This window comes from Castanea sativa, chromosome 7 (assembly GCF_040712315.1).
Source record: "Castanea sativa cultivar Marrone di Chiusa Pesio chromosome 7, ASM4071231v1".
Taxonomy (NCBI): Eukaryota; Viridiplantae; Streptophyta; class Magnoliopsida; order Fagales; family Fagaceae; genus Castanea; species Castanea sativa.
In genome coordinates, this window is record NC_134019.1 from 40,137,542 (window position 1) to 40,188,009 (window position 50,468).

Sequence of the window (50,468 nt, forward strand, 5' to 3'; positions counted from 1 at the left end):
CACTTTTTTTTTTTTTTTTTGAATCTTTCTCACTTGTTGTAAGTAAAAGTAAGAATCTTCTTATAAAAAAAAATCATACCAGATTCGAATATTAATAAGATTATACCTTTATATTTTTTTTGGTAATATGATTATATATATATTTTTTAGAAAGATAATATGATTATACTTGGCAACAAAGAAATAGGTCCATTATTATAGATTATAGTCGTTATTTTTTCTCTCCTCTCCATCTCCAATATGGCAAGTGCAAGAGAGAGAGCCATTGGGGAAACCAAAAGGGCCTCTCCCCAAATTCAATGTCTGTGCTTTTCTTGTGCATGCAATCATGGACATTACTGTGCTTTTCTTGCATTTTCTGTCATTGAGCTCTAATGTAATTACAAAACTATCCTCTTCTACAAACTAGCCACTAGCCACCTTAAAAATGTTTACTTATATTATAGAGTTTTTTCCCCTTCTCATTCTACTTTTTTTTTTTTTTTTTTTTGATAGGCCTTGTCATTCTACTTGTTATTAGAGCATATAATATAAGGATCAAATAAATAAGAGCAACGTTTTTATGCAATTTAGTGTATTTAATAGTCACATAGGGGTAAGTTCTAATTAGTTTCACTAGTAAAATATCTGATAGTTGAATAAGAAATTTGAGATTCAATTCTCACCTACACCAAAAACCGATTGGTATCTTGGTCTAATAATAAAGAATTATCATCAAGAGCAAGCGCTGTAGGTTAAAACTTAAAAAAAAAAAAATCACATAGTGGATTACTTAAAAATTTCTGCCACTCAATTTGCATAAAAATCTTATCCAATAAATAATCAAGAATGAAATAGATCTTTATTACTTTATATATATTGTAAGTGCACAATTGCACCTGGACCCAAGAACAGTTATGGGCTCAGGCCCAATGAGCCTTAAACAATACGAATTTGTAGAGTGTGAGCTTGAAACCTAGATTAGAAATGGGTGGGAATCAAATAACAAACTAAGGGTGGTAAATAATTGGAAACAACAAGGAATATTGCAAATTGGCCTCCTCGGACGTAAGCCAAGGGCTGTTCTTATATTATATCTTTCCTTGTTTCTTTTCTTTTTAGTTTACAAAAAAGTCCGTCCCGTTTCTGTTTTAGGTCCCTCCTTAAATACTCCTTTTTTTTGAACACTTTGTACATGTGTTGCCCCATCTCCCCCTTAGCCTAGATATTTCCCTTCTCAGTGCCTTTGAATAGTAACCAGAAGTTTCTCTTCTACTGTTCAGGTGTCACTTCCCCATAAATGCGGCCAGGGAGGTAGGTGCAGAGCCTTTAATGCGGAGGTAGCAGCCTTTATCTTTGACATTTCTTCAACATTGGTACTTCTGGGGTGTTCTAGGGTTCACCCCTTTTAACCACTGGCCTTAACCATGTCATCCCCTAATCTTTACTATGAAATCCCGAGTTCTTCAACATTTATCCGAGGATAAGGTCACCCTCGGCTGGATCTTCGGATCCTCGGCGCATGGGCCGACCCATAATACTAACAATTTCTAAACCCAGGATCAGGTCGGCCTTCCTTAACACGGCCCACAAGGCCCACGTTCCCATCAGGATCTTTTTGCCCCCCCACACAAATAATGCTAAATTGTGGTATATTGATTTAAATGTTTTTTTTTGTAAGAAGCTTTAAAATTTAAATAAATGAATTAGAACTTATTATTATTTTTTAATATGAGTAATTTAATATTAAATAAAAAAATTCTTGATAAATTAGATAGAGTTTTCTCTATAAATCCTTTAATTTTTAAATTTTTAGCTATTAATTAAATATGTTTGTGGAAGAAAAAAATTAACCAGTGTTTATTACTTGCTTAAGAACACAATTAATTTAGATTATGGGCTAAAATCAATTTGCAATGGGAATTTCGAATGAGAAACCAGACACTATTTCACTCTTGTAAAAGCATATAAAAAAGTTTTTATTCATGTGATCTTTCTCGGTTACAATTCTCACTCTATGTGTTTATCTCTTTGTATTTTTTTGTGTCTTTCTTCTTTCTTCCTTTTTATATGAGTCAACTCCTTCTTTTTTATATTTTGTCCTTATCCACTTGGATAACTTCTGATTTTATCGATATTTTCTTTCTTAGTTTTTCATCATAAATGGAGCTTTCTAGGGCTTCTTCTTATTGTTTAGGCGTCCGTTTGGATAACTTTTGATCTTATTGGACTCTCTTTTTTTGGTTATTCATCATGAATGAAGAATTTTGGTCTTTTTTACTGTTCAGGCTAGGTTTTGTGCATTAAATGCGGTGATGCCAGGCAGGTAACCTTCATTTAATGCAGGGGTTGTTGTGTAATCATCTAGAAGTCTCAGATAGCTTCCTTGGTGAAGTTGATCTTCTCGGAGACTTACCTTGGTAGTTCGAACGCTACTTCGAAATTAGGCTAGGACTTACCTTGGTAGTTCGGACACTACCTCAAAAATAGGCTAGGAAGGGAATTGGGCCTGATCAATAGTTTGAGGATTTGTATCTATTAGGATTAGAATGCGTTGGTCCGTGTTGGATTTGTTTCTTACATTTAGGCCAATACTTGAAATGGGTCCAATAGTTATCCCGTTATAACCAGGTCAATGTTTACCCCCACTACAATGTTTAATATATTTATAATATTCTAGAAAGGTTACTTTGGTCTTTTCACAACATCAGTAACAATCTTTTCGAAAAAAAAAAAAAATCAGCAAAAATCATATGGACCAACCAGTGAGCTCGAAGCCTCGAACCACATCATGACTAGACTAACCTCAAAAATTACAAAAACAAAATAATATCTTTTTTTTGGTTAAAAAAATACAAACAAAATAATTAGCAATAATAAGCAAAATACCAAAAAGTAGTAGTACTAGTATGGTAAAGTACACACGCTTTCGTAGTATTCACTTCCGGCACAAATCAAAACCCACACGAAACCTGCCACGTGGCTAAAACGTCAAATCAGCGGCGCTGAGGCCGGGTGCAAATTGGGAAAAACAAACCGCTAAACACGGAATCAGAGGAAGCTTCCAACAACACGACGCGTTGTTTGAGTTTGAGTTTGAGTTTGAGTTCGGAGTGAGACTATGAGAGAGAGAGAGAATTTCGCTTCGTGGAGAAGTAGAAGACTTTTTTTTAGATCTCTCTCTCAAACTATAAAATCTCTATAAAAAAGCAATGTAATTTATTTAAATATATATATTTTTTCTATTTATTTTGATTGGGTTTCAGAAACTCAGAACTCGTTGAGTCACACTCTCTACCGAGTCGCCGGGTTGCAAAGTCAGAAAATCATCAAAGTCAAAAAAACACAGAAATTCTCTTTTTGTTTGTTTTTAAGGTAAAGGGTATCCGAGGTTTCTCTTTTTTTTTGGCGGGAAAAATTGGAGCTATACTTTGATTCTTTTACTTATAATTCTCTGACCTAGAGAGAGAGAGAGAGAGAGAGAGAGAGAGAGAGAGAGATGGGAATGTCAGACAATGCGAAAGGGCTGATACTAGCGGTGGCGTCGAGTGTGTTCATTGGGACGAGCTTCATCTTGAAGAAGAAAGGTCTTAAACAAGCTGGTTCCACTGGTACTCGTGCAGGTTTGTCATTTTTTTATTTTATTTTTTTGTTTATTCAATTGGGTATTTGGAAGTTTGTATCGGATCTCTATGGAGTGTTTGTTTGGCGGAGAAATCGGTGAATTTAGTTTGGATTGAATTTCAATGTATTTTAGTTTTTAGATGCATTGTGTGTTTGTGTTTGATATAGAGGTTTTGTTTGATTTTGGTTTTTGAAGTTTGAATCTTTGTATTTGATAGGAAAGAAAGATTCATTTTTTTTTTCACTGATTGAAGTTGGTAGTGTTGGGATTTTAATTACCGAGAAATACTGTCAGACACATCGGAGTGTAAATGTAGAGTGTGAAAGTTGTTGGATTTCGAGGTGGGTTTCTTTTTTAAATAGTAAATTGCTGTTAACTAAGAAAAAATGTTTGTTTGTTTGTTTTTTTTTTTAAAATTTTTTTTAATGTCAAATGGCATTTCCTCATGTTTCTAACAATTATTTCCAGGTTTTAAATCCCCATCTTCTACATAAAACGTTTCATAAAAGAAATATATATTGAGCACACTGATAGAGCTATCGGAATGTGTAGAAAATTGGAGCCAGTTGCTTTGGTTAGGCAGTAATGAGTGGCTTCTAATGGGTTCTGAACTATTAGGCCCCAGTGGCTAGAAGGGTTATTGAAGAACTATTGTATTGCTATTGGGGTAGTCTGTTTTGTAATACCCAGTTGAGATTGATTCATGGAAAGTTGAGAGGAAGAGGAGGAGAGTTAAAATGAGAGGGAAATGCTTGAAGTTTCTTGTTGCTATTATTGTCCTTGATCTGTCCAGTGTCAAATAGGAATGAAAGCTGTATGTTTTCTGGGGCCACTCATGTCATTGCTTTTTTTTTTTGCATGTGGACCGTGTGTCCAGTTCAGCACTGGATTGGATAGGAGCTATGCCCTTGTCTTTAAATTGTCGTTATCGACTTTCTTGTTTTTGTTGTTTCTAAATGAGGTTGTCAATGCCTATTTCGCTGTGTGCAATTATGAAGTTGTCATGTTTCTTTGACATTTTACTCCAAAAAACGTTTTCCTGTTCTGCCTGTTTATTGTTTGTATCCTGATATATCTCAGTTATGAAAAACCAAAAATCTAGTTGCCTGTCTATTCAAGTGAGTCATGAATAAGGAACTGTTAGTGACTAAACTATAGTCGTTTGATAGAGTAAAATTTTAAGATATAAATTTCAAAATATGTTAGAAATATACAATATGATGGGTTAAACACTAAACAGAAGTTACCGCTTACCATTGTTCTCATGAATTGAGGAAAAGGATATTAAACTTGGAATGCATTAAGGTTTAGTTTCAATATGTTTGACAGTAGCAAAATTCTGAATTAATTATCAAACACAAATTTTCACTTATTAAAAGATAGAAAGCTAGTATTGTTGAATAGCTTATTGTAATGCTGTTATGTTATGTGCTGTCAATCCTAGAGTTTATTGAGGTTATGTATGCCTTTTGTTTCCTGTAACTGACTTTTGTTTCTTTACTAATGTAGGAGTAGGAGGTTATACTTATTTGCTAGAGCCACTTTGGTGGGCAGGCATGGTGACAAGTAAGTTCAGCAATAGTGATCTTACTCTCTCTCTCTCTCCTCTTTGAAATGGTAGGCAGAATTGTATAATAGCTTTGATCTTATACTTTAATATTTCTGGACAATATAGTGATCGTTGGAGAGGTTGCAAACTTTGTGGCTTATGTCTATGCTCCAGCAGTTCTAGTAACCCCACTTGGTGCACTGAGTATAATTATCAGGTAAATGCCAATTTGAGATTTTCTTATATGTGGTAATTTCATATGGGAAACTGTTTGAACTTTGTTTCATAGCTTATATATTTGATTAATATGTGTGCAGTGCTGTTTTGGCTCACTTCTTGTTGAAGGAACGCCTGCAGAAGATGGGTGTTGTAGGATGTGTATCCTGCATTGTGGGATCAGTTATAATTGTAATCCATGCACCTCAGGAGCACACTCCAAGTTCTGTACAAGAAATCTGGATCTTGGCGACACAACCAGGTATATACAAATGTGTGCGTGTCTATAGTTTAGACCCCCCCCCCCTTTTTTTTTTTTTTTTTTTCTATCTTTGATGTTATTTGTGATTGACTGTTTATATTCTTGAGATTACTAATTGTTTTCCCTTTCCGTTTCTCTTTCAACAGCCTTTCTAATATATGTTGTAGCTTCACTTTCAATAGTGCTGGCCTTTATTTTGCACTTTGAACCTCGCTGTGGGCAGACAAATATACTAATCTACTTGGGAATTTGTTCTTTAATGGGTTCACTTACGGTAAAATTTTGTTTTTATCAGAAGGTTATCTATTATATATTGTACTATGTCATCAAGTTCCTATGGCATTTAAATTTCACAATGTAGTATTAATAATTTAATACCATCCTAATAATTTATCTTTGAAACCTTCCTGCATTTTGATTCAGGTTGTAAGCATAAAGGCCATTGGAATTGCAATTAAGCTTACATTGGAGGGAGTAAGTCAAATAGCTTATCCTCAGACTTGGTTTTTTTTCACTGTAGCGGTCATCTGCGTCATTACACAATTAAATTACCTGAACAAGGTGAGTATGGTGTTATCATTGTTGGCAGTGGTACTATTCTCTGGTTGGATTTATATCTGTACGTGTAAAAACCAGTGTTGCTTTTGGAGTGACTAATCATCTCGTGCTAGGAAATCAAATTTCTACCTACTGTGCATGCTATAATTATTTGGCATATGAAAAATTATATATAAGATATGTCAAATCCAAGTTGATTACTTGCTTTCCCTAGGAGAGGGCTTGAATGTTACTCTTATTTTTATTAAAGTCTTCAAGCTAGAATGTAGTGGTCAGACAACCTTGGTGTGATAGCAAGCACCCTTCATCCAAGCAAATGTGTCACAGGTTTGAGTTCGGGAATTAGCCTCTCTAAAGATTGGGGATAAGGTTGTCACTGAATACAGGAGTCTTGGATCAAGCATTCATAATTTTCAACCGTATTTATATTTGAATGTCAATTAATGGCATGAGTCATATGTCTGGAGCCTTAATGATCTGTGTCAATTTTCTGTCCTTCAAATTTATACACACAACTGTAAATTGGTCACATAAGACTGTAAGTTGGCTCCAATTAGGCATTCTGCGTATGCACCTGTCTGCTCTCGTCCTTAAGGTTTTCCAGTGAAATCATACCTCTGTTAATGCAAAATATTGAATACATTGATGCCACTTCATAGAAACTTAAGTTTCTAAATAGTGTATGCTACTTAGATGGCTATTCCATCAATATGAGTTGGTTTTCAGGCTTTCTTTTAGTCCAAGTCTGTGTAGAAGTTTTTTTAATACCATGCCAATTGAAAGGGCCAGTTTCTCATGTTTGCTGATGTTTCTGGCATCTTAATTTCAGGCATTGGACACATTCGATGCAGCAATTGTTTCTCCAGTATATTATGTAATGTTCACAACTCTGACTATCATTGCTAGTGCCATAATGTTCAAGGTAGATATCTCAAACATATCCTGAATTATGCTTCTGATGCTACATGATGCTTTTATAATTTGCATACATTACTGAGAAATGGTGAGCTGTAATCTTTTTCTTCTTGTATATTGTGCAGGATTGGTCAGGTCAGACTGTCAGCAGCATTGCCTCTGAGATATGTGGATTCCTCACTGTGCTTTCAGGAACAATCATACTTCATGCGACCAGAGAACAGGAGCCACGTCCTGCTCTAGGTAATTTAACTTAATTATTCCAAAAATGCTTTTATTACCTTTGATTTGATACAGATCTAATCTATCATAGTTGATATGTTCTTGTGACCCTTTCAATATCTCCTTGGAACTCCATTTAACGTTAATAACTCAAACCCTTATACATCATTTAGTAAAACTTAAGCATTGACAGTTTCAAGAAGTATACACGAATTAGACCATACGTGTTGGCACAAACCATGAGGATGTCAGAAATGAAACTTGATTTCTGCATAATCTATATCACCCTTGGACTGATGCCAATTGATTTTTTTGACTCTGACGAAACTTGCATTTGATCCCAACAAGGTCTGATAGTAAACCCTACCAAAGAGAGAAACTGACCTGGATAGTGGAAAATTCATAGTGTGTATTTTACAAGTAAAGATACAGACTCTCTGTATTCATTGGAAATAGTGGTTGGATTAGCATATTGAGTGGATTCCTCACAAGGAGGCCTTTTGAGATTACAGAAAACCAAATTATTGCTTATGGACCGCAAGCTTTTTATCCTACCTAAGGTCCTGGTGGTAATTCTGGGTTGTTTAGAAAGAGGGTTTTCATCTTTTTCTTTCTTTTAAAAAAAAAAAAATATATTTTTCGGGTATGACTGCACCTATAGTTTGCGTGGATGGTGGGTCCTGTTGTGCCTTCTTAAATGTACTTGTTTGTCAAGGAACAGGACTGAATTATTTTTTAGAATTATGGGTAATCTTCAAGATATATATAGGTAAATACTTATTTGACCACAATGGGGTAGTACCCTCATCTACTTGTCCTCTTTCTTTGGAACTGGTAATTGTAAATTAAGCTGCTGTCTTGGACTGGGGCTAGATCCTGATTGGTTGTGGGGTTCCCCATGCCTGTCTGGGTGATGAATGTTATCTCAGAACTGCAGATGTTATTATTAGAATAATATAACAGGCTATCTCCTTTTGTGGCTCATTAACAGTGTGGCCAATTATCTACCTACCTAATCTTGATAATTTTTACACCAGTTTTAATCATAGAATTTATCCTGGATGGAGCAACTGATGGTGTGCTGATTTTCTGTAATAATTTTTGTTGTTACCTTTTTTTCTGGTACATTGGTTGGGATCCTTAATACCTTAAAAAACTGTTGTGCCTGTTTTTTAAATGAAATCCTCCTAGAGCTGTCCTCCGTACAATCTTAAAGATAGAATAAGAACTCATAATTGTTTACAAAGTGGGGGTTTTATTGCCTCATCAAGCCTTTAGTTTATGATGGTACTTTTTCTATTAACTGCAGGGACTGTAACGTGGTACGTTAGTGAGGATTCAGTGAAGAGTTTTGAAGATGAACATTTGATCACCATACGTAATTCAGAAGGTCTTGAGCAATGAGTTTTTCTTGCAAGAGAAATTATCCACTGGCCACGGCGCCGAAGTAACCTGCAACTTGTTAAGATATTGCTTGTGCAGAATGATGAGCTCCTCATTTTCTCTAGACAAACCTTGGGATATCAATAGTTGGTTGCAACATATCTTCCCTTGTTCATGAGAAGCCAGGGGACAAGGTCCTTGGAATGCCTGAATCTATGGGCGATGCGCCATATTTTTTTCACTCAAAATGGGGGTTGGAGCTGTATTAGCATTCAGCAGAAGTGGAGATACCTAAAATGAGCTCATGGCAGGTTTCATCATCTATAATAAACAGTTCATGATTTTTTGCTGTACATATTGATGGTTCAGTTGAGGGTTTAACTCGTTCGATTCTTTTTTCACTTTTGAGTTTGTTTAATTTAGTGTTTTTTACTTGATCAATTTTCAGCATAAAGTACTGCGATCGATTAATTAATAGTAACATAGTTAAAGGATCGAATACAATGCCAATTGAATTGGCAAAACCAACTGGATGAGCTTGTTAGGATTATGCATCACGTTGTGGTTTGAACTTTAAAGCTGTGGAGCAGCAATAATTATAGATATAATATATATGTATCGTCACTTTTACAACATATGGATCACATGATTTTATGTTGGATCCATAGACTAAAAGAGAGATAATGCATATGCCATATGCCCCATGCATGATATACATTCTCATGGATTAGGCTGCAGGAATTTTCTCTTTGCGAATTTCAAATTTTGGCAAGAACTCAACTTGACCCATTTTTTGATTTGTTGGTGGTAGATGCGCTGGTGCATACTTTGACTGTAAAATTTTTCATAGTTTTTATTTGTTTCCGTTTTTTTGTTTTGTTTTGTTTTTTGTTTTTTGTTTTCTGTGGAGAAGAAGTTCACATTCAGAGCTAAACATGACAAAGCAAACAAATTTCATTATCAAATTAACGGTTAAGCAATGCTTTAGTCCCTAAACTGTCTTTTGTGGCCCTTGTCCTTAGTTCTCCTTTAAGGTGACCTCAGCATATATTCTTGATACAAAAATGGACTCCATTAATTTGTGAAATCTTAAGCAATATATTTGTGAGTAATTGTAAAATTAATCATGACAAGTTTTACACCATCTCAATTCTCTCTTGATTAGCTGCATAATTCCAAGATTAAATTTTGGAAAGGTGGTAGTCAAAAGTTGCATAAAACAAAGTGGTTTTTGAAGCTTATAGATTGCTAGTTCTAAATTTAGTTTACTTATCAAAAAAAAAAAGTTCTAAATTTAGTTTATTCCCATTTTATATTAAAAAGTTATTAAAAAAGGGATCTTTTACCCTCGTTTTGGATTTCGGAGAGAATGAGAAAGGGGATGAAGGTTTCTCTTTGCCATTGTGAACTCTCCAAATAGCAATGCCTGATGTGATATGATCTCATCGTCTTATTAGCTAGTTATGGCAAGAACTTAGTAGTTTAAGATGAATAATATAAAATAGATATGTGGTGGTATCTGTTTAGTGTGGGTGTGGTTATAAGGGATGAAAAAGGTTTGCTAATAATTGGTGCTTTGAGCAAAGTAAGAAAGGATGGTTTATGATGCAGAGGAAATTGAAGCAATTCCAGTAGCGGGAGCAATAATAAATTGTATCGGGAATGTTGTTTGGGATGTGATTCTAGAAGGCAATTTCTCTAACAACTGTGTGAGTGTCCAAGGAAACGAATACATCTAAGAAGGGACAAATTCTTGATGAAGCAAAGGAGCAACCATAGACAATTTAGGAGGTGAGAAGTGCATCATGTAAGTTGGAGGGCAAAGAAAGTTGCCTACTTTTTGGGTAATATCTACCCCACATATAGAAGATGTGACCCTTTGAGTGATTGGATAATGGATGTACTGAACTCCATGGCTTACGGACATCCAATATGATGTGATGCAAGTGAATGAATAAAATACCTATATTTTTTTCATTAAAAAGATGGTACTCATTAAAGTTGTATTAAATATACTAAAATAACTTCATATTTTATGAGATTGAGAGAATGATAACGCATGCAGTGTCTTAAAAGCATAAAAAGTGATTGCAACATATTGCATTAAATGTTTCTTTATTAAATTTCTTATGACACCCGTTAGTCGGATCCTAAAAAAAGAAAAAAAAAAAGAAGAAGAAGAAGAAGAAGAAGCAATTACCTTTAGCTTGAGGAATAAGCTTTATTGGGAATGTTGATGTCTGGGATGTAATTCTAGAAAGTAGCAATTCTCCAACAATTGTGTAAGCATCCATCCAACAAACCAAATCTATCTAGAGTGGGACACGTTCTTGATGAAGCAAAGCATAGCCTTGGACAATTTAGGAGGTGGGAAGTGCAAAATATAGGTAAGAGAGGTAACAAAGTTATCCGATGCTTGGCAAGATATATCAACATGTAGAAGACACGAGTGCTTGGATAAAGGATATACCAAATTTCTTGGTAACACACATCAAATCTAATGCAATGCATGTTAATGAATACAATGCTTATATATATTTTTACATTAATAGGAAAAAAAGAAGATAAGCAATTGATAACAATATAGTATAAGTGCGTTGAGTAAACTTCTTTTTTTGGACAACTCATTGATTGAATTTATAATTATGCATTCATCTTAACGATTGAAAATCAAGAGCTTCCTAAACTAAAAAAAAAAAAAAATTGGATTTAACTCTATCTAGAGCACCTCCTACTATTTACATATAGATCTACGTATAATAGATAGTGTGGTAGAAAGGTGCATCCAGTTCTTCCTTACTATGTATTGTATTGGATCTATATACCGCTGATTCCATCCAGTCCACTCATTTCATTTAAGACTTGGAATTAGAATCCCTTTTCATTTTTTCAATCATTGATAAGAACTAATAAATAACTCAAGTTTCATTCAAATGAATCATTTTTAGGTTTATACTACACTTATATTTGAGAAACATACTTGCCCCATTAGCATGCATATAACGGAGCAACCAGCCCCCTTCAACATCTCTCATAACGTGTTCTACATTGTTGAAAGCTAGATCCACATGAAGTATTATTATTATTTTAAAAAGTTTTAATTAAAAATGACACAATTATTAACTAAATAAATAAATAAACATGCAATAATATTCTTATAGTCCGTGTGGATTGAAAGGGAGGAAGAGGAAGTAGAGTAGAGTAGAGTAGATTGATCCAAAATTTGTTTATTTTCAGTCAACTCTACTCTACTCCCCATCATTTTCTTCTTCCTCCCTTCAAGTGCTTCTTGTTTTTTATTAGAGTTACCACCAAACAAGTTTAACAATATATATAATTTTTAAATGTTAATATAATAAGAAAAATTAAGGGTTGTAAAACTTCCACACTTAAGAATGTGGATAGCTATTTTTAAACCTAACCAAAAAAAAAAAAAACCCCAATAAATTGAAAAGGAGAGGATTACAAATTTTTGTGTGGGGCTCAATCTTAAATCTTAAAAAGGGAAAGAATAGACATTTTTTTTTAGTGTTTTTAAGACCACAACTCTTGACTACAACTTTTTTGTGATAGACTACAAATGATTGTCTATCACTTACACATAAACTTATCATTTTTTTTTAGATTTTACTAATGCGTGTTAGAATGTTATATATTAATAAACTATTTTAAGAAATTTTTTATGAGCAATTGAAAACACAAACTTTTTTGTCAACTCTTCATAAATTTTTTTTTCTAAAATTGATTGATGATGTGTGCCTAACCCTTCTTTGTCACTTTTCGTAATAATTTTTTTTTCCAAAAGAATAATAAAAAGATTTGATCATTGTTGTTCAGAACAAAAATCAAACCGAATGTTCTTATTCGACTCCATACAACTAAAAATAAACTAAAAAAAAAAAAAATCTTAACAAGAATCTACTTTTTTCCATCCTCTGAAAGATTACGCAGACATAAAAGCTCACATCACAACCGTCCATTCCATCATCCAAATCAAAATCTCCTGACATTGAATCTCCACCGTCCGATCCACTCCCACTATATATATAAAACCCTCAAACCCCCTTTCCTTTTTCTCTTCGCTATCAACAAACAAACCAAAACCAAAACGCAAACGCAAACCCAAATCCTTCGAACAAACACACCGCGAAAAAGCACGCAGACAATGGCGGCAACAGTGTCTCCATGGGCCAAACCAGGCGCGTGGGCTCTAGACGCCGAGCAACACGACGAGGAAGAGCTTCTCCAACAGCAGCAGCAGCAGCTGAATTCCGCGATTCACGCCGAGCCGCTCGCGGATTTTCCTTCGCTTTCGGCGGCGGCGGCTTCGGCTCCGGCCAAGTCGAAGAAGAAGAAGGGTCAGACTCTGTCTTTGGCGGAGTTCAGTACTTACAAGCCGGGCCAAGCTCAGCAAAAGCAGTCTCAGCAGCAGCCGAAGGGTTTGACGACTGAGGAACTTTTGGCTCTCCCTACTGGACCGCGCCAGCGGACCGAGGAAGAAATCGAGCGCGATCGAACCCGGCTCGGCGGCGGCTTCAGATCTTATGGCTCGAGTAACGGGGACTCGGGTTCTCGCTGGGGGTCTTCTAGGGTTTCCGATGAGGGGAGGAGGAATCGGGAGTCGAATCGGGAGCCGTTGGGGCCGTCTCGGGCTGATGAGACCGACGATTGGGGCGCCGCGAAGAAAACTTCGATCGGAGCCAACGGTTTCGATCGGAGGGAGAGAGGAGGAGGAGAGAGAGGGGGAGAGAGAGGGGGTTTCTTCAATTCGCAGTCGCGGGCGGATGATTCGAACAATTGGGGGTCGAGCAAGGCGTTTGTGCCGACGGAGGGGCGGAGGTTTAGCTCGGAGAGGAAGGTGGTGGGGTTTGCCTCTAATGGCGGCGCCGATTCGTCGGAGAATTGGGGGAGGAACAAGAAGGAGGAGAGTGTGGCTGCTGGTGGTGATAGGCCGAGGCTGAATTTGCAGCCGAGGACTTTACCTGTTGTGAATGTTGAGAAGCAGCAGGAGGGAGAGGAGACGGAGTCTAAGGTTTTTGTACCGGTGGCGGCTGCGCCGCGTTCTGTGAATCCGTTTGGGGCGGCGAGGCCGAGGGAGGATGTGCTGGCGGAGAAAGGGCAGGATTGGAAGAAGATTGATGAGCAACTGGAGGCTGTGAAGATTAAGGAGACTGCGCCGGAGAAGTTGGACAGGAGGAGGTCGTTCGGGCTTGGGAGTGGTCGGGGGGAGGATCGGACTGAGAGGACTTGGAGGAAGCCGGATTCACCGGTGGAGAGTCGTCCCCAGAGGTTTGTTGAATTAGCTGTATTGGTTTAGTTCATTGGATTGTGAAAGATTGTTACTTTGTTTGGTTTCTGATGCATACTGGTTTTTATTTAATTGTTTTGAATTATGTGAATGAAATAGCTTTTTGGGTACTGCTTGTTTACTGTTTGATTGGTGGAAGTATTGTTTTCCAGCTCAGTTAGCTTGAGAAAGTATTAGTTTCATCTGCTCTAGTAGTTCTTGAGAGAGAGAGAGAGAGAGAGAGAGAGAGAGAGAGAGAGAGAGAGAGGAGGCTGATGAGCTTTGGCTCAAGTGGTGCTTCCTTCTCCCATAAGAATGGGTGGAGGTTAAGGTTGCGGTTGTGGGTTCAAATCCTGTGTTTGTAACTTACAGCACCTACAACCAAGACTTAGTCCCAACACTTTGGTGTCAGCCATAGATGTGAATAGACTAATCACGGTCGCTACATGTATTCTTTCCTGCCATTATGTTCTATTCAAAGTCATCCTCTCTATCATGTACTTAATTGTTCGCAGAAGGAGGTTATGTGAATTATTAAAGAGAGTTGGTTCTTGCATTCTGATATAGTTGCAGGTTTATTCCACACCCACCCCCCCCTTGGTTCCTGTTTGTCAGAACATTTAGTGACTACCTTGAAGCAATGTGAGGAGAGCCTCTAGGGTTTTGGTGAACCAAAGTTTGAGGGATAAGATGCTATTGTATGCGAAAAGTACAACATGTGATGTTCATGAATTTATTATCTTGAAGATTGACATGTCGTCTGTTGTATTAGACATGTTTGTGTTTTGACTATGCTTGCTGTCACTTAGGTGCTGCTGATTGCTTTCTAGTGTCAACAGTCAGAAATCGTGCACCTTTTTTAGTTCAATGGTTTTTGATGCTAACTCTGGTTCGGGAATCTTATTACGTTTTTAAACCTGCTCTCTTATGAATGCATTGCATTTGATTAACGGACCATGCTTTCACTGCTTCTTGAGACATTTGACGCATGTTGGTAACATGATGAGGTATGGAGACATGAATGGACTAAATCTTTGTATTGTAGAGGGTGAAAATTGTAGGCTGTATGGGTTGGTCGTAATGTGAAACAAAATATTCATTGCTTTCAACATACGTGCTGTGTCTTTTGAGCTATTGCCTATTGTGTCTTCTTGTCAACTGATACACCATTGCTGCATGAAAGATGGTTGATCTACTTTTCAGCTATGAACCTGTGTTTTTGGCCCTTTGAGACACCTCTTTACGTTGATCCTTACATATTCACATGCATACAGATTGGAAGTATTTAAATTTCTGCTCTAAACTGAAAGTTTCTTTGGAGAACCTCACAAGATTCATGAGTATAAGAAGTTGATGTCTTATATGTTGGTTGGTTTTTTGCCCACTGAAAATTGCGGAGTGTTGTAATTGTTTCTGATTTTGATGTAGCAGGAAAAAGTAGGACAGGCTTTGGACAACCTTGCTCGTGACATCTATGCAAATATGCAATATATTATGCATGGCCATTTCCCTCTCTATCTCTCTCTCTGTCTCTCCCCCCCCCCTTCTAATACATATGTCAAGTGTGAGAGATATTACCGCATTAAATGCATGTAACTAGAAAACTAGGGAATATCTATTCATGGTTTTCAGAAGATTAAGTTATTGAGCTTGCTCCATATTGCTTTCATTACATATTTGCTGCAACCTGATGACTAATTTTACTTTATTATTAATTTGTTTTCTTTTGGGTGCAGTGCTGAGAAAATTGAGAATGGTGAGAATGTTGAGAATGGCGAGAATGTTGAGAATGGTGTCGGTGAAGAAAATTGAGGTGATCTTACATGCGATGCTGTAGTTTGACAGAGACACTGAAATTGTGAGAAGCTTTTGGTTAATGAGATGCTTTATTTTTTCTTAGGTTAATTTGTATCCTGTTTTTGGGTGTTCTGCCGTGAATGTCACTGTTGAACAGTATGGAGACAATTTTGGTAGGCTTTTTAAAGTACTGACATTAGTTTGGCCTAAATGGCTTTGTTTGTAGTAGGTTTTGCAACTCAGATCCATCTGTGTTATTCAAATTATTATTTACAATTAAATTTTGTTCTCGTATGTTAATCACGTGTGTGGATTTCGGTTCAGTTGTTTTGAAACAGTGACTAAATAAATTAAGAGATTATACGTGTGTTACGTATGGATGTTATCCCTTTAAGTGTTACTACTGTTTATGAGCATTTTATTTTGTTTATTACACTTTGTAGAAGAAATTGTCCTATTTTTATGCTATGAGAATTGAGAATTGGAATTGGTCATAACCAGTTCCTCTTCTTGGGGAGTCGTTCTTTAACTAAAATCTATTATGGATGATCTTTCAGTGGGAAAGAAGGGACTTTGAATTTTAGGAGCAGCTCCTCGCTGGTAGCGTTTTTATGGCGCCGCATAGCGATACTTTCACTTGTCCCATGGGCCACATGGTGGTTTGGATGTTGAACTTGGATTAGGCTGTCCTAAGATGGATCAATTTTACTTGGAATGAAAGGCATGCTTGGCCCATGAGAACTCCCAACTTTACAAACCAGCCTTTCACAAATGATACAGCTCAAAGTTAAAAGGACGTCGTAATTTGTGTATGTTTATAGGGAGAAGTGAGTGTTAGAAGTTTTAGCGTAAGAGATGGTTAAATTACCATTTATTGAAATTTAAGTTGTTTACATGTAGATGTATTTTTATGTTTTTTTTTTTTTTTTTTTTTTAAATTTTTAAAGGAAAGAAACATAAAATTGGAACAAAATTATATATTTAGCCATATTTTTATCAAAGATATGTTACGGAACTCTAACTGAACTAATATTAGGTGGATAAAATGTCAAATTTCGTATCACATGTAGGCAGTCAACTCATCGGTGGGTAAATTGTAATTTACTTTAGAAGTTTTATAGTTTAATGGACACTTTTTAGTATTTTTAATAAAAATATTATTACTGAAATCCTTTCCAGTACTAGCTATTGAATTACACTCCTAAGTATTGAATTACACAAAAAAAAAGAAGAAGGAAATTACACAAAAAAAGGGAAAAAAAAAAGTGTTGAGATTCTTTTACATAGTTTGCGGTAATTATCAGAAATCTGATCGAACCGAAATAGCTGTTAGGTGGAAGGAACAAGCCAGCTGTTGGCTGGTATGTACTGTACACAGATTGTGGTTCAAGTGAACCCCCATGAATTGCTGGTAGAGGCATTATTATAGATTCCAATGGAAGTTAATGGGTTTTCAAGAATCTTCAGCATAAAGGAAAAAGGTTTGCAAGAATCATCGGGACCACCACCAGTGTGAAAGCTGAGCTACGGAGGCAATGGTTTGCATTTAGTCATTCAACTTGACGCTGAAGACGCGGAGATTGAGCAGAAGTTGTGGTTGATATAATTACATTCTCTCATTATGGTTTTGGAGGAGATCTTGAATAGATTTTTCCGCCATTAAATCAGCCACACTTATTACTGTACATATCGCACACTACAAGTATAAATACTTGTGAGGTGTAGGGGGTAAGGGCCGAAGTTCAAGTTTTTAAGAAAGACCTTCATATACCTATACACTTAAATAAGACTAGAGTAAAATTTCTATTTAAAAAAAAAAGAAAAAAAGAAGATCAGTCACACCTATGAAAAGTGAATAAGTGCATGAAATTTGTATGGGTGGTACCTCACAAAGAAAAAAGAAAAAAGAAAAAAGAAAAAAAACTCATAAAAGAGAAGCATTTGGTTTTCTTCAAGGAAAATATATCTCTAAAGTTAATAATATTTTGGATAAATTATATTTCAATTCTTAGAGTTTTGGGTAGAATTCACTTAAACCTTAAGCTCTCAACTAGTTTCATTTAAACCTCAAATTTTTTTTTTAATTGCAACCATTTAAACCTTTTGTTGCTATCCTTCTAATGTTGTTTGAGCACACATGACACAAATATGTTTAAATGAAATTTATCTAAACCTATAAGGTTTAAATATGTACGATATTCCTTCTCCTTGAGTAGCTACTAGCTAGTACCACAAATTTGCTTCTCTTCCAAAATAATAACCAGCCAAAGAAATTGTTTCTTTATGTGAAATAAAATAAAACTTAGTTTTAGAGTGATTTGTTTTGAACAAAGTATTTAATTTGGCCTAGTTTGGCCAATGAGAAGTCATGATTCATTCAGATCTATGAATCTTCAACTCGATCACAATCTTGGCTCTGTATGTTGATCAATACTAGTTTGGCCATTAGAATATTAATTTTCAACTTGATCACGAGCTCAACTACCTGCAAGTTGATCAAATTGAGCAATCAATATGGACTCTATATCCTTGCACCTCCTTAAGAATGTTTTGCCATAAACTAAAAATACACTTAATATATTTTGTGTACTTGTCATAGGAAATTGTAAAGCATAATTTTTGCCGAAACAAATAGATTATTGAGTTGTTTTATGGTTCCATTAATGAATCTCCTAACTTATACGATAGAGAATTTAAATGGACTTGGAAAGTCCAACGACACTTACAAAACACATAATTTTATAATTTGTCGGCTAAGTTGTGATTGGCGTGTGTAAATTTGTGTTTGTGGTAAACATACGTGAAAATGATATTAGATCAATTACAACTTACTACCTTAACATGTTTTGAAAAAAATGTGGATATAGCATAGCTCATTTTTTTAAATTTATCTTGGATACCAATTTATGTTCACAAGGACACGAGAATGGTCCCACATAGAAGGACCCAAAATGAAGTTTGAGTCTCATTATATATATCTGAGCATGTGCAATGTAGTTGAAAAGAGAGGTTATGGGGAATGGATTGTAGCACATGAGCACATCTTTGATCTCTCTAGCTAGCTAGGCTTTTCATCAATGCTTACTCCTACTTTGATGGCCAACTAATACCGCTACCTAAAGCGTCAAGTATTACGGCTATACAGCTGCCCACGTCTTGAACATATGAAAATGAGCACTGCCTTGAAGGAGTTAGGTGCGACACACTTCACAGTTCACAGTTCACACACCTTGCCATTTTCACCCTCACAGGCAGGGGCGGAACTACCCTTGGACGGTTGGACCGGGGGGGCTAATTTAAAAAAAAAAAAAAATATATGTATTAATTTTAGGAATTTTGTTCTATAAAATTACATTTTATTTCCCTTCAACAATATCATTGATTCTTTTAAGACTAATGTTATATTTACAAACTTTTTTATAACATTTTTACAAACTTTTTTGGCAGCAAATTTTTATTGATTCGCATATGGACATACCACTCACATCATTTTTTTACTTACCAATAACCATTTATTACATAAGTAATTTATAAAAAACTTATAGCATTTTCCTCATTTTAGTGACCATAAAAAATTTATAGATCTAAAATCTAAAACAAAATATACAAGCCAAAAAAAAAAAAAAAAGGCTCAACAACAAAAATTACGAGTAAAATTAAAAAAAAAATTAAGCTCAATTAACTAATTTTATCCAAAATAAATAACCTTGCCCTTTAAAAAAAATTATAAACAAAAATAATTTTGTTCTTACCTACAAAAAAAAAAAAAAAAAAATTTTAGCAGCTAAGTATCAGAATCAGAGGTTGAAATCACTGCACACAGTCAACAGTAAAACCGCCCCCCTAACCCAAAGTTCTGGCTCTGCCCCTGCTCACAAGTCACATCTTTTTGTTGACTTGATAATAAATCATTTAATGGGCATGCCTAATGTGTCAAGAATTAGCTAGGTTTACAAGAATTGATGGAATTTAAGGCTGTGGATATATGCTGCGTCACTCCCTACTAATATTTATGCTTTCTTAGCATAGATGAGTTTTGATAAGTAGTAATAAGATGACCTTAGGGCATTTGTTAATATACTATTTTAAGAAAGTTTGGATATCATTTTTATGTGACATAAAAATCTATTAAAAAAATTAGTTATTTTATTTTCCATAAATGTTTCTAAAAATATTTTTTAAACTAATGGGACATTGCTTTAACTTTTCCCTCAATTTTTTTGAGTTATGTTAACGGATGCATTTAAAGCATTTGTTAATAATAATTTTTGGAAAATTTTAATATTACTTTAATGAGAAATATAAAAAGATATAAAAAAATTTGTTTATTTTTTTTATTTGTCTTTAAAATGTTTTTAAAAATATTTCATAAACTAATACAGGTATCCCTTAATTTTTCTCAATTTTAATAAGCATAGAGTTAACGTGGTATGTGTTTTTCCATTTATGTATAGTTGGACTTTATTTTCCTTGTAAAGAGTAAAAATAATATTTAATACTAGCATATTTGATTCACTTTATGCTATGTTTTTTGATCACCCCAACAAATATACTCAGGGTATTAGAAGCTGGCATTCAATGGAGTTTTTTTTTAACAATTATATCTGTAGGGCCATGTGTGGTCCGTCCACTCCTTGATCATAAATTTGTCAATCTCTTTCAGACCAGTGTCGGTTCGTGATCAGAAAGAAATTAAATTTTGTTATCGTTAACTTTTACTCATTGAGTACATTATTGATTTGGCATTTCTTTGCGGTAAAAATTAAGATATTGATATTGGTTAAATCGTATTTCATGATCTCAATACCTTGCGGGTCATAGACATTAAATGCAAGGTGGAAATAGAAAGAAACAACTATTGTTTGGCATGCTACGTTACTAATAATGTGAACTAGTTTAAACACATTTTCATACATTTTAAATAACATTACATATATATCTATTTTCTACACGCTTTTTCATCCACACGTATATCAAAAACACCCAAATAACATAACTTAAACTACTCTCTCAAACACCCTCCTTAGTATTGACAAGGGTGCTATATCAATGAAGAATGACTACAAAATACAGGACCTATCTTAGAGGTTTTAAATCGCCACCAAAAACCCTAAAATTGTACCTACAGACCTATATAAAACCCTAAATCTACACCTGTAGACCTATATAGGCTATAGCAGTGGTTCTAACTAGTGCGATTGCACTGTTGTAATAGGATATTGAATGATGCAACTTGAGATTCCATGTAATAGGATATTGGAGGTGGATGTATGTTGTTTCAATGAATGAGCATGCAAGTTTGATATATGCTTAATAAATTGGTTACCATGTTAATAAGATTTGTTTGTGGCCCAGAAAGAGAGAGGTCTGGAAGGCAATAGAGAGATAATAATTCGTAAGAGGAAAATTGTTGTTTACATACATGTGAGTTATACAAAGGGTGGAAATACCATTACCACATGAATGAAAGGTAAAGAAATTGGGGAATTAATGTAACATAATTGGACCTAAACTTGTAAATTTAAGCTTTCGGTTAATCCACCCACTCCCACTTGTTAAAAAAAAAAAAATCTAAAAAAAAAATCTCTCTTTTGTTGTTGTTGTTGTTGCTGCTGCTCTACAAGACTTCCTCCTTATTCCCAACCAATTGCCTTACTAGGTGCCAAATATTCAACCACTGCAATTAAAACCTAAAGAATTTTAAGTCTCCTCCCTACATAATCTGAAATCTCCATCATGTATCGATTACATAAAACCAACAGGATCTTCATGACAATAAGTCATAAAAATTGAAAATAGCAGACCAATTTCTATGGCATGCAACATCTTCAAGGCAAGTCTATTACCCCCAATTACTAATCTTAAATGAAGTTCCGTACTACTTACAGTTCCCTCTAGTTTCAGTAGTTTTCATTTCAAATTTCCACGCGTCATTAAATGTAGGCAGTTGAGAGTTGAATATAACTACATAAGTATCTCATACTAGTGCTCTTTATTTACATCTGACTGTTCTGTGTGTATTGGTCACATTCTGATAACACCAAGCCTTCTCTTTTTAACTCTATTTTGCTTCATGGTCTCCTTCCACAGTTTCTAAACCTTCATGGATTTGCTAGAGAAGCTCTTTTTCATAGGTATCCTCATTCTTGCTGCAGCCATTGATGGAGCTCAGTCAGATGCCACGGTCACTGGCACCGTCTTCTGTGACCAGTGCAAAGATGGCCAAAGGTCCCTCTTTGATTATCCCATTTATGGTGAGATCCACAGCCCCTACCTACAACATTCTTCATTTATGTTTGAGATATTCTCTCCTGTACAATATTGTAGCATAAAATCTCTTTTATTTTGGCAGTTCCATATATTATACCCTTATTCAGTTAAACCAAGTCATCAATCTTGGATGGTATTAGAGGGCATACTTGTCATCTAATGCCATTTGGTGGATGGGGCTTGGACATTTGTTATGAGCCATTAAGTCCTCAATTGTGTAAGATTTCCCAATTGAGAAATAGTTCATGATTTACTTAAATAAAACTTAGGTGGTTGCATTGACAATACAATATAAATGGTATTATCTAAGGTCCTTTTGATACAACACACTCAAGGAATGTACTTAAATTTGACATTATGAATAATTTCTTGTTGACTTCCAAGTACACTTTAACAGTTTTAACCCCAAATAATATATATATATATATATATATATATATATATATATATATATATATATATATTTCTTGCTTTTGGTTTTGTTTTTAAGTGGTTGTGTTCCTTTTATGTTGTATTTATTAAAGAAGGGGCATATAACTTCTAGGAGACCATATATAACATAAGAATGTAATTTGAACTAAATAATACAGTTTGTTAAATGCAGGAATTAAAGTTACAGTTGCCTGTGCCAATAGTAATGGACAAGTCACAATGTCAAGGGAAGAGACTACAAATTGGTTTGGAAGCTATGCAATGAAGTTTGATGGTTCCCCGGACTTGAGTGGTTGTTATGCACAAGTATCTGGCAGTGGACAGGGTTCAACAGGTTGTGGTTCAGCTGCTGGACCTGCCCAAAATCTTAGACTCATGTTTAGGATGTTTGACATGGAAATGTATACAGTGGATCCTTTGCTTACTCAGCCTGCTCAGCCTATGTCATTTTGCCCAAGGTCAACTAACCCTGTGCCTGCACCGGTAACACCAGTGGTGTCTCCTCCGCCTTTCAAGCTTCCCCCAATGCCTGGACTGCCACCAATGCCTCCATTGCCATCATTGCCTCCATTGCCACCACTGCCTCCATTGCCGTCATTGCCTCCATTGCCACCACTGCCTCCAATGCCAACAATACCTTTCTCAGAAGCTTCAGCATGCCTACATGAGTAAGTTGACCACACTAAGGCTTTTACTTTTTAATCTTTGGCAATACGTAAGGGAGAAGAATTTCAACCTCAGTTGTTTTTATGGGTGAATTATCATTGAATTACAAAACTTTTGACAGCTTATTTTTACTAGTAAGATATTACAACATAATTGCATTAATAGTACATAATTACATCATGCTTGTTTAACCCAACACGACACTTAGTCCTTTCCATTTTGTCATGCAAAAATGGACAAATATCCTTTTAGATATAATTTTGAAAAATGCAAATTATATGTGGTATTACTTTATAACATATATAAAAACTAATTTTACACTTGGGATTTCATGTCCACTTATATATAGATTTAAGAAAATTTAATTTTTTTATTATCATAAAATGACCTTATTTTTGCAAGAAAGCTGACCAAGGTCTAAAGGTAAAACCTAGTTGCACAAAAATGCATCATATGTACAGTTATATACAACATCTCTCTTACATGATGTGGATCTCATAAGTCGTGGAGCCTCCACAATATGAGAGAAATACTGCATGTAACTAATAAATGACACACCAATTTTGTATGTACATGATAACTTACATATGCCCGGCTTCAAAGAGTATAACTACAGGTGTTTACCATGTACATGTGAGCACACGACAATTACCTTTGGTAAAATTCATGTGATAAAGAGATTTAAATATCTAAATCCGGCATCTCCCATTAGAAGCTAGAAGCCTAGAACCCACAAAGCAAATAATTGGACATGTGACTTCCTTTTTTTTTGGATTGAGGACTAGTGAATTCGTAACATATATAGTAACATCTTCAGCGAACAAAAGTAATATAGTAGCATCACTTGAGAGCATCACGAGGAACTTGTCATATAAATTTTCTTCTAGTAATTAAGGACAATTGTTTGTTGTTAGTTGGCTAGGGCATTGCTCCTGGTCATAAATTTGTTCACTTTCAGATTGAATTGAACATTTCCATTTTATGAACCTATTACTTGCTAGTTACTAGTAATGTTACTTTTAGGTTTCATGCAACTTTAATGTGATGGTTCTGAAGGTTTACTCCATTTTACATGAGGGGATGTAAAATTGATCTTAGATAGAGACCTACTTTTATAAAATGAAAATTCCGTTACCTCTAAATAATGCTTAAATATGTCAAGAGTCTTGTAATTCAGTGTTATCATCTAATTCTTTCACAAAGAGCATAGATTCAAATTATACTTCTTATTTTCTTCTTAGAAGGAAAAATAGGGCTTAAAAGTTAAATCTATTGTATGATCATGACCCATGATTGGTTTATGTGATTTCACAGCAATTGGACAATGCCTGAGTACAAGTGTTACTGGAGGGCAGTGAACCCAGACACAAAGGTAGCAGTTGCTTTTGGTTTGCTTGCGGCTAGAAGATATGGGACAGACATGACATTGTGGCAAGGCCTACAAGGAAGAGGAGACCCTTATAGGACTCTTCTAAGGGAAGGGACCACTGCTTTTCTCAACTCATATAATAGCCTTCAATTTCCATACAATGCAATTGGTGTGATCCAACGCATGAATTGGGCATTGATGGGCTCCAATCGAAATGTCCTTCTCACTGCACTGCGGTTCAGGAGAGCCAATTCTGGTCATGGACAAGTTTCATGCAAGTTCACCCCTTGCAAGTGATTCATTTCTTGGCATTATAGAATTTATATGTGGACTGCTTCAGATTGGGTTTATGTGGTTATATTATTTGTGGGTTTATACGTTTTATATTATTATTTTTCTCTCTCTAATAGTGCTTCTTGAACTGGTAAATTCTTGATATTCTGAGTAGTCAAGGGTTTTTTTTTTTTTTTCCATAGTTTTTATTAGTTAATAGAGGAATAAGGTTTTAGAAAGCCATATATCATGTTTGAGATGGGGGAAATAGTAAATGTTTCGTGATAGAAAGCCAGGGTGGATCCCCACTATATGTCTATATGGTACAATTTTTAAAGAGATTTTATCTTGATAAATCTATAATAATATTTATTTGTATGTTTTTAATTTAAGATGGTGATTAAAGATCCTCCAGGTGATCCAACTCTTTTCTTTTTAATCCAAACTCTCGCAAACTTTTGTCTATACAACATATTTCTCTTCAAAATATAGCACAATTTCTATCTTCATATTTAGTTTTGAGGTCAGGTTAATGAGTGCTTTTAAAATAATTGTTAATTAATTATCGGTAAACTTTTCCTTTATTTTTAAAATACACAGGCATATTTCAAATAAACCCTTTGAAACCATTGCGACATCACCACCAGCCTTTCTTTGGCCATGGAAATAACTAGCGTACCAAATTACCAATAAGGTTACATATAAGAACTTTTTTTTTCCCCAGAAATCTCCATCCATCTTTAATGGGTATTTTTACTATCTTGCATTAACCACTGCTATAAAGCCTGATGACGATACAGTTGACTATTGTATGCATGTTTCTTGGTTTTTAGAAGCATGTGAGAAAAACCAACTGGTGTGAACCGTGAAGAGGTTTACATAAATCCCATTTTAAATTTAGTACAGGAATTTGGATGTAAAAGAGAAGTCAACTTTTATTACATCAACTTTATATATCTGCCTTTTTGAGATGCAAGATGGTCTGCCTTGGTTATATACATTATCTTATTATTTTATAAGAAGTAACAACCAGCTGGTGTCAAGCCTATTTTACATACGTGCTCAATGGCATAATCCTTTTTTTGTTTCTTTTTTTCCCCCTTCTCCCTCTACCATGCTAGGACATTAAAATTGTTGTCACTACGTAACATGTTGCACTAGCCATGGATAATGTGTAAATATGGCATTTTAAATTGGGGACTGCACTAGGAAAGTGGGAGTTGCTGGGTTGCACCGACATGCCATTTTTGGCGATGTGTCGGCGTCCGACACGTGTCGGACACGGGAACCGGTACGATTTGCCGGACTCTGGTGTCCGAGCAATGTCTTTTTTTTTTTTTTTTTTTTTTTTTTTTTTTTTTTTTCGCTTCTCCGACATGGCGCCGACGCGGCTTCGACACGTCTGACACGCCAGCAGTGAAAAAAAGAAGAAGAAGGAAAATCACAGATTTTGACAGATGGACTTACCAATACCGTTGATTTCATGATATACCCTAAAACAAAAGTCTGAGAACTCATTTGCCCGAAACTCACATCTCAAACTCTCACTTCTTAGTTCTTAACCCACCGACCCTCCCTCTGATCTCCGCCCGCTGTGCTGCTGACCTCTGTCCCTCGCCGGAGCTAGATCGGGCCGATCGGCGAGCTCCATAGACGTTGACGCCATCCTTGTCCCTTTCGATCTCTCTCTCTCGGCGTGGACAACTCTAGTCCGACCTCTTTTTAAGCTTTTCTCTGTTTTTTTTTTTTGGGTGTTCTTTCAGATATTTGTTTGGCTGGTTGGGTGAATGGGATGGGTTGCTTTATTTAAGTTATAACTTACAACGTTTTTTTTTTAATCCCACTTTCACGGTCACTGTGTGACCGTGAGAGTGGGATATACTGGGATTTTGTTACATTATGTGCCATATGATATAATGTTGTTAGTTGTTACTGCCATAGTTTAATTTATTTATTAAAGTTAAATTACTTAAATATTGTAGGTGATTTACTAAAATGAATATTGAAAGTGAAAAATCAACTGAGTCAGTTGCTCTTCTATGGAAATATGTTACTAAGTTAGAAAAAGCAGCTGCTGGTGGTGGGAATGTTACTTTCAGATGTAACTATTGTGAAAAAACTTTTAAGGGGTCTTATTCAAGGGTGAAGGCACACTTGTTAAAACTGTCTAATTGTGGAATACAAACCATGTGGTAAGGTTGGAGATGAGTATCTAAATGAAATGCAAAAATTAGAAGATGCGTATGAGGAATCTTTGCGTAGATTGAAGAAGCCTAAGCTAGTGTCATTACCATTTGATTCTCCTAGTAGTCCTCATTTGGGTCCTACTCTCAGTAGTATAGCTACAAGTCATCCATTTTTCCAGAAAAAAAGGGGTTGGGAATCCTACTTTGGAGATGTGTTTTAACAATCAATGTCGAGAGCAATTAGATTCTCTTATTGGTAGGACATTTTATTTTACTGGTTTACCCTTTCACTTTGCTAAGAACCCGTATTGGATTGAGATGATCAAATTTGCATGTAATAATAATTTAGCGGGCTATATTCCTCCGGGTTACAATAAATTAAGAACAACTTTGTTGCATAAAGAGAAGGTACATATTGAGATTGAAATCAATTAAAGACACTTGGAAAGAAAGGGGTTTAAGCATAGTAAGTGATGGGTGGACAGATCCACAAAAAAGGCCACTTATCAATTTTATGTCTACATCAGAGAAAATGCCACTTTTTATCAAATTCATTGATGGTACCAAAGAGTACAAAGACAAGCACTTCATTTCTGATTTTTTTCTAAAGGTCATTGGTGAGGTTGGGCATACTCATGTTGTCCAAGTTATTACTGATAATGCATCTGTTATGAAAGCTGCAGGATCTATTGTTGAAGCTGAATATCCTCATATATTTTGGTCACCTTGTGTTGTGCATACCCTTAATTTGGCCTTGAGGAATATATGTGCACCTAAGAATTCTTTGCAGAATGAGGTTGCATATAATGAATGTAATTGGATTGCACAAGTTTCAGATGAGGTAACTTTCATTTGTATTTTTATCACAAATCATTCTATGAGATTAGCAATTTTTAATTCATTTTCCCCTTTGAAGTTACTTGCTGTTGCTGAAACCCGATTTGCTTCAATAATCATCATGCTTAAAAGATTGTTTCAAGTAAAACAGCATCTTCGAAATATGGTCATTAGTGAGGAATGGATGTCATATAGAGAAGATGATGTAGGAAAAGCTCAAACTGTGAGGGATTATGTTTTGAATGATTTGTGGTGGGACAAGGTTGCATATATTCTGAGATTCACAGGACCTATTTATGAGATGCTTCGAGTGGCTGACACGGATGCACCCATTCTCCATAAGGTGTATGAAATATGGGATTCCATGATAGAAAATGTGAAGAAAGAAATATACCGGCAGGAAGGCAAGGAAGAATATGAGGAGTCTCCATTCTATGATGTGGTAAATGCTATACTTATTGAACGGTGGACTAAAACTTGCACACCACTTCATTGCCTAGCCCACTCCTTGAATCCGAAGTAATTTTTCTATCTCTTTAATCTTTTTTTAAAAATATTCTTTAGGCATTTCTAATTTGCTTTTAACTAGGTATTATACTAATCAATGGCTTGAGGAAGTTAGAGGTCGTGTTGCGCCACACAAGGATGCTGAACTTTCTACGGAGAGAAACAAGTGCCTCAAAAGATTATTTCCTGATATTGATGATAGGAAGAATGTTACTATGGAGTTTGGTTTGTTTTCAGGAATTAGGGCTTATGATGATGATAACATGGATGATAGGTGGATCTTGGATCCAATGCTTTGGTGGTCAAATTATGGGTCCAGGTTGCCAATGCTTCAAACTTTAGCTCTAAAGCTTCTTGGACAGCCTTGCTCATCATCATGTGCTGAGAGGAATTGGAGTACATATGGCTTCATCCATTGTATGAGGAGGAATAGAATTACTCCTAAACGTGCTGAAGATTTAGTGTTTGTTCATTCTAATCTTCAGCTTCTTTCAAGGAGGAGAGAAGAGTACACTAAAGGAAACTCTAAGAAGTGGGACATTAGTGGAGATACTTGAAATGAACCATTTGGAGGACCTGGGTTGCTTGAGATTGCTTATCTCACACTAGATGAGCCAGAGATGGAGATAAGTCTTGTTGAGAATGATGACTATATTGATGACGACGATGATGTTGTTGTTCTGTGATCCTTTTATGTTTTTAGTTATCCTTTTATGTTTTTAGTTTGATATTGAACTTCTTGTTCTATGGTAATCTTGACAGTTTAAAGCTTGGTTTCCTTTTATGTTTCTAGTTTGATGTTGAATACTTGAATGTAGCCTATTTAAACTTTTGGTTTGTACTCTAAACATTTTATATATATTATTGTATTACTTTGGGTGTTAATTTGCTTATTTGTAGTTCTTACATAATTTAAATTTTAGATATAAATGTATTTTATGTCTAAAAATATTTAAAAAAATGCCTAAATATAAATTTTAATTAATTATTTAATTGCCGTGTCCATGCCGTGTCGTGTCCTTGTTTTTCAAAAATTGCCGTATCGCCATGTCCGTGTCCGTGTCCGTGTCCGTGCATCATAGGGGAGTTGTTGATTGTTAATACATTGTTCATAAGGGAATACAAATTTTGGGTGGGAGTGGATTGCCTGCAAAAAAGTTCATGCTTTGCCTTTTCTCCCATTTTCTTGTTGCTAGTTCTTTACTTTTGAAACATAAAAATTAAAATATTTCTGGTTCCAAAAAAGAAAGACAATGGCTTGTCTTTAAATTTGCAAATTGGTTTGTTAATTTTTTTCATTCAATGGGCTGGCACATGACAACAGCTAAATCTGATGGTTTTGTTAAATATATTTATTTGCTCAAATATATTTTTATAGGTTCAAATATGTCAAAAAGAAAAAAGGACTACTGATGATGTGGTTAAGAAAGATAGAGAATATTGGAAAGCTATTATGGATGATGTGCTTATTGATATGCACTCTTGCATCAACATCATTTAGGTAATAGAAATGGTTCAGTCTTCACCACACATGCCTATGACAATATTGTGAAGGATTTGCAAGAAAAATTTGAAAAACCAATAGACAAGCAAAATGTGAAAACTGCTTTAAAACCATCAAGTATAATTGGTCAGATTGTTATGATGTGTTTAAAAATGAATTGAGTGGTTTCGCTTGGAGTCCAATCACCTAAACGTGGAGTGTTGAAATAGAAGTTTGGAAAAGTCTAATCCAGGTTTGTCATTTATATTACGTATATATTTGTTTCAATAACAAATCTACTAACATGGGCGCTTATCAAAACAAAAAAAAAAATCTATTAACATGGACTTGCGTACTAGTTGAGTTAAGATGAGCTGTAAAAATTAATATGTTGCAGTAAGCACTATGTGACCCTTTCTTAGCAGTCATAATTGAATGACAAATTAACCTCTTGAGGTTTGATAGACATCTTGACTTCTCAATTCTCACAATGATTATCTTCTCTTTGTTGATCTTCACTATTTGCAACTTTAAATATTGAGGTTTAATTCTATTTATGATAAATTGATAATTATTAATATCAGTCACCATTGGTTTTGGAAGCTATAATTTCTTATGTGCTAATTGTTTGATTACAATCAAACTTGTCAAGGTCATTTCATTGTATTAATACAATTCTTATTTTGTTGTCATTTTTTAACAGGCTAAACCTACAGCAAAATAGCTTAAGAACAAACCAATTCCAAACTACGACAAATTGGTTGAGTTTTATGGAAAAGATAAAGCAACTGGGAAATAATCTGAAATTGCATCAGAGATGAGGCAACGGTGGGCTACTTCAATCGGAGAGGGCTCTTTGGAAAACATTGAAGATATTGATCATTTAGTTGCTCAAAACGAAGCTACTTTGGAGAGTTGTGATAATGTGGGTGAAACCTCCTCAAAAGCCAAAAAGAGAAAAACATTAAAAAAAAAAAATGAGGACATGGAACAAATTATGAGGGCAATTCAGGATGTTGCTTTAGCAATGAGAGAAGGAAATTCAAAACTTAGAGAAGGAAATTTAATTTTTGAGAGGAGCTTGGCACGTCTTCCCATTCTTGAGCACGATGTGTTCCATCTCTTGGATGAGATAGGAATTGATTATAGATTGTGAATGAAGGCTCATCTCTTTCTTATTAAGAATCCAGATATGTTAAGAGCTTTTATTGGCTATCCTGTGGAAGAGTGCAAGAAGCTATTGTTTATAATGATGTCTAATCCTTAAATTTCTCTAACAATTAGACGAGTAAATGTTCCAAAAAATATTTCATCTTCTAAAAACCTTTTCAATTGATGATTGAACTTGTAAACTCTTGAGATTGATTTTTGTGCTTTTGATATTGTAAAAAGGTGACATCCTTGGCTTGTTCTGGTTATTTCAGCACTTTGTTATTGTGATTGTACTGGTTTTATGAGTATTAGAAGAAAGTCAAGTTAGTATTTGAATCGTATGTTTTGTTTAATGTTTCAAATTTAGGCTTGCTGAAAGAAGCTACAGGTTTAAGAGAATGTAATGCCATGAGTACTACTAGAACTTTTATGCTCTGTATGGGTTTATTTATGATTGAATGGTTAATTGTCATTATTCTCAAATTTATTCCTTTTGTTTAGTAGTATAATGATTGTGGTCCCTTTGCTTTGTATTTTAGCTTCTTCCCCTTTATTTATTTCTCCTTTGAAAGTGAAAACAGGAACTTCTTAAACTGAAGAGGACCTCTAACTCTTACAGGATGGAAAATTTAAAGAGAAGTGTTGAAATTTAAATGTTTTAGGGTGTGAAATTCTGCACTTTTTGAGAAATTATTGTCATTTGTTTTGGTTAAAGTCACATTAGAGCTGTTGAAATTTGTGTGCTATTGCTTAGTAGTTAGTAGGGATATTCTCTTGAGAATTTTGGGTTGCTTTCTTTTTTGAACTTCAGCTGTGATCTATTGTTTACTCTTTGAATAGTAAGTGGGCAAACACTGAGTTTAAATTATATAATAGGATCTTATTTTTGAGTTAATTCATAGAGTCACTCTCCCTGACTTCTTTTTTTTTTTGGTTTTCAATTCCTCTAAATCCTCAAAGATTAAATTCAAGAGCTAAGCAAAATAAAAAAGATTAAATAATAATAATAATAATAATAATAATAATAATAATAATAATAATAATAATAATAATAAATGAAACACTCAAAATTCAATATTTTGTTGATTTTTTCGGTAAACAAACAAACCAAACATTTTTTTTTCTTATTTTAATTATTATCAATTAAGGTTGGTTTTTTTTAGTATAAAAAAGAAAAGAAAAAAAATGAGGTTTTTTAATTTTATTTGTGTGCTTTCAATAGAGAGTAAAAATCACCTGAGACAAATGCTTGAAAAACAAAGCTAATGATCCATGTTTGAGGAGAAAAAAAGTCATAAAAATATTGCACATTATAGTTATAATTATTTAATCTAACAAATTAATCATATTAATCATAGACCAATGTTGCAAGTCCATTTTCAAATAAGGGTAACTTTGTCTATTTAAACATATTTAATTATTTCCTCTCATTTTCATCCTAATTTTTAAAACATTCTGTAAAGTTTTTAGACCCCTTAAAACACAATTGGATTAACCTAGTTAACAAGCCAAGTTATTACTTGGTCCAAATTTCAGATCTAGGTTAACACAATCATATAATCATATCAATGTAAAGTGCGGAATATAAAAACACAAAGATATGAGGACTCAGGAAAACCAAATCGGTAAAAAACCTGGGGAGGATTTAACCTAGCTATCCTCAAGGTAAACCTGAATCCACTATGAAAGAATCAAAATTTGTACAATAGCGACTTAGACCACTAACATCCTATTGCTACCCACCAGTAGAAAACTTACTGACACGATCACGTGCAAGCTCCAAGACCACAGACTCCTTCATTCTTGGATTCTCCAGCAAGAACAAGTACTCCCGCTTGTGTATCTTTAAGCTCTTATGGCAGCAACTGAATGATCATCAAGTTCTCGAAGAAATCTTCCTCTTGATAATCCTAAGCTTATGTGAAGGCAAGCACCTCTTAGATCTCACAAGAGATTCACACAAACAGCAATATGAGCAACCTCAAAAACGTGGTTAGGATTTTCCTTTTATACTTAAGGCAAAACATAAAACCCTACACGTCATATGGGCTTAGGGCTGAGTTGGAAATTCTGCAGAAAAAAAATAATCTACACAACTTTCGATCGGTCGAGTCTAATTCTCGATTGATCGAGGCAGGCAGATTTACATAGTAACTTCTACAGTTAACTCGATTCCAACTTTACATGAATGACATACTTTGAGCAAGTCTAAAACAAGACTAAACACCTGTTTTGATCATGGTTTGCCAATAATACACATTAGAGTTCTAATACATTAGTTCCTACGTACTTAGAACCTAACAAACTCCCCCTTTGGCAATCCGTGACAAAACACAACTAAAAGCTCAAAGTTAACAAAGAAAAGCCCTTTTAAAAAAAAAATGCCCATTATAACAAATCCAATCCTAACTACTATCCATCAATTGCAAGTGTAGACAACACTAAACCTGTTTATTTCCTGAAACACTAAACAAAACAGATAAACGTATGTGTGGAAAATTCAAGTAAACAAAATAGACATCTTGATTTCACAAAACACAAAATATAGACATATTGATGAATAACTCATAGCCATAGGTCAATAAGCAGTGAAACAAGAACCATATATAAAAATGAATGTATCTCTCCCTAACAAGAATACATCAAGAGCCAAAAAAGTAAATACAAAGTGAAGCACCTAGATACAATCTAATCTCCACAGGCTCACAAAAACAAAGTCTCCCCTAACTACAAAAAAAATGCTCAAAAGTACACAACTGTGCTCCCCCTTTTTGTGACGGAATGTCAAAGGGCAATCAATCCATCATCAAAAGAAGGTGGCGAAGGCGAATGTCTAAGACGCGCCAAATCTGCTCGCAAAGCACGAATCTCATCAAGCATGTCCACAAAAATCTGACCATGAGCCGCCTAAACGGTCACGACAGTCTCCAAAGTATGGCGAATGTCAAGGTCATCCGAAGTCGATGGTGGAGGAACAGCAACAGCAGCAGCAGCAGCACTTATAGGATCAACAGACTCCTCACCAGAAGTAAAACCTGTAGAAGACGAAGGGGGTGCGGTACTAGAAGGCTCAACTCTAGGACGTTTAGAGCACTCTCTCATCTGAGCAGCCCTCTGCTTAAGAAAAGTGGCACCGATGGGAGCAATAATGTATACGGGCTCAGAAGCGGGGAAGTCAGCTAAGCCTAAGAACAACAAAATCCTATGAATGAAAATAGGATGAAAAAAAGCATGAGCCGAAGAAGAACTCCTATAAACTTCATTCAAAGAACGAAGAAACAAATGAGGAAAACTAATAGAAGCATCTGTAACTAGAGCATACAAAAACGCACATCGCTCCAAAGGAATGGTGTGCAGATGAGAAATAGGCCACAAGGAATGACACACTATTCGAAAGAAAAGATAGGTAGACTCAGTAAGCTCAGTAGTAGTGATCCGAGGATCAGAACCCTACCGGATAGAAGTACCAGTGATGTATAGCATGATGTCGTCTAAGGGAGGAGACACATCATACGGGTAAACAGGATGCTGAACAATAGGCACCCCAAGAGCATCAGCCACTACCGAAGGGGTAGTGGTGTACTCATCACCACAAATCCAACTCCTAAGGACAGTGTTGGAATCATAGACATGAATAGAGAGGTTCGAATAGAACTCTCTAATCAAGATGGCTGGAAGGGGGGGAATCAAAATCCAGAAGAGGCAACCAGCCTCGACGCTCAAAGTTTGCCCTAATGGCAGGATCAAGCTCATCTAACAGAACCCTACGCTCAGCCTAAATCTTTCTCTTAAGGTTAAGAGTCTCAAAGGTCTCTTGGTGCTTCGCACTCAAGAATCTGTCACTCTCAAAGGAAGGGGCAGAAGAAGATGAGGATGACCTATTGGCTCTAGTCTTCCTAGGCATAGTGCTAGGATAGGGACAGAGACACAAGAGAAAGAACAAAACAAAACACAATAGGCAGACTGCAAGTTAGCACAAAAAAAAAAAAAAACTATATGATGCATGAACAGATAAATGTCATGATGCATGCTCTAATGCAGTGACAACAAGTTCAAGTTTAAGTTTAGAATCACAAAATTAGCTTGAGCAAAGAGTTTATAACAAAAACTCCAAAATTTTGAAAAAACCACTTGTAGAATATTTTACTAAATTGACCAATTGATCTTCAGACATGGTAGTTAACAATTTAGAATGATCAAATGCATCAAACCAACAAGCCAATTTCATCAATCAAACTTAATTTGAACAAAATCCCCAATTCGGATAAATACAAGCCCTAGAATTTTCAATTCCTCATAAAACACCAAATTGATCAAAATAAACACAATACCCCATGATTATAACATTGTATGACAAAAACCCATTGATCAATTTTAGAAAAAATGGCTTGAATCATCAAAAACCCCAAAATATGCATAGGTCCGAAAATCTCCCTTAAATGCATGAATCTATGCATGAATCATGAAATAAAATGCAAAAGAAAGGGTAAAAAGGTCTTACCGGCCTTGGGAGAGGAAAACCTTGCAAAAAAAAATGGAGGAAAACGACAAAAATCTGAATTGGAGCCTTGACCGAATCGTATAGAGAGAGAGAAAAAGTTGAAAAACTTTTGAAAAGTGAGTTGAACACGTGAAAAAGAATCCTTTTAAAAAAAAATCTCTACACGATTTTCGAACGACCGAAAAACAGATTCGATTGGTTGAAAATGCTTCGATTGATCGAAGACCAATCGAGCACCGATCGAAACAGACAGAGGCTGACCAAAATTTTAATCGTAATTTCGATCGATCGAAAAACAGGTTTGACCGGTCGAAATTCTGGAAAAATCAGTTTTTGAAAAAAATATAGCAATTTGATGCAGAAATGTAGCCACCCTATTTCGTTCCTCAATTATAATGCATACCTTTTGCGTATGCGTCTCCCTAATGATGAACTGATTAAATGATATGTATAACTCCCTAATCTCTCTCTTATTTGGCACATCTTTATTTTACTTTTTTTACTTTTTTTTAACTCCTATATTTATTTATTCTTAGTTTTAACTGTCAATTTTTTATTTTAAGTGCATTTGAACCAACCATTTTTATTTTAATCCATGCATGCCTCTTTTTTTTTTTTTTTCCACAAAATCCTTAATTTTTGAAAGTTATATAAAAAAAATCAAGTTTTGTCCCTCAATCTCCTTCTCCGTTAATTTAACTTAAAAACAATTGCATTTTATTTCAAAATATATTGGTGTAAACTTAGCTTTAGTGGGGAAGAAGGAAAAGGACAAAAAACACAACAGAATGGTGAGAAGGCACACTTTGGGTACACAGGACAGACACCTCCCACATTAAGCAGGTCCAGCGTGCCCTCTTCTGGAGGATTTTTTGTCCTAGTTGTCATAGCACTGTTCCAGTGAGGGCAGGCATGGATTTTGAAATTTTGAAAAAACAAAGAGGGGCAAACCATATAAGGCCGGGAAAAGAACAGAAAAGGGGGGGGGGGGGGAAGGAAAGGAAAACAAAGAAACCATTTTTGTTTTCCACTGGATTCTAGAACTAGGAGAGACCCATTTTTTTTTCTCATCTCTAAAACTCATTTTCATCACCTCTTTACATTCTAATCTTCAAAAAAGCTTTCAAAAAACACAAAAAAAAAAAAAAAACATTGGGAGATTGAGCTTTCTTGGGAAAAAATCCGGTCCTGAAGGGGGACAAATCCCACATTGTACACGGATTTTTAGCACCTATTTGTCAACTATGGCCGGTGGAGTGTCGCGTGGTGGGGAGGACCATCCATCAGAGAATGCCGTTGTCGTCGCTGTTTGTCTCAGGGGAGTCGCCGTCAAACTTGTCCAAGGGTGCTAGGTATGTTTTCAAATTTCCCATTCTCTATTCTTGTGTGTTTCAGTTGTTTTGTTCTGCTGGGTGCTTCATTTTCAGTCTGAATGTTAAAGTTGAAACTTGGCTGCCTTGTGAACAAAGAGCAAAAATTGGTTGTAATAAAGGAAAGCTATAAGTTAAAGAGTGGGGTTAAATCATGACTTTTTAAAAGGTGGACCAATGCTTGTGATGAAGACATGTTTTGTTTTTTTGAAACACCTTAGCTCATCAAGTTTCCTAGACCTATGTTCCCAACAACTCCCATGATTTCGGTTTCCACAAACCAAATAAAAAAACATACTTTATTTCTTACTTCATGTCAAAAGTAAGTCCTTGATTTTCGGTTTCTACAACAAGAATAAAAATACACTTTGTTTTTATCAGGTCTACGTTTTCGGCTTCCACAAACAGAAATAAAAATAACATTTTTTTCTTTTACTTCAAATCAAAACTAAACCACAAGCTAATCAGATTTGGCCCCACTCTTTTCTTTAAAAAATTATAATCCCTCTAGTTCCCTTAAAATGAAATGTTCTCATATTGCTCAGATCATATCTTGGAAGAGTTTAAGTTTACACATGTTTTTTATAGTAGTTGTTATGTCAATTTCTTAACATGCTCGTTAATTTCTTGGTCATCATTTTGTTTTGTTATTAACTTGCCGCTTCTTTTTATTTATCGTTATCTTGTGTTATGATCTAGCTCTAGGCCAACATGCCATAAAATCAACTACTTGCTTGATTTGGTGTAATGAATTTGGTTAATAATATTGTGCTCATTGAACGATTAATTGAATATCAAATAGTCCTTAATTATTTAGTAGAGGCCGGTAGACATATCGGGCGTGCGTGGGTGCCTCATACCTTCCCTCGGCGTAATTTGACCCCCAAACTTGTCCTTGGTGGACGTAGACCGTTTTCCTTATCCATTGAGTCAATCAAATAAAAAAGAAAGGGTTTTTATTTCTTGTTTTGCTTTCCCTTAAAAAAAAATAATAAAATAAGTTGCAATTCCTCAAATTTTTTTTAGACTTATGATTTTTCTAGTAAAAAAATACCCCCAAAATCAAACCTTTCTTTTTCTTAAAAACCCTTCCTGAGAGGTGTCACGTGGCCGTGTCCACAAGAAACTCCTCAAAGCATTTAATTTTATGAATAAAATGCATGAGTATAAGATGAAATGTTTTTCAAAAACACATGTTTTGAACTCAGTTTTCCCAAAATTAAGATTTTCAAAACATTTTCCTTGAATTCTCAAGCATCAAATCTATTTTTCATAAAACTCAAGGCATTTTCAAACTTGGTTGGTCAGGCCAAAAATACACACAATAACATGTACAAAGTTTAGCAAAGAGTAATTTGTGTAGTGTGTGCAACTAGTAAAAACTTGAGATACATGTGAGGTGATATGTAAATGGAAGTCAACCACAAAGTCTACAAAATTCATCACAAAGAATTTGAAAGAGACTATCACCTAAAAAGTTATATCATATAACTCTCACATCTCCTAGATCATAAGCTTGCAATCATGTAAGTTTCTTGATTTTTGCCTCATATTGTACACACAAATTTTAATTGTTCAGAAACTTATTAAAAGTAGCCGGGATAATGTACACACCAGTTTTATTTATTTGATTTAGCATTAAGTCCAATAATTTACACACCAATTTTAAGCAATTAAACTGAGGCTACACCTTATGTTCTTTTTGTGCATGTGCTACACTTTCTCGAGCACAAAATCTTACGATATGCACTAAGGTGTTCATGATTGGCTAGTGAACAATGGTGAGATGGTTATTTATGCTTTTCTCAAAAAGGTCAAGTCCGACAGTCAAAGACATTTGACTTCAAGATCAAGACAAAGTAATCAAAAATTACAAACATCTTCCTACACAACATGCATTACAAAGCTTTTAACTAGTAAAGTGCATGAAATAAGCTCATCCAAGCTAAACAAGGTACATAGACATGTTATGTGAAAATAAATTGACCAACCTTGTTTTCAAAACCAAAAAAATAAATGCAAAACACATTTTGCTTCCCTTTACTTTTCCTTTTTTTTAATTTTTAATTTTATTTTTAATGAAAATAACAAAAACATCCTAGAGTGAAATGCATGAATGTTATGCAATGCAAATCCTAGAAAAACAAAGAGAAGAAAAACAAGAAAAAAAAAATGGTCACAAAGAATAGAGCAAAGAAGCACAAGGACCATGTCAGAAAGATTCACTTAGATTAAGCTTTTTGCATCCAAAGCCTTTTAGATGCACCTTGAGCATTGGAGTTCTTATTCATATTAGAATGATTTCCAACTCCAAAATTGGAATAAAGGTTTAGAGCCTTTATCAACTCACCAATAAGTACCATAGGATCTTGTGCTTGAGTCACAGGTACTTTTGGTTTGTTTGCTCTCTTAGTAGCTTTAAGCTTGTAACAGTTTGGACGAATGTGCCCAGACTTTTCACAAAAATGACAAACCCATGTAAGCTTATCTTGTGACTTGTTCTTAGAAAGGGTAGACTTCTTAGGTTTAGACTATTTTAGGTCAACCCTAATCTTCTTGGGAGGTGAAACTTCTATGAGTTTGACAACCTCACTCACAACCTCACTCACAAGGGGTTCAGAAGAAGATGAAGGAACAAAGATTGTGAAATTAGGTACAGACACATTGATGCTTTCTACAAAACCTACACCAGTTTTGTCGAAATGAGACTTTTGAACACTCAACATCTGATCAAGTTTGGAACTAGCAGACCTATTCGTTTGTTCTCTAGCAACAGATAGTTCATGTTACAAAGATTTAACTTTATCAAGCAAAAGCATGTTCTCAGACTTCACATTATTCAAAAGTTTAGTAGTATTAAACAAATTCACAAGCAAATTTTTCTTATCAAGCTCAAGAGATGTAATTTTCATTAAGCCTAATTCAACACTCATGGCCTCCTTTGCAGCAATTTTGCAAAGCTTGTTGTAGGTTTTTTGAAGATCTGCATCCTCAGAGAGTTCCCCATCAGAAGGGTTCTCTTCAACAGTCACACTTTCATTGACTACAGCAATAGCAGTGAAAGCAATGAAGTTTCCATCCTCGTCACAACCAGACTCATCATTAGAAACTTCATCATCACTAAGGGTTACAGCCATAGCCTTACCCTTAGACCTCAAGAATGTTGGACATTCAGATTTTATGTGACTATACCCTTGACATCCAAAACATTGAGGACCCATAGAATTATTAGAAGATTGACCTACTTTTTCTCTAGGTTTTTCAATTTTGTTAACCTTAGTGGGATCATTCTTCCTAAAGTTTCTAGGTTCATCAGTGTTTTTACCTCTTACCCTTCTGTTGCTATTTCTAAGGAAATTCCTAAAGTTCTTGGCAAGGTAAGCAATCTCTGTAGCAGAGAGCTCATCATCAAATCCACCAACATCAACATCAACATCAACATCATCAACAGACTTAAGAGCCATTGATTTGGATTTGCTAGTTTTGGGTGGGTCCAACTCATAGGACTGAAGAGATCCTACAAGTTCATCAACAGGGATGGAGTCCACATCCTTGTTCTTAGTGATGACAGTCACTTTGGGTCTAAAATCTTCAGTTAAAGATCTAAGAATCTTCCTAACAATTTTAGGTTGATCATAGATTTCACCCAAGTTGTATGCAGAATTAACAATGTCATTAAGTTTAGCATAGAATTCATCAAAAGATTCATCATCAGACATCCTAATACTTTCAAATCTAGCTGTCAATTGTTGCAACTTATTGATCTTAATTGCCTTTGTGCCTTCATGAACAGTCTGGAGGATATTCCAACTAGTGTGAGCAATCTCAACATTAGAGATTCTCTTAAATTCCTCCATAGAAACAGCATTAAAGATAGCATTCATAGCTTTGCTATTGAAAGCAGCTGCTTCTTTCTGAGAAGTTTGCCACTCACTCACAGGGGTAGTGGGCTTCTCCCATTCGTATTCAATGGAGTTCCAAACTCTCTTATCAATGGATTTCAGGAAAGCTTTCATCCTGACTTTCCAGTAAGCATAATTATTCCCATCAAAGTAAGGAGGAATAACAAGAGAGTGTCCATGTTCTATGACAACATGGGTTAAGGATCAGCTCAGAGATCAAAAAATCTACACACAAGAGCTACCCGCTCTGGTACACTTGTAAAGTTTTAGACCCCTTAAAACACAATTGGATTAACCTAGTTAACAAGCCAAGTTATTACTTAATCCAAATTTCAGATCTAGGTTAACACAATCATATAATCATATTAATGTAAAGTGCGGAATATAAAAACACAAAAATATGATGACCCGGTAAAAAACATGGGGAGGATTCAACCTAGCTATCCTTAAGGTAAACCTGAATCCACTATGAAGGCATCGAAGTTTGTACAATAGCGACTTAGACTACTAACATCCTATTGCTACCCCACTAGTAGAAAATTTACTAGCACGACCACGTGCAAGCTCCGAGACCACGGACTCCTTCTTTCTTGGATTCTCCAGCAAGAACAAGCACTCCCAATTGTGTATCTTTAAGCTTTTATGGCAGCAACTGAATGATCATCAAGTTCTTGAAGAAATCTCCTTCTTGAAGAAATCTCCTTCTTGATAATTCTAAGCTTGTGTAAAGGCAAGCACCTCTTAGATCTCACAAGAAATTCACACAAACAACAATATGAGCAACCTCAAAAACGTGGCTAGGGTTTTCCTTTTATACCTAAGGCAAAACATAAAACCCTACACGTCATATGGGCTTAGGGCTAAGTTGGAAATTCTGTAGAAAAAAACAATCTGCACGACTTTCGATCGGTTGAGTCTAATTCTCGATCGATCAAGCCAGACAGATTTACACAGTAACTTCTGCAGTTAACTCGATTCCAACTTTACATGAATGACATACTTTGAGCAAGTCTAAAACAAGACTAAACACTGTTTTGATCATGGTTTGCCAATAATACACATTAGAGTTCTAATACATTAGTTCCTAAGTACTTAGAACCTAACACATTCAAACAAGAGGAATGACTTATTATTCCCTTCCCCTTTATTTAATTTTAAAAACATTCAAACAAGATGGAGAATAACTATTTCCCTTTACTCTCCTCCCCTTTACTCTCTTCTCCCTTCAAACTTCCAAACATAGCATAAATTAACCATGATAATGCCCTCCTCATTTAAAAAAGGAAAGAAAAAAAAAGCAATAAATCAAATCCTATATTAATCTTGCTAATTTATTTGGCTTATTTGAATTGTTGCTAAATTGTATTAGTTATTATGCTTAACTAATTTATTTGAAGTACATTGAATTTGCACAATAAGGCAAAAAGAAAATAATTACGTTGGGTGTCGTTGTATTGATGGGTCCTTTTTCGCATACTATTCTAACAAATCCCACTTTAAAAAAATCACAATTAGCAATTTTGTTTTTTGCTAAAATCACAATTAGCAATTGTGTATAGAATATAGAAAACCTCTTTGATGTGATAGCTCGAGTATATTCTTTAAGATTGTATCTTTATGAGGTTCTTTTATGCATTATTGAAAGAAACTTAAAAGGTGACATATTCTTAATTCTTAGCTTACTAAAAAGATTTTGATTTATACAATGATTGGTGATGGGATTAGAAATTTGGAGCTTACACAAATTTAGGGTAACATACAACATTTACCCTTGTAATTTTATTTTTTATTTTTATTGAATGTCATTAACTATAATATATGTGTGAGTAAAGTTGCACATCAAATAAATCAAATAATAATGAGAAGAATGAGTGGCTAATTAATATAATATAATTTGGCTCAAACTCATAAGCTTAACTTTTTCGATTAAGTTATATCCCTATATATTATATTAATTATTCAATTGGAGGCTTTCAAAATAAGATCTCCTCAACAAACGCTAAAACCTGGCCAGGCAAGAAATTAATTTAAAAATAATGGCCATTGGACACCCAAAAGATCACCCAGTTTATGTTCAAATAAAATAGTGGTACCAAAGAGGATGATCAGCTTTAGCAAGAAAGCAGTGGACATTTTGTAAATTAAATAAGCCAAGTTTGTGTTAGTCAACTTTTGAATCCAATTGTAAACATCACAACTAGCTTGGATAAAATCAATCATCAACGGCAGTCACACTTTTCTCCTTTTCCTCATTCCATGATTGCATCATGAGAATGATGTAAAATATTACTAATTACTCTATCCGATATATAAGTCCAGTCTTTTTTGGCTTGTCTATTCTTGCCCTAATATGGCCAATAAGATTTTTTTTTTGGTTCTTTTTTCTGTAAGATCACATGAGAATGTTGATCAATATCTTTAGGTAATTTTCAAATAACTTTGATACTGGGCTCATAAAATGTTGATCAATACCTTTAGGTAATATTCAAATAACTTTGATACTTGGCTCTTAATATTATCTAAAAACTAAATCGTATTATCAAAGTCCTTCCAAGGGTTCCTATATATATATATATATATAAAAGGTCATTCCAAGGGTTTATGGGCACGTTCTAAACTTCTAATTACGATTTATTAATTCTAGCTATGAGACTCCGAAATTTGTCCTATTATTACAATGGAGAGGTGCCTAATTAGTATTTCATATTAAGGTTTAGGTTACAAAATTATTGCTAGAGTGGGTCACTCCAACAAAGAACTTGAGTTTTAAATGACATTTTTTGATGTTTTTAATAAAGACATTTATGTGGCGTTTGGTACGGGGGAATCCACATTACTCTTGGCATCTAGATTCCTAGGAATGTGATTCCTAGTAATCACATTCCTAAGAATGTAGCTATTCCAATGTTTGGTTTCATTGGGAATATCTTAAGATTCTTAGGAATGTGAGATGATAATGCTTGGTTTATTCCCAGCATCTTAAATGAATTATTTATTTTTCCTATTCTATCCTTAGATTTGAATATGAAATACCAAGTTCTTAAAAAAAAAAAAAATCTTCCTCTAAATAAATAATGAAAAACCAAATATAAACTATTAATTATGAAAAATTCATTAAAATTATAGTCTAATATTTCAAAATGACAGGTACAATACAAAAATAACTATTTAAATTCTCAAATGCTTTTATTCTTAATAATAATTTTAAAAGAGTTTAATCCATAATAATTTGTTTTATATTTTATGTTAATTGCTTAAATGATAATCAAAAAGGGTTAAAATTGTCAATTTATAAAAAATACAATTTCCTTTAAGCTTGGGAATCTGGATTCCCACCTGTTTTAAAAGGAATCCACATTCCTACTGAGAGGGGAATCCAGATTCCCCTGGCATCTGATTCCTTAGCGTGATTTGCAACCAAACATAGGAATCTTTAAACATTCCTGGGAATCCTAAAATATTACCCCGTACCAAACGCCACATTAAGGTTTAAATCACATTTTTTTCAACTATCAAATTATATTTTAAAAAATATATTGAGGCGCTCCAATTGCTTATTGCCTCAGTTACAAAATTGGTCCTATCGCATGATGGGCTATTTAGCAATATTTTATATTATTAATAAAGTGATGTTAGAATAATACAAGTTTTACTACATAAATCTTTCAAACTAATGTGTCCATAATTACAATACAATAATTTAGATATTTATTTATGGGAAAAGTTAATAGATATCCTAAGGGCATTGGTTTAGAAAATATATTTAGAAACTTTTTATCGGATGAGAAAAATGCAATTGAGTTTTTTGACAGTTTTTTATATTTTCCATAAAAGTAGTATCACAAATTTCTTAAAATAGTCCACTAACAAGTTAATAGGAGGACTCTTTATTTATTAGGATTTTGTTAAAGGATGCCAATGTATTTCTTAGTGAACCATATGAGAAATTAACATTTATAGAAAAAGACCTATAAAAAACCAAGTAATCATTAAATTACCGATCTCCCATTCAATTACCAACATATTGTCTAAATAAGTAACAGTATAAAAAAAATGCATCATCTATTTTTTGGATCTATTCCAACAAATTTTTGCATTCTTTAAAGTAATCAGGATTAAATTGTTCCAATGCTCCACTAATTTCTTTTTTAGGGAAATCATGACCAAGAGGTTGACAAGAACTTTTGTAAATATGCTCTTTTCATTTCCTCTTGATCATTAGGATGAAAGATGAAATCTTTTATTATAATCTAGGATCTGAAAAAAGATTATTTAAGTCAATACAAATTTTCATAGAAGATAAATCTAACAATACAAGTGATTTCCTAAAAAGAAATTTAGCAAAAGAATAAATGATAAACTATAAGTTCATTCAACATATTCAACTTAGACATTCAACCATATTACATTAATTGTGTTCAATAAAGTGTTCATATATTATTTTAGTGCATATCCGTATGTACAAAATGTATCACATAAATCCAATAATCTATATATAATATAAAAGCGAAACATTTGACTTTTTGTTAACCACTCCTCATTGAGCCACATGGTTACACAAACTTATGCCATGCATATATTTAAAAACTCCGAACCGTTGTGCCTTTTCATTTTGCCCATTAACTTTCAGTATCTACTTACTATTTCACATAAGATGTATATACTAATGGCTCCCTAATTTAAAAATATATATATTATTAGTTTATATGTTTTGGAAGTCTAAATCAAAAAATTTATATTTAATCTCTCTAAATTTTTTTAAAAATAGTCATTTCAAATTAAATGTTTGTCTAAATAATCTTAAAAATAAAATGATTATTTGAGTCATAAATTTTTTATATTATAGTTTGCTTGTTTTATGTTGTTTGAGTGCCTTTAGTTTTGTTTGTATATATGTTTGGGTGCCTTTATAAAATGATCATCAATCACATATTTAAATTACAACTTATTGTAGTATTAAATTATGCATAAAAATTAGTTTATAGATAAAATAGTAAATAATATCTGATTAATATAAGATTTGACGTGTGTACTAAGAACATAAATAATATATAATTTGAACAAAATTTAGCTACAAAATTAGTTGTAGTCTAAAGTTATAACCTTATTCAATATTTTTTTATCGGAGATAAATTTTGACAAATCCACCATTGGATTACATATTTTTTTTATATCCTCCATACTCGCAAAATTTCTACAAAACTAAAGATTAATAGCGATATCATCAATAAATTATTTAAATTATAAGTTTTTGTAGTATAAAATTATGCATAAAATATAAACTTATAGATCATATAGTAAATAATATCTGATTGATACAAAATTTGATATATATATATATATATATATATATATATATATATATTAAGAGCATGAAGAACATGCAATTCAATAGTTAGATTTTAAAATATGTAGTAATGTTTATGTAAGTGCACAATTGCACCTGGACCCAAAAACATATGTGGGCTCAAGCCAATGAGCCTTAAACAATTAAATTTGTAGAGTGTGGGTTCGCAATCTAGTTCGATGGTGCTCGAAACTTGATGAACGAGCCAGAATATTACAGTATTTATAAACAATGGACAAATAGGGCAAAATGAACCTCCTCGGACGCAAGCCGATGACCTTTTGTATATTATTTCTCTTTTTCCTTTTAAAAGTTACAGCTCCTAGTCCTTCTCAAGTTCTTTTCAAAAAAGGCCTCCCTCCTTCTCTTCTACCCCTTTTTCTCCTTAAATACTTCCTTTCCTTCTCCTTTTATCCACGTGTCACCCAAAATCTCCTTCCACCACCTTCTTGAAATCTTTAAATACTAGCTAGAAGGCTGAATTCTACTGTTCAGGGGTCACTTCCCCATTAATGCGGCCAGGGAGGTAGGTGCAGGGTCTTTAATGTGGAGGCAGCAGCCTTTTTCTGAGATATTTCTCTTACACCACCATGTCTAGAGGGTATTTGGATCCCCTCTTTAACCTACAGTCTTTCCAGAACTCTGCCTTGATCTTTCTAGTGAATCTCCAAGTAATCACGGGTCTGTTTGAGGAGACACTCTTCCTCGGATGAATCCTCAGGCCCTCGGCTTGTGAGCCAACTCGCAGCCCTAAAAGCCTTTAGTCAAGAACGAACTAGCGCCCATTGATAAAGTCCAAGGCCCAAATACCCACTTAGGTTCTTTCACTCCCCACAATAGCCCCTCAAAACTTTATTTTTCCCTATCCGAGGAGAAAAATGGAGTTTTGATCCGACCAAAACTTCCCCCACATGTTTCGTACCTCACCACGTGTGTGGAAATCGTTTCATTTCCCAGAAAATGCCGTCTGGCGCTTCGAATTTCAAAACGCGCACATTTATGACTGCAAGTTACACCTTGGTTCCCACGTTCAATGGTGAGATGAACATCTAACGGTCCGTATTGCCCCCTGAAAATTTGGCGGGATGAATCCCATTTCGAGGCCGCTTCTCGCACGTCATAACACTTTGGAAATATGCGCCATCATTTATTTCTTCAGAACTTAATCATATCAAAACATCAGTCATTGCCTTTTCTCTCAAGAAATCCGTGGAAACTCGCATAACTACGAACTCGTAAGTTCCTACTTTTTCTTTTACTCCTTTCTCCTCGGATTCTATCCGCGGCTCCCTTCTTAACCACTTTCCTTCTTAAAACTTGCCCTTTCCTTTCTCATAGATGGGTAGATTTAAGTGTTTAGTTGACACCGCCGCTGGGATGGAAGGTTTTAGGGCCAAATACCAGATTCCCAGCGACGTAGGCTTGAAATACTGTCCGGCGAAAACCGTAGGTGGTTCTAGGAAGACGGGAGAGGTCATCATCCCTATGATTGCCTTCATAGAAGGTGGGATGACCCTCCCTATGAGAAGCGAAACTAGGGAATATCTTCGCAACCACCGGTTGTGTCCTGACCAGTGCGCACCCAATGTATTTAGGGTCTTAGGAAGTGTCGACGCATTAAATGAGCAGATGGCCTTGAACCTCACTTGGCATGACGTTGTCTTCATGTACGAATGCCACAAACTTAGGAACGTAGGCTATTACATTAAATCCCGGTCTAGTGTAGTTAGGTTAATTTCTTGTTTGCCCAAGTCCAATAAAGGCATGAAGGACGACTACCTCATCGCCTCAGGCAACTGGCCCGACGGCCCACACTGCCCAGTCGTATGGGGAGATCCAAGTGTGACTCCTTAGGATCTAATTTCCCAACCCCGTAATTCCATCTAAAAATCCTTAAATGCTTATTTACTTTCACAAACTGTCTAACTCTGATTTGTTATATGCATTACTAATTTGACCACATTTGCCTTTTTGGGTGTCTTTTTCCATAGACAAACAACTCGTGCGCCCACGCCTGAGCCATTGCAACGTTGCTGACCTGAACCGCGTGCTGCGCTCAGAAGTTTTCGTGAGTGAAGACTTGCAGCTTAGAGCGGCTCACCTGATACTAGGGTACAACCCAATATCCTCGGACTTCCAGGAGATAGAGAACGCGATTATCGCGGGAGATAAGAGGCGCAAGAGAATAAACGTAGCAAGACCGAACTTTCTTGCTGACTACGACATCCCCGACGACCTCAACACCATTTTGTACAGGCGTCCCATTGCAGCGATCCTTCTCTCGACGCACTTTCAAGCAACTGCTGTCCCGGAGGAGCAAGTGTCCTCTTCGCACACGTTGGACGACAAGATAGACAAGTTTCAGCTCGAGGACGTCGAAAGACCTCGAGGAAACCAGTTCGTCGTGCTTTCTGACAAGGAAGAAGAGCCCGCCGAGGCCTCCGGAGTTGCAGGGTTAGTAGTTGCCCATCCTGAAGACGATTCCGAGGAGGAAGAAATGGACAAACTTCAAGGCCTTCTAACTAAAAGAGGCGAGAAAGTTGCCCAAAAAAGAGCGGGAGGGTCCCAAGTTCCTCCGTCTTTGCCACCTCCCCCTCCTCTAGCCGAACCTAAACCTCCGGTTGAAGAGCCCAAGAAGAAAAGGAAGGGGGAGGCCGAGGAGGCTGGTGGCGAAAAACAGAAGAAGCCAAGACAACAGCCACAGCAAGCTCAGTAGCAGAAGCTAGACAAGGGCAAAGGACGGGCTCGTTCAGTTGAGAGTGGGGAGATTAGAGACATGGCCGAAGTGCGTCGAGCACCGGCTACCTGGTCTCCTAAGTTGAGACTGGACGGAGCACCAATTTCTTGCCAGTCCAGCATTAGGGCAGTCCAACAAGGCCACGCCCACCACCTGGCCGACGCGTTGGAACGCCCTCTTCTGCTGCCCAAGGATATGAAAACCTTGGAAAAAATGAGCCAACCTTAGCTGTTCCTGTCTTTAAAAAGGGAATTAGCCCTTCTAAGTTTAACTTCTTATGAATATTTCATTTTTCATAATATCGGATTATTAGTGAGCGTTTTGCTATATCTAACTCTCTAACACTTTGTCGTAGGCTGTTCAAGAAGTCTTTGTCGCCGAGAAGTTCGTGGAGGACTTTCGGAAGAAGGCTAGAATGGAGCTGGAAATTTGAATGGAGACTGAGAAGTCCCTAGGCCAGGCCCTCGCAAAAAATGAGAAACTCTCCTCTCAGCTGGCTGATTTAAAAAGAGAAAGAGATGGTGCCGAGGCCAGCTTGAGAACTATGAGGACTCAAGTGGAGGGGCAGCGCAAGCTTTTCCACCAAAAGGATGATGAGCTCTCCCAAGCCTAGAAGGAACGCTCGGACTTGGAGAAGGAGCTTGCGCAAATGAAGGAGGAAGCTCGCACCTTCAAGTGTTCTCTAGAGGCCGCGAAGCAGGCAAGTTACAAAGAAGGGGTAGCTGCAACAGAAGACCAGCTGACAGAGGCTTTCGCGGCCTTGTGCCAAGAATGCTGTCAGTAGGTTTGGGGGGAAGCCCTAAACGTAGCAGGGGTTCCTTCAGCCTCCAAGCTGAGGAAATCCGAGAACGTTTGGCTTCCTCTTGACATACAGGAGATAGAAGAGGCTCCTGCTGTTGCTCCTGCCCCTGAGGCAGCTCCTTCTGCTCTTCCTCCTATAGTCCCAGAGCTCATTCCAGATCCTATAGAACCTTCAGGTTCCAATAAAGAGAAGGAAGGGAGTGGGGGTGCCGAGAAGGGCCTAAGCCAACATATGGAGCCTATCGTCCCTCCAATCACTACAACAGACAAAGGGAAAAAATTCCTGTCTGCCTTTGAATTGGAATTAAAAAGCACCGAGGCTAGCCGTACTTCTCAGCAAGACCCCCCTCCAAAAGCTTAGGGCCAAGCTTAGGGCTTCTTTTTCTCTGTACTTGAAATTTTCCATGTAATGATGTATATCGACATAATTAATGAAAGACAATTTTATTTGATTTTCATCTGAGTTGTGTTTATTTCATCTTTTCATCTTTATGCTTACCATAAAAGTTCTCATTAGCACACAGCGAAAAGAAAGAATGAGATAAATAAGTCCACTTTCAGCAGTTTGAACAATTAAAACTTTAAACAGCAATACACACACTTGCCTTGTGAAGTAAAGCGTGGGGTAAAGCCTTGTGAAGTAAAGCCTTATGAGATAAATAAGTCCACTTTCAACAGTTGAAACGCTAATTTTAGTAAAGTGTGGGGTCCGAGGACCCTACCTTATCAAATTTCTGCCTGATACTTAAAGATATATAACTTAAGACTCAATTTGACCACGGTTCTATTCGGAAAAAAAATCAAATATCAATCTTAACAAGGCATGTGGTCCGAGGACCTTA

General features: G+C 35.4%; 4 protein-coding genes across 4 annotated transcripts; all 4 read left to right on the forward strand.

Moving 5' to 3' along the window:
- Nucleotides 1-3,077: 3,077 nt before the first annotated feature.
- LOC142642954 (putative magnesium transporter NIPA6) lies at nucleotides 3,078-9,163 on the forward strand. Its single transcript, XM_075817419.1, has 9 exons — nucleotides 3,078-3,602; nucleotides 5,114-5,170; nucleotides 5,280-5,370; nucleotides 5,471-5,631; nucleotides 5,778-5,905; nucleotides 6,055-6,192; nucleotides 7,019-7,111; nucleotides 7,230-7,347; nucleotides 8,636-9,163. The coding sequence occupies exons 1-9, from the start codon at nucleotides 3,479-3,481 to the stop codon at nucleotides 8,728-8,730; spliced, it is 1,005 nt and encodes a 334-aa protein (XP_075673534.1). The 5' UTR covers nucleotides 3,078-3,478; the 3' UTR covers nucleotides 8,731-9,163.
- A 3,610-nt stretch (nucleotides 9,164-12,773) lies between these two features.
- On the forward strand, nucleotides 12,774-16,096 carry LOC142643035 (eukaryotic translation initiation factor 4B3). Its single transcript, XM_075817557.1, has 2 exons — nucleotides 12,774-13,998; nucleotides 15,733-16,096. The coding sequence occupies exons 1-2, from the start codon at nucleotides 12,875-12,877 to the stop codon at nucleotides 15,806-15,808; spliced, it is 1,200 nt and encodes a 399-aa protein (XP_075673672.1). The 5' UTR covers nucleotides 12,774-12,874; the 3' UTR covers nucleotides 15,809-16,096.
- Nucleotides 16,097-21,791: 5,695 nt separating this feature from the next.
- LOC142642815 (uncharacterized) lies at nucleotides 21,792-25,181 on the forward strand. Its single transcript, XM_075817242.1, has 3 exons — nucleotides 21,792-22,047; nucleotides 22,668-23,163; nucleotides 24,476-25,181. Exons 1-3 carry the CDS (start codon nucleotides 21,897-21,899, stop codon nucleotides 24,825-24,827), a joined length of 999 nt encoding a protein of 332 aa, XP_075673357.1. The 5' UTR covers nucleotides 21,792-21,896; the 3' UTR covers nucleotides 24,828-25,181.
- A 2,340-nt stretch (nucleotides 25,182-27,521) lies between these two features.
- LOC142644454 (uncharacterized) lies at nucleotides 27,522-28,890 on the forward strand. Its single transcript, XM_075819065.1, has 3 exons — nucleotides 27,522-27,830; nucleotides 27,906-28,291; nucleotides 28,416-28,890. Exons 1-3 carry the CDS (start codon nucleotides 27,522-27,524, stop codon nucleotides 28,888-28,890), a joined length of 1,170 nt encoding a protein of 389 aa, XP_075675180.1.
- Nucleotides 28,891-50,468: the final 21,578 nt, after the last annotated feature.

What these genes read in the sequence shown, in the direction of transcription:
- LOC142642954 (XM_075817419.1), top strand. Translation starts at nt 3,479, where the DNA reads ATGGGAATGTCAGACAATGCGAAAGGGCTGATACTAGCGGTGGCGTCG. An exon ending in CTAGTGCCATAATGTTCAAG is followed by an intron (nt 7,112 to 7,229) that starts GTAGATATCTCA and finishes TATATTGTGCAG; the next exon opens with GATTGGTCAGGTCAGACTGT. An exon ending in GGAGCCACGTCCTGCTCTAG is followed by an intron (nt 7,348 to 8,635) that starts GTAATTTAACTT and finishes TATTAACTGCAG; the next exon opens with GGACTGTAACGTGGTACGTT.
- LOC142643035 (XM_075817557.1), top strand. Translation starts at nt 12,875, where the DNA reads ATGGCGGCAACAGTGTCTCCATGGGCCAAACCAGGCGCGTGGGCTCTA. An exon ending in GTGGAGAGTCGTCCCCAGAG is followed by an intron (nt 13,999 to 15,732) that starts GTTTGTTGAATT and finishes TTTTGGGTGCAG; the next exon opens with TGCTGAGAAAATTGAGAATG.
- LOC142642815 (XM_075817242.1), top strand. Translation starts at nt 21,897, where the DNA reads ATGGATTTGCTAGAGAAGCTCTTTTTCATAGGTATCCTCATTCTTGCT. An exon ending in CTTTGATTATCCCATTTATG is followed by an intron (nt 22,048 to 22,667) that starts GTGAGATCCACA and finishes TGTTAAATGCAG; the next exon opens with GAATTAAAGTTACAGTTGCC. An exon ending in GCTTCAGCATGCCTACATGA is followed by an intron (nt 23,164 to 24,475) that starts GTAAGTTGACCA and finishes GTGATTTCACAG; the next exon opens with CAATTGGACAATGCCTGAGT.
- LOC142644454 (XM_075819065.1), top strand. Translation starts at nt 27,522, where the DNA reads ATGCCACTTTTTATCAAATTCATTGATGGTACCAAAGAGTACAAAGAC. An exon ending in TTGCACAAGTTTCAGATGAG is followed by an intron (nt 27,831 to 27,905) that starts GTAACTTTCATT and finishes TCCCCTTTGAAG; the next exon opens with TTACTTGCTGTTGCTGAAAC. An exon ending in AATGCTATACTTATTGAACG is followed by an intron (nt 28,292 to 28,415) that starts GTGGACTAAAAC and finishes GCTTTTAACTAG; the next exon opens with GTATTATACTAATCAATGGC.